General features: G+C 46.1%; 1 protein-coding gene, 1 long non-coding RNA gene and 1 pseudogene across 3 annotated transcripts in view; 1 reads left to right on the top strand and 2 right to left on the bottom strand.

Moving 5' to 3' along the window:
* Positions 1-10,785, bottom strand: part of LOC139358367 (synaptic vesicle glycoprotein 2B-like) — an 11,057-nt gene extending 272 nt beyond the window's left edge. The window contains exons 1-3 of the mRNA XM_071078911.1: positions 10,530-10,785; positions 8,169-8,369; positions 2,619-2,778 (exon numbers count right to left, since the gene is read on the bottom strand). Coding sequence (XP_070935012.1) covers positions 2,619-2,778; positions 8,169-8,369; positions 10,530-10,653 — 485 coding nt within the window. The 5' untranslated portion in view covers positions 10,654-10,785. The remainder of the gene's footprint in view (positions 1-2,618; positions 2,779-8,168; positions 8,370-10,529) is intronic.
* Positions 10,786-33,092: 22,307 nt separating this feature from the next.
* LOC139358562 (uncharacterized) lies at positions 33,093-46,182 on the top strand. 2 transcript variants are annotated; one of them, XR_011613708.1, is made up of 4 exons: positions 33,093-33,713; positions 43,824-44,066; positions 44,575-44,750; positions 46,101-46,174. It is a non-coding gene; the product is annotated as an uncharacterized lncRNA (long non-coding RNA). The 2 variants fall into 2 exon arrangements; XR_011613709.1 differs by lacking the exon at positions 44,575-44,750 and having other exon boundaries at positions 46,101-46,182.
* A 6,285-nt stretch (positions 46,183-52,467) lies between these two features.
* LOC139358366 (uncharacterized) lies at positions 52,468-55,689 on the bottom strand (annotated as a pseudogene).
* Positions 55,690-72,089: the final 16,400 nt, after the last annotated feature.

The raw sequence follows: 72,089 nt of genomic DNA, 5'->3' as shown, positions 1-72,089 counted from the left end.
GGGAAGAGGGGTACAAGGGAATTTTTTTCCCTAAATATAAAAATAACATTCTCATTGTAGTCAAATTTGGAAGTACAGAATAATATAAAGATGAATGGATATCTAACCTCTTCACCGAGAGACAATCACCTCTGTTAATATTTTGAAGTATTTTCTTCAAAGGATTTTCTTTTTTGTTTTTTTGTTTTTTTCCAAAGATATATATTTAAAATTTTTTTACTGGTACTACATGCTTACTATGGAAATCCTGAAAGGATGAAGAAGTATGCAAAGCAGAAAATGTAAGTGTTCCCCCTTTTAACATTCTCAACCCTCCTGAAGCAGAGACTGCCAGTTGCCCCCAAATAGCATTGCCCCAAAGGTAGGACTACATTTCCCAGACTCATTTGCTGCTGAGAATGGCCATGTGACTTAGTTTTGGCCAATGGGATGTAAGTGGAAGTGGCGGCAGTTTTCAAGAAGCTTCCTTAAGGGACATTATGGGTGGGCCTTTTGCTCTGTTCCCCTTCATTCTTTTCCTTCTACCCTGCTTCATGATGGAACACAGATGGTTTCATTTTGGACCATGGTGAGTCCATGCAATGAAAAGCAATGAGATAGAAAGAGCCTGCACCACCCACCCTAGACATTTTCAGGAAAGAAAAAATGCAATGCTTAACCTTCTCAAGACCACAGCAAAGTATTTGAGGTTTCTGTCAGCCACAGCAAACCCTAATCCTAATTATGATCTTTCAATCCCACTTTCCAGTGAGAACTATTACTAATCATTTATTCTTTCATGACCCCATCTGTATGCAGAGGCAATATTCCCAATACTACCTCTCCCCAAGTGAAATCAAATGTTTCTTTCTCATACCACAAGTGTATTAAGAAAGTGGGTATATTTTTGTACTTAAAACTCTTCTTTCATTTTTGTCTATAACTGTACCACACTGTACCTTTATAATCACCAACCCAGTCTTTTTCATTTGTTTGTCTTAGTATTTTTGTTTTTGTATTTTCTTGGATCTTTTAACATATGTACTTTTTAAAATAAACTTTTTTCAAGTTCCCAGGGGGGAAAAAAAACTTGTTGAATTTTGAATGAACTCTTTTATGTTAGAAAAAATCTAAATACAATTTGACATTTTTGTAAGATTGAATCTTCTTATCCAAATTAAGTATATCTTGTCTCTTAAATATATATACATCTATTTATATATAATAAAAATATACTAATTATGTGCTATTAATTATATATTATCATAATTATATATAAATACATAATCTATAAATATATACATTTTCTGAGACAGGGTCTGTCTCTGTCACCCAGACTGGTGTGCAGTGTTGTGATCCTAGCTCACTATAACCTTGAACCCCCTGGGCTCTAGCAGCTCTCCCCATCAGCCTCCTGAGTAGTTAGGACTACAGGCACATGACACTATGCCTGGCTAATTTTCTAATATATTTTGTAAAGATGGGATCTCACTATATTGCCCAGGCTGATCTCAAACTCCTGCCTTCAAGCAATCCTTTTGCCTCGGCCTCCCAAGTCACTGAGTTGGCATATATTTATCTTCTCTTATGTGTCTTTTAAAAATATCTCTTAGTAAAGCTTTATGGTTCTCTTCATTTAAGTGTTTCACTTGTCAAGTTGATCCCTAATTATTTTATGATGTCTCCTGTTATTAAATGGATTTGAATTGTGTCTTTAACTTTTTCAATATATTTTAAAACCTATACATAATTTAGTTTTATTACTGACCACCTGACCAAATTGTCTTTTTCTCTCCAGTAGTCTCATTAGTTAATTCTCTTAGGTTTCCTAGATGTAAAATCACATCATATTCAAATAATAATCATTTGTCCTCCTGTTATTTTGTGTAAAACTTAGCAGTTCTTTGACTGAAATGAGAGGGGCTCCAAATATGACACATTGTGTTCTTCCTTGGTTATCTATATCCCAACAGCTCTGTCGCCAATTTAGGAAATATCACTAAGGTTTTTGCAGAATTTCATTTACCCACCTTCCTTACCATTTCACATTCCTTTTTGAACACAAGGCCTCTTATCTTCTTTCCTTAAAATTCACAATTTCCCCTCCACAAAGAAAAACAATTACTAAGTAATGACTTTCACCCTATGCCTTTAAATCAGGCCTCTTCCCATATATGACCTGTGCAAAATAAAAGTGACCCCTGGGCCTCCCTGCCACATTCTCTGCAGATTCCCTGGACTTCATGCTGCCTCCTGAGCTTTATTTACCTCCCTGCCCCTGTGCTATTTCAGTTCTTCACTTCTTTGCCTTATCTCCCATTGGCAGGTCTGTTCTCTCTTATGGATTACATGACACATATGGTTTTGCCAACTTTTCACTCTTATTTCCTTCTCCTGGACATAGTCTGCTCCCATCCTTTGCTTCTTGCCATCCTTCCAACCTTATCAAGCCCTGGCCTGCCAACTTTCAGGTCTATGCCATCCCCCATGCAGGAGAAGCTCAACGTAAGAGACGTTTGTTTCATGGAACAGCAGAAAGACCACGATGGCCATGCACAGCATGAGATTCAGGGAGCAGGTAGACTTCTGACCAAAGAAACCCAAACCAGTCCCTGAGGAAAGCCCATGGAAGAACTGACCTCTGGTTGGTGGGATACAGCTCCAGTGTGATCACATCCAGAGCATTCCAGGCCTCAATGCTTGTCCCACAGAACAGGCACTGCCAGCCGATCGTTGCAGACTCGCTGTTGCCAAAAAACAGGAAGAAGCAGCAGACTGCAGAGATTAACATGGAGCCACCTGCAGAGGGAGTTCAAGGTCAAAAAGAAACATGAGGCCTGTGTCTTGCACACGGCTATCACTCACAGTTCTCATCCCATCTCCCAGCCTCACTGGTACACCTGAAGCCAAGGCTACCTGAAGTATTAGGTTCATCCTCCACACAGAGAGAGCACAGCTGGAACCCTCCCATGGCATCCCAGCCATGGCATTAGAGCCCTCTGCATGGGTCAGATCACCAGACTTAGAAAGGCTTCTGAAGTCACCACACTAAGGTGCTGCCCAGCTCAGAATGATGGGACAGGGCAGATAGGGGCATTTGTTGAGAATCTATTATGTACCAGACATTGTTCTAGGTGCTTGAGCTACATCAGTATCAGTCAAAAAACAAAAACAAAACGTCAGTCTTGATTTGAAACCAGGATGTCAAAGAGATTTGTGCCTCTTGTTCAATGCAGCATTACTCACAATAGTCAAAATATGTAGTCAACCTAAGTGGCCATAGATGACTGGATAAAGAAAATGTGGTTTACATACACAATGGGATACTATTCAGACATTAAAAAGAAAGGAATTCTGGCAGTCACAGTGGCTCAATCCTGTAATCCCAGCACTTCAGGAGGCCAAGGTGGGTGGATCACTTGAGGTCAGGAGTTCGAGACCAGCCTGACCAACATGGTGAAACCCTGTCTCTACGAAAAATACAAAAAGTAGCCAGACTCGGTGGTGCACACCTGTACTCCCAGCTACTTGGGAGGCTGAGGCACGAGAATTATTCGAAGCAGGGAGGCAGAGGTTACAGTGAGCCGAGATGGCGCCACTGCACTCCAACCTGGTGACAGAGCAAGACGCTGTCAAAAAAAAAAGAGAAAAAGAAGGAAAGAAGGAGGGAGGGAAGAAAGGAAGGAAGGAAAGAAGAAAGGAAGGAGGGAATGAAGAAAGGGAGAGAGAGGAAGGTAGGAAAAGAGAAGAGAAGAGAAGAGAAGAGAAGAGAAGAGAAGAGAAGAGAAGGGAAGAGAAGGGAAGAGAAGGGAAGAGAAGAGAAAGGAATTCTGCCATTTAGGACAACATGGATGAACCTGGAAGGCAGGATGCTAGATACAGTCCATGGGGTAAGCCAGACACAGAAACATCATCTCACTTTTCAAGATCTACTACATAGCATGGTGACTACAGTTACTAACAATGTATTGTATATTTCAAAATTGCTGAGAGTAAATTTCAAATATTCTCACCACAAAACATATATATGTGTGGTGATGGATATGTTAATTAGCTTGGCTTAATCATTCCACCTCATATATATGCATCAAAATATCACATTGTACCCCGTAAAAATACACAATTATAATTTATCCATTGAAAATAAAAACATAATTTTAAAAAATCCATTTTTATGGAACTTATAACCTGGTGAGAACACACCTGTACATGGGCTACTGAAGGGAAACCTGAAGAAAGGCGGTGCTATTCTGAATTTACCAGAATCCCCACCCCAGAGATCTGACCTGCCCTTTTCAGCCCTACTCTATACTCTGTACTCTATACATGTGCTCTGTGAACAATACTCTCTACTCACTAACCCCATGGACTTTCTTATCAGTTGGGAGGGGAAAGTGGCTGGAGTACCTCTTCCCAACTCCTCCCCTGGGGTAGAAGGCCTTTTCTGGCAATGGCTGCATCCCTCCGAGACCCCAGTTCCTCCCAGGTAGCTCTTGTTCCATGGTTCCAGCCCCCACAGGGCTCTGTGAGTGCAACAGCTCCCCCTTGCACTCATAGCCATAGAGGTGGTAACTGCTTCTCACTTTTGCTAGTGTCTGGGTGCCTCACCTGCCTTATTTGTTTCCACAACCCTGCCCACACCTCTAAAAGCCCTATGAGTAAGGTTTCCTTACTAGAACTATCTGGGGTGAATCCCTTTTCCCCTCCGGGAATCTAAGTATGCAGTCCACGAGGTTAGCCTCGCAGGGGTCCCAGCAGCGTGGAGAAGTGCAGCTCAGGTCTCTGGGGTGGGGATGGGAGTGAACAGAAAATGAGCAGCACAGCCCTTATAGAGCTAATAGGAGATCCCATCCAAAGAAGACTGTCAAATGCTGCCCAAATCCAGTAAGTTCAGCCCGGAGGAACTGGGTATGCAAGCTCCAAGTCCAAGGTGGATGCAGAACATGGCAAAACAGGTTGCAGCCCAGGAAAGTGACTGGCGATGAGGTGGAAATAGGGTGAACAGAAAGGTGGGAAGGAAGCAGGTCTCAAACAACCAATCGGAACACAGGGCACGAGTGCCCCACCAGGCACCAGGACCCTGAGGGAGGAAGGTATTCCAGTTGGCAAGAAGCCGGAGACCGACCTGGCCTCAATAAGAAATGCCTCCCCAGGGATGGGCCTCAGCCCGGAGTGTCACCCTCAGACCTGGGGCTGCAAGACTAGTGCCAATCCTTGCTGATGAACTAGGAAATGATAACTGCCCAACTGGATCCTGCCCACTCTGGGAAGCGGTAGGGCTGTGAGCAGGTGCCTGGTAACCTTTTTCCAAAAGCTAAGAGAGAACTAGAACAGGGGAAACTGGTATGCCTAGGACCCCAAGTGCTCTGTAGACAATACCCTGTACATCCATACATCCCTCAGAGGGGCCAGCCACGGGGCTTGGCTTACAGTAAATGCTGGCAAACACTTGATAACCACAAAACATGATCATCTGACAAATCAGCTAATACTCAGGGAGGCCTTCCCTGATCCTTCAACTCCGTTAGATGTTCCTACTATAAGTCCCCAGGGCTCAGTGTACTTCCACTTCTATAATTCTTATTCCTCTTGTAATTGGGAGGCTTGGGTGCAAATGCCGGCTTGCGTACTACCTGTGTGACCATGAGTGAGTTGCTTCACCTTTCTGTGAGCTGTTTCACTGTCACCATCTCTAAAGTGTTGATTAAATTAGTGCCTACCTCATAGCGTTATCGTGAGGGTTCAATGCGTTAATATTGAACACATGTTCAACATTAATAATATTCAGTAATAATAAGCATGTCATAGTGTTGAGGTAAATGAAATTTCTAGTTGAAGTCTGCCTCTCCCAACAGATCATTTGCGCCATAAGCACAGGGATATTGTCTGTTTCAATTACTGTTGCATTCCCATTGCCTCCCACCCAGCCTTGAGAGAATAAGTACTGTATAAATAAATGTTACTGAATGAATAAATGAGTGGGTAACAGCCTAATCAGGAAAACTTCTACTCCACTGATAACAAGAAATGACTTGTACACTACAAAGAGCCCAGCAGATTAAGCAGAACAAAAATGTGCTTGCAGATTTTCTAGCGGGGTTGGTCTGAGAGCTGGGGATAGGGCTATTTCAAAGTGGTTCCCCCACATCCCATATCCCAGTGAAATAGGTATTAATTGAGCACCTCATCTTTACCATGCACTGCCAATATCACAGTCGACCCACTGCATGTCAGGCCTTTTACTAAAGACTGAAGGGCAGAGAGTCAAAGAAGGCCCTGTCTGAGCTCTTAACAAGCTTGCCTCTAGCTCAGAAACAAAACAGAGACATTCACAAGAGAGTAGGCTATAAAGAATGATTAAATATTAGTTCTAGATCTCTCATTGGAGAGCATGCCTTTATTTAGCATTATAGGAATTGTTTTGATCTGTGATGTATTCACTATAAGAAGGGCTTCAGTGGTGAGGGAAAGGATGTCTGCTGTCTCACCATTCCGCCTGCCCCTGTGCCCAGCCACACCGCCCTCAGTCTACTTCCATGAGGGAGCATGTGGCAGGTCGTTAGGTGGTGGGACGTTCTCGTCGACATGGGCACCCACCCCATCCTTATAACCCTGCCTCCCCCAAAACTTCCTCAGCTGCTTCATGAACAGACCAGAGACTCCACTGGTAAACTCTGGGACTCATAAGGCTGGTGACAAATGGCAGAAGTGTCACATCTGCTCTCATACCCCTATCTCATTGAGGCAAACAGAGGTATTATTTTAACAATGGAAATGGAAGCTCAAGGAAGCTCAAAGAAGTTGACTTGGGTCAACACATAAAGCTAATCTTGGCAGAGATGGAGCCACCTGACTCCCAGCCAAAAATTTTTTTTAAGATGACAACCTGTAGTGTCTTCTGCTGAAAGCTTGGTGTTTGGAGCTAACCTAGGAAAGAGGCCATTTTCATCTGTTCTGGTCAGTTCAGCAGCATTGCTGAGTGTCAGCTCTACTGCAGGCACTGCGCTGGACACAGGGGTCACGGAAATGAGTAAGCCATTGTCCTTTCCTCCATAGGGCCTCAGGACTAACCAGGCACTCCCTCTAAGAGAGGAGAACATGAAGTCTGCCATACCTAAGAGATGACTCCACCCTCACCACGAGATTAAAAAGCTGAAGTCACAGGCACTTCTCATGCTCACCATGCTGCATATGCATGCTACTATTTATAATAGTGATATTCAGTATGAGCCAAATGCCAGAAAAAGAATTCCTTTCCATGAAGACCTGATCAATTTCCTCTTCTCCAACAAAATGACTTTATGATTTATTTTGTTTCGTTTTGCACATTGCTGCTAGGAATCTTCGTATTAACTTTCCTAATCAACGACCTCCCTAAGGCAGGTCCCTAATGGCATGTTTATTAATAACATGTTGTCCACTTCCCCACCCTTGGCCTTGACTCATATTCTAATTTACATTTTCCCTGGTCCTCAATGTGTACATTTTGCTTCTTGTTTACCATTCATAGCATGTATTTCTGTAACAAATTGTTGCAAGTCCCGATGGAAAGAGGCAAGGCATACATGAATATAGCTACCATTTTTGAGAACCTACAATGTGCCAAGTATTACAGGTACCTCATGTTCAATTCTCACAATACCCTACCAGCTAGAAGTGGAAATCGTTCTCTTATAGATAAGGAAACTGAGGTCCAGAGAAGCAAAGGAACACATTCAAGGTCAAACGGCCTTTCGATGATGTCTTCAACATGGCTCTGTCCAACTCCAAAGCCTAAAGTGGTATTGCTATTAAATAATAAAAGTAATACAGTTTACCTTCAAACATCAAACCATCATCCAGGACCATTATATATATTTTTCTGACAATAATCTGATGAAGAGACAGGGTGGATATTATTACTACCCTTATTGAAGTGCTAATAGATTAAATGACTGTCACAGAATTTCTCTGTCAGGAAATGAACAAAAATCCCTCGCCTAGACCAAAGATTCTTGACTATTTCCAAGGAGCTCTGGAGTTTTCTACAGGCACGCATCCTTGGCTCTATAGCTCCATGTGCGATCTTACTTGTTGGGTTTATTGTGCAATAATTACTTAATAAAAGGGAAAATTTCCCTGCTTTAATACACTTGAAAGTCACTACCCCAGTGCGTTGGAGCCCAGAAGTGACCCTGCTGACAACTGACCAATCATCTTGAGCCTTCCGATTCTATCCATGAGCAGGGCAGAAATGATGCTTCCGGGTAAGACAGACAGGCTGCCCAGGAAGCTGACGAGGTAAATCAGGAAGTCATTATCTTGCTCCAAGTCCATGTGGCAGCCCTCCTTCTGCTCCAGAAAGGTGGAGTTGATAAAGCGACAGTTGATGAACTTATGCTCGTAGAGGTCTAGGGAGAGAAGGAAACTTTCGGTTCATGTAAGTGCAAGGGAGCTGGAGAGAGAAAGGCAGAGGCAGGGATGAAGTCTGCCCCCTCCTGTAGGCAGGCTGTGGTAGCCTTTGCCAGTCAGACAGCCTCAAAGTCAAGGTAATATGTGGTCATGTCATCAAGGTATGGATGAATAGAGAAACTTTCAAAAATGTAATGACCTGTTCAAGTTCCTAAAAGCAAGGGGGAATTAAACTAACACTGAGAGACTTAAAAATGCACCCTCTCAGCCAGGTGTAGTGGCTCACATTTGTAATACAAGCACTTTAGGAGGCCGAGGTAGGAGGATCACTTGAGCTCAGGAGTTCAGGACCAGCCTGGACAACATAGTGAGATCTTATCTCTACATTAAATAAATAAATAAATAAATTTTTCTTTTAAATTAGCTAGGTGGGGTGGTATGTGCCTGTAGTCCCAGATACTCTGGCACCTGAGGCAGGAGGATCACTTGAGCCCAGGAGGTCAAGGCTACATTGAGCCATGGTCATGCCACTGCACTCCAGCCTGGGCAAAAGAGGGAGACTTTGTCTTTAAAAAAAAAAAAAAAAACTCTCCAGCTGGATAACAGTCCTGTTTGTACTAATCAGGTGACACTGAGACACTGAGGACCATGACAGCTAGGCCTCTCCTTGGAGGCTACCTGGCATAGGGAAGCAGAACACAAGAGAGTTGGTTCCAGATGGAGCCAATCACTCCAGAGCCCCTGCTGTGGTCTGTGCCAAAACCTGAACATTCTTAAAAAATAAAAGCCATTGGCATTAGAACCAGTTTGCAAGTCTTCTGACACCTTCTAAGATCAGCTGTTCTGACAGAGGAAGTCCTAAACAGGATCCCCAGAAACCTGCATTTGGGGAACTGGCCCTGCTGTTGACCCTCTTTAACCTCCCTGAGGCTCTACCTAAAATATCTACACAATTGGAAGAGTACACCTGATCATCTCCACTGCTTCTCCCAGCTCTGACATTTCCTGACTACATGTGTTTGCAAGAATCTCCATGATCAGAGTATTCAAATGAGGAGGCATCATTCAAACTTGAAATCATAAAATGATATGCCAGTTTTTAATGACACTTAGGAAACTTCTGGAACTCATCATTGTTTCAAGATCAGTCTAAAAGGAAATTCAGGAAGGTAAGTGCCAGAATGAATTATTAAGAGAGTCCAGAATATTTAGAGACCAGATATTGAAGCTCTTGAGGCTGATGTCATAGAGGAAAAAGATGTTCTTATATAAACGATCCCTTGCTGCTGATGCCAAAAATAAAGCATAGATCTGGACATAATGCAAGTAGTTCTGTGGAAAGATTGCAGGTTTTACAGCCAAACCACTGAGGAATGAATCCAAACTCCCTCCACTTGCTAACCATGGCCTTGAGCAAGTTGCTTAAGTCTTGATTTCCTTAACTTGGTTTCCTTAGCTATAAAAGAAGGATAAAAATTAGTACATTTCTCCATTGAGACAATGTAGGTAAAGCCCCCTAATGAAGCTCAGTTGGTTTCCTTATACCCCAACTTCACTTGGTATGTTATTAATTTATAATGAGGGTAGTAAAAGTAACAAGAAGCGGTGAAATGGTAGAATTTTGTGACTTTTTAAATCACAGAAATCTGGAATAGTATGATATTAAAATAGTCTTCGTATTTCACTTTATGCACAAAATGTGAACAGATGTAATTTTCCCCTTTCATTTATTATTGTGAGAACATGAGTCTTGCATTTTGCAAGTTTCAAATTATGCAAGGTCTTCAAGAATGCATGCATTCCTGCATAAAATGCAGCCCTCCTGGAATGCTAGTTGTTATTTGTGTCATCCTTCGTTCGTACCAAAGACCCTTCGCGTATAGCATCAGCCTCACTGAGATGAGGATATTTGGCTAGAACTTTTGTTTCCATTTCATTTGTGATAAAACTGAGACACAGATAAATTAAATGTCTTAGCAAAGGCTGTGCGCCTAATTTGTGCCATGCCTGGGGCTAAAATCCATTTCCCCACCAAGGCTTGGCATTTGTATCTATGATACTTTCCTACTCCTGAAGTTCATGCCTGAGCATTTTGATTCTTGGACAACACTAGTTGTCTCTTGTTACAGTCTATTCAGTCTGTTAATCTTCTTACCTACCTGTGTTATAAAAGATGGTTGATTCAATGGTACAATTTTTGAAGTAGGTATCTGTTGATGTTACATCTTCAAAATAGCACTCGTCAAAGAATGTGTCCTCAAAGAGTACATGTTTAAAGTACATTCTTGTGAACCTGTGGGAAGAGGTTGAGCTCTGAGTGATTCATCTGAGAAGAAAAGAGACTTAAGACCAAAATGGAAAACACAGCAAGGCAGAAAAAGGAGATCTGCAAGCAAAAGGTGCCAGAGCATTATTTTCAACCCGGACTACTTCCCCACTTCTTAGCTGTTTGTTTATTAGTGGGGAAGGGCTTCAGGATCTGGAAGCCAGTGTCTAGTGTAGGTGCATACGGAGTGCTATGCACCAACCTGGTGGTTTTCAAAGGAAGGTCCATAGACCTTCTGAGTCAGAATCACAGAAATGTGAAATAGTGTGAAATTTAAATATTGATAACATCTCACTTTCTGAGATACTTTTAAATCAAGCAGGTCCCTGGACTGGTCCTAGAAGTTTTGGAAGCCATAGAATTGTGACGGTCTGAGAATCTTTATTTTTTTTTAATTTTCCCAACAAAAATGTGGGGAAATAGGTACTTTTATTCATACCATTGGTAGAATATAATCCATACAGCCTCTTTGGGGAGCAATTTTGCAAAATTTGAAATGCACATTCTCTTTGACCTAGGAATACCACCTCTAGGAATTTATCCTACACATACTTGTCCATGTATTCAAAGAGATACATTCACTGATCTTCATTGCAACACTGCTTGTAACAACAATGGATTACTACCTACATACATATGTAATAGATGCCATATAATGGAATACCATGTGGCCATCATAGTAAATGAGGTAGATCTATATGTGTTAATATGGAATAATCTTTAAGACATATTGTTAAGTTAAAAAATCAAGATGCAACATAGAGTTTATAACACGGGCTCATTCAGGTAAGAAAATGTATGGATACATATGCTTCCAAATATATCTGGAGAGCTACACAAGAAACTGATAGAAATGGTTGTTTCCAGGGAGGTACAATGGAAGTGAGGAATAATACACTCAATTTTCACTTTATGCCAAGTGTATGTATTATTTGTTCACTTCTTTTTAAACTCAGTTAATAAGATAGTAAGGCACCTAGACAATTATGAGGTGCAGCCACATGTAGGAGTCACTGCACCTCTCCAACTCCTGCATATTTAATAGGAAAGAACAATGCAACATTTAAAAATATATTTCACATACATTACCATCTTCCTCTGTTGGCTATATTTAACAAGCTTGGTCAAACTTTTAGGCTGGAAACCTTTAAATATGTCTTCATTTGTAAGTAATTACAACACATTCTTTCATTTTTCTATTCATTCACTTACATACTTAGTCTTCTGCAAACACTGAGCATGGTACTAGGTCCTGTGAGTATAGAGAGGAAAGACAAGGTCCCTGCTCTCCAGTCTAATTGGAAAAAAGTGCAAACAAACAGGCAACTACAATACAGTGGAAATATGGTTTTTTCTCCCCATATTGAAGACTTATCTCCTTTTTTGTTCATTATTTTTATAGTTGCTACATAGAGTAAGTCGTCTCACTATTGTTTGGTATGTGACTTCTGATCACTTAGGCACATTCCTCCATCATCTCTTTTTTACCACACAAGGTGAATCAGTTAGAAATCACAGAAACTCCCTCTTTTGATGCCAGTGGGAGTTTCAAACCTTATAAACCCCCGCCTGTGAGTAGGATCTCTCACTCTGCCTCCAGCACCAAACCATTATAAAAACCCTGAGGCGATCTCCTTCCCTGCTCTCTCAAGCCATTTCGAACTTTCCTGAGAGACCTGCCTTGCTCCCAGTGGACACCCCGAAAGTGGAGATAATTAACATTCCTGTATTCACTTGGTCTGAGAGTGTGGCACCATCAGACACAACATTCAGACTAAATGTTGGTTGAGATCTCTTGGCCTTTGCATGGCATAAACTACAACTCATGCGGTGAGCTTGGTGTCACTGTTCCTATTCACAGGACACACTCGATCTCTAAACCAACTCCGGGACACAGCAGGACATGCGATGTGGGTTGGCGCTGTGTCTCTACCAAAGTCTCCTTTCAAATTTTAACCCTCACGTGTCAAGGGATGAACCTGGTGAGAGTTGACTGGATCATGGAGGCGATTGCTCCATGCTGTTCTGGTGATAGTAAGTTTTCATGAGGTCTGATGGCTTGGTTTAAAAGCGTGTGGCAGCTCCTCTCTCCAACTGCCACCATCTAAGATGTGCCTTGCTTCCCCTTGCACCATGATTGCAAGTTTCCTGAGGCCTCCCCAGCCACGCAGGACAGTAAGTCATTTAAACCTCTTTTATATGAAGTGCTCAGCCACAGGTACTTCATTAGAGCAGTGTGAAAATGGACTAATAGAATATGCATAGTGGCATAAACTCCCTTCATGTCATAAAATTTTGTCATTATTTTGCTGTATTCTAGTATTTCCCTAAAAATATAGAAATAGGGCTCATTCATATATATATTCAGGAGTCTCTGACCCTTCATGTATTTGATCTATTTCTAAATCTGTTGTTAATGAATTGAGCATGTGATAATTAGTACCATCTTTAATGACGTTAAATTAAAAAATTATAATCTTCACAGAAAAGTACAATTTTACAAATATTGTCATAGACATCATCATTATCAACAAAGATAACAAGTCACTTACTCTCAAAATATCCTCTTGTTTTGTAATTCCTCCTTCCTAGACCTTCCCTTCTCCTACAATATTCACAGTGAACTACTGATTTATTTATGTAACTTTAAATTAGTTTATATTCTATAGAATTTATAAAAGTTGTATCTTATGTATGTATGTACTTTTATTTGTTGTACAGGAACAGCTCTTACTTCGTATTCAGAGTGAGGACAATCTATCCTTTATCTGTAGGAGGTGAGGCTTAGTGTGTGGGAAAAACAGAATTTTCCTGCTCAAGATCGCTGTGCCTGGACAGAAACCAAAGAATACGAGAAACACGTCGCTTCAGCCTAGATAGAAGAATTCCTCATAGGTAAGGCAAAACTGTGCCCAGATCCTACACAGAATTAAGAAGCAATAAACTTCAGGTAAACTGGAAAATTACAAGTGCTTGCAGGCTGCATTCTTGCTTTTCCATGTTATGTAAGAGAATCAAGTAAAATCATTGTTTCTATATAAAAATTCGTAAACAGTGTGTTGGCACAGAGAATGCACCACCCATCTCTTCTACATCAAGTTGTCCCATGGATCAGGCAGGCACCCAGCTGCTGCTCTGTGACATTCATCACCTGGTTTGTGCCAAAGACATCCATTCTCGAATCTCCTTCCAGATAATGACTGTGCACAGTGAAGATACTAAGGTGTGGTTGGTTCTGGGCAGATGGAGGATTCCTGGTGGGCAACTGTGCTCAGGGAGGAACCAATGGCCCTGATGGACTTAGCTTGGAACACTGGGCAGTTAGGAAGCCCCATCAGCTTCCCAGGCTTCTCCATCACTAGTTGGAAGATTGGCACAGCAGGCTGACAGTGTCTACAGCCTCACCCGGCCTCCTGTGCATTTTTCTGCCTCCATTAGTTAAAACTGCCTTTGCTACATGTGAGAATATTTATTTCTATAATACCAAAGTTTTCTAACCCAGAAACTTCAATGGTAGGAGCAGAACCACAAATAAAGAGAGGATCCCAGGAGAACTGTTAGATTCAGAGAAATCACAGACCTCCCAAAAAAACAGTTCATCTTCACCTGAGCCTGGAACTGTCCCTATCTTATTTGAGTGCTGAGTTCCCCCTGCAGCCTCCTTCTTTCTCCCTGCAGGAAAGTTGTGTCTGGGCTCACACTGATGTCCCTTCCCTTGGTACCTTTCACACAATAATACAGGGCCAAGTACTTGGCTCTCAGACTGTTCATTTGCGGATACGGTGAGTTCTTGGCATTGTTTCTGAAGATAGTGAATCTGCCCTTCCCAGAGTCTACTTAGTATGTTTTCCTTCCTTTGTACTTTACATCTATTACTCACTGAAGCCCCTTCCCTGGAGCCTGACTGATTCAGCTGATCCAGTAACTACTGAAGGTGGATCCAGAGGCTGCACAGGAGAGTCTCAGGGACCTCACGGGCTGTACCAAGTTTCCCCAGACTCCACCAGCAGCAACTCACACTGCACACCTGCAATCAAAGAGACACTGTGATCAGAAGCTTCCATACATATCCACTCTTTCTGTCATTCAGGTCCACTCGTACTCAATAGCCCTCTAAGTGTCCATGTATCTATCACCTTTAAAAATAGTGACAAGGAAAACCCAGCTTAGCCCAAACCCCATTGTGTTCACTCTTGATCACCAAGTGGAAGCACCTGGGAATCGGGCTGGGGCTCTTCTTTCCCAGCTACAGAAAATGAGCTGGGCTCGTTTTCATCAGGAGAGGGAAGGCCCTCTTTGCTGGTCTCCTCCTCTCTAGCCAGCTCTGGGGTGGGACACCTGAAGAGACAGCAGGGCCCAGAGCAGATGTGAGACTCCTGGAGGAGTTGAGAGGCAACGGCAGAATTTGGGACAATATAATTTCTTATTATGTGACTGTGCTATTAAAATTGCTAAGCAATTTTTATTTTTTAGCATATTCGTATTATACAAATAGAAATATGACTGTATTAAGCAAACTTTAAGAGTTATAAAGAAATAAATAGGAAACAATAATAAAATAGAAGACTTCAACACCTTACTTTCAATAAAGTGTAGAACATCCAGAAAAAAAAATGCTTAAGAAGCCAGTGCACTTGAACAATACCATTCATCAAAGTAACCTAATAGACATTCACAGATCATTTCAACCAACAGCAGCATAATATGCATGCTTCCCAAGCACAGATTAAATATTCTCCATGATAGGTTATATGTTAGATAAAAAAATACATCACAATATGTAAAAATGTAACATCAGCAGTTCTCTTTCTCAAAATCGGTGTGCCACCAACCTTTCAAATGCTTTTTGTAAGGCTACGATTATCATATTACCAGTAACCGACAAGGGCAGAAGCAGAAAAATAAACTACAGACCAATATTCCTAATATAAATAAATAAACCACCTGCACAATAATGGTCAACTAAATTCCACAAGACTTTAAAAGAATCATACACCAATACCAACTCAAATTTACTTTTGAAGTGTACTGCTAATTCAATGTCGGCAAATCAATAAATTTGACATGCCAAATTAAGAGAATAAAAGAAAAAATCCTATTAACTTCTCACCAGACACAGAAAATGCCATTTTAAAATGCAAAGCTCCATCATAAAAATACTCTAAACAAACTAGTAATACTGGAAAATAACTTGTAAATAATAAAAATCATTATAAAAATCCATAGCTATCATCCTACTTAATGGTAAAACGTTAAAATACTTTGTCCCAATATCTGCATCAAGGCAATAATAAATGTGGAGTCATCCTAGTTCTAAGTTTCAAAATTAATTACAAAAATTGAGTATGAACAACAGATGGTATTGACATAAATGCATATAGAGAGCTCAGAAATAAACTGGCATCTTGATGGCAAACTAATTTCAACATGAAAACCAACAATATACAATGGCTAAATCATAGTCCCTCCCAAAGAGGATGTTAGAAAAACTGGATGTACACATGCAAAGAATTAATAATTTTAGGTTAGAATTAATACAAAAAGCAATTCTAAATTAGTTAAAGTGTTAAATGAATGGCCTGCAATTGTAAAATTTTCTCTCTCGCAAAAAACTTCAGAATGATTTTCTAGATTTTACATTAAAAGCACAGACAACAAAAGCAGAATTGAACAAGTGGGACAGCATCAAAATAGAAAGATCCTGCAAAGCAAGGAAAAAATTCCTACAGAACAACCTACAGAATGGGATAATATAGTTACGAGTCATGCATCTGAAAAATTGTGAATATCCAAAATATAGATGTAAATTTTAAAACTCATTAGCAAAATTATAATAGCCTAATTATAAACTGTTCTGTTTTACACCTTAAAATTTTTTTAAGAAAGTAGATCTCATGTTAAAGTTTGTTCTCCATGGGCAATTATATGTTTTATGGTACAACAGGCTAGGCTGTACCTTACAGTTATTCAATCCAACAGGAAACTAGGGGTGTTGTAAATATCCTTTATAAATGTTATTAAAAGTGTCATCAGTTGCCTCTGGGTTAGGTAAATTGTCATTGATAACCCCGGGTGGGCTTGATTCCGTCAGAGCAGAATTGGAGTAGGTGAAATTCCATGGTGATTCACACTTCAACTCTCTCTGAGACTTCCAGCCTCCACTTTCTCATGACTTATCTTAGGGACATTGTAAATCCCTAGACATCCCCCTAAACTGTCATCCTCTACATCTCAGAAAAGTGGTATGTATATCTGTAGCTTGTTAAACCTAAAAAACAGACATAAAGAGACTCTAAAATAAAATAATGATTATTTGAGGATGGCCATCACAATGGGAATATACAAGGTTGCATTCAGGTAGGTAAAGGAAGACAAGGATTTTGAAAGAAAAATGAGGAGGGTTGGATGAGTAGTTTTGAGACAACTATTCCAGGCTAGAAGGATGAACAACAAGGGTGACATCAGTGTAAGGTTGGATAAGCAGTTGCTGGGCAGATGTACTTGGAGAAGTAATAATTTGTGGTTGAGGTGGCCTTTGTGCAAGGTTGTGGTTTTGCAGTCTATTTACTATAGATCTTGTTATCAGGGATGAGTGTGAGAACCCTCCCTCATGGCCTTCTCCAGCTTCATTCATCAGGGTTTTAATACTAGTGGCTCCATTTTGATTCTGACAACTTTGACACCCACTTTGTAACACTACTGCTGAAGAAGGTGACTCAATGACAGTTTACAGAGCACAGGATCAATTCCACATCCACGTCTCATGTTGACCAAGCAGGCTTATCCCCTGCAGTTCCCATTGGTCATTTTCATTCCCAGATGTGTCTAAACACAACAAAGTGTAGGGTCCTGAGCAATGGGGGTGAAGATAGTCTCATCAGTCTCCCCAATGTGGCTGCAGGAGCCACAGCTTGAGACCCATCTGAGCTCCAGGAAAAGAGCTTGAGCCCTGGAATTTAGGCCACAGAAACCACATTTTATTTTTCAGGGAACAGGAAAAGCCAATGAAAAGGGAAGAGCAACAACTAAAAAGAAATAAAACAAAACAAAACATGGATTGCAGGCAAAAGGATCACCAGATTAGTGCTGGTTCTGATTTGCATACTTCAGTGTCAGCAGGAGAAGGATCAGACAGGAAACCTGTGAGGTTCTACATGACACTGACACTAGCCCAGCCCCTCTCATTGTTGTAATCAGAATCCCTAAAGACTGTTCTAGTCAGGGAATCTTTCCAAAGTTCCTGTCCTGAGTCTGATTGGAGAAGACTCACCAGGCACCCCTGAGTTTCCTCAGGACTCTGATTCTGGTGATCATGGTTGAGGACTTTTCATCTCTGTAAGCATCAATCTGTATTTTGTGCATATGAGAATAGATTATCATATTAAAATAATCATTTTAAAAATATGTAGAGATGACATTATTAGGCACAGAATTCCAAACTTAAAGAGGTTCACTAGAGAAGCTGAAGCTGAAGATGAAGTCCCACATCCTGACAGGAAATCAGCCTCCGTGTGCACCTGCCTCTGGGGTTGACTCTGGTCAATGGGTCCTGAGCACCCCTGCAGCTGATTCTCCCTGCAATGTTCCTGCAGGGAGGTTTCTGTATGGGCTGACACTGGCTTCCCCTCACTGCGTGCCTTTCGCACGGTAACAGAAAGCCGTGTCCTCAGCTCTCAGACTGTTCATTTGAAGATACAGTGTGTTCTTGGCATTCTCTCTGGAGATGGTGAATCTGCCCTTCACGGAGTCTGCATAGTGTGTGCTACCCCCACCATCACTAATAGCTGTGCAATTGTTCTGTGATAAACATTGAACAACTATCACATTTTTAGTTATGTTTAACTATGTGTATAAATTATGTTATTTAGGAGTCAGTGGTTTCTTCATTTACAAATGTAAAAGTGAACCCACACGTGGAGGGGCTCTGTATGTGTCTAAGGGCTTTTATCTGGCATGAGTGAGTCCTAGTATCTGGGCCTGTGCTCCTCACAGCTGGCCTTATTGCTCTCTTATCCAGCGCTAGAACAGCTAAACGTGCCTAGGGTGTTTTGCACAATCTGCTTTCTGTCATGAGAACCTGTGTGATTTTGCTGCATTCACCTAAAATTACAGAGAAAAGGTTCAGACAGATAAATGTTTAGGTATACCTGACATTTAACATATTTATTTGTTCCTGCCTGTCATTCCTTTTTCTTCTAAACTTTCAGCTGTTCACTTGAAATACATTTTATGTTTTCATTGACAGATAATAAAAATTCACATATTTAACCTGTAAAATAGTAAAAGTTGAAAAAAAATCTCTATTTTCAAGAAGGTGACAAGTCAGCTCCCCTCAGCATTCCTCTTGCTTTTTTTATTTGTTTGTTTTTTGAGAGGGAGTCTCGCTCTGTCGCCCAGGCTGGAATGCAGTGGTGCCATCTCAGCTCACTGCAAGCTCTGCTTCCTGGGTTCCTGCCATTCTCCTGCCTCAGCTTCCATAGTAGCTGGGACTACAGGCGCCCATCACCACACAGGGCTAATTTTTTTTTTGCATTTTATTTGTAGAGACGGGGGTTTCACTGTGTTACCCAAGATGGTCTCGATCTCCTGACCTCATGATCCACCTGCCTCAGCCTCACAAAGTGCTGGGATTACAGGCATGAGCCTCTGCGCCTGGCCTCCTTTTGCTCTTCTATATAGTTTTTGTTTTTTTTCCTTCCCTTCTTCTACTATTTCTTTATAAAACTACTGATGTTTTCATATTTCTTTAGATTAGTTTTTATTTTCTAGAATTTATAAGAATACAGTAATCTATTTGGCTTATTTTTCTCAGTAGAAATACTGAGAATTAAACCTTTTTGTTGTGTGTGTTTATTTCTTATAAATAAGGGGTAGCATTTCAGCAAACAAATTTAGCATAATTTGTGCTTCTATTAAGTTTCTAATCGATACCTGAAATTTTTATTACTCTATGTCTTACTAATAAGTCTGCTACCCAGTGAAGTAATGTACATAGATTATAAATTATATAAACATATTTCTTTTTACAACAACAATAACAGATTAAACAAGAGAATGTGCTGTTTGGCAAATATTCTTTAATGTTTCAGATAATTGAAGTTATGAGATAGAAAACAATCCTGTAAACCAAGGAGTATCCATGACTAATCTCGATAGATTTAGGAAGTTCAGTTTTCCAAGATTAAGGACATGCCTGTGACACCACCTCAGGGAGTCCTGATGACATGTGCCCAAGGTTGTGGGGCACAGCTTGATTTTATAGACATTAATCAATATATGTAAGATGTACATTGGTTTGGCTGAGAAAGGCAGGACAATTTGAAGTGGGGAGAGAGCGTCCAGATCATAGGTAGGTATGAGAGAAATGGTTGCATTCTTTTGAGATTCTGATTAACCTTTAACTGAATGCACAATTTACAGGAAGAGTCACGGAGGCCTTAGTCTGCCTTAGCGAAACAATAGAGCACAGAGAGCAATCAGATATGCATCTGACTTACATGAGCAGAGAAATGATGCTGATTGTCCTTGGTCCACAAAGATTTTCCTTGCGGTCAGATTTCGAAGGAAATATGTAGCTTTTAAAAACCTTAGCAGCTATCATTTTAGGGAAAGAATGGGAGGTGGGTGTGTCGCAAACAGTTTCCAACTTGACTTTTCCTTTGGCTTAGTGACTCGGAGGTCTCAAAAATTTATATTCCTTTCACAAACATGGTAATCTTGGGAGAAACAAGTTCTTATAGAAAGAAACATAGCCATGATGTTAGCTAAACTGAGGCAGAGGCTGCCATATGAAATAGAGTCTATTACAATTAAAAGCTACAAACATGTATCGGGTCATTTAAATTCCAGTGTGGTAAACGTGCTGTAGTGTGAAATTCTCAGGAACCACATACTGAAGGGCACTGATAAAGTGAATTAAATATGGCCTGAGAAGGACTCCATACTTCTGTGTTTGAGTCTTGGTGGACAAACTGTAACCTACCTGAATAGGGTGACAACACTGAAAACCTAATATAGGAGTATGCACCTGTAACACTAGTTGAGTTTTGGCCAATTCCTGCAGCCATACCTTAACCACTCATACACTCTTGAGTGTGCAAACTGCTTTTTAAAAAGAAGGCAAATGCGAAACTGTAGCAAATCAAGCAGTTCCTGTACCTCATTTCTAATTTCTGTACATCATTTTTTAAATCTATAAATCTTCTTCAGCCACGTGGCTGAACTAAAGTCTCTTTGAATCTGCTATAATTCTGGGGGCTGCCTGATTCATGAATCATCCATTGCTCAATTAAACTCATTTAAATTTAATTAAGCTGAAGATTTTCTTTGACCAGCATTCTTATCCTGCTGAATCCCTTTGCCCTAGAATGGGGACAGTCAGAAAAATCTTCCTTTCCTAAAGTGTCTGTCTAAGAGAGAGGGAGAGCCCATACTTCTGAAATGCATTCAGACCCACCTCCCTCATCAGCACTACAGAACTAAGGTATTACCTACCCTGCAGGGGCAAGACACTGAAACCATTACTCCAGAGGTGCTGGTGGAGCTCTAGAGGAAATGGGATGAAAACCAAGGTTCTCAGCAAGGTTCCATCGAGATGCACCTCCACTCTGTCATGAAATCAAATCCTTAATTTGCAGGGCATGGCAGCAGATCTAGGAGGTGATGATGATGGTGGAGAATATACTATCTGTGCTGTGGGATGGAACAACTGGGAAAAAAACAGGAGAAAATAAATGTTTTTAACTCAGTAGACTTCAAGCTACTTACATGTTAATTAGGCAGAATATTTTCAAGCTAAAGACCTGATCTAGCATGAGAAATAATATAGAGATGACACATGGAGAATGCAACAGTGGGAAGCTGAGGATCAAGTTCTGATGTTCGTTTACTGATATTTGTCCCCTGGCATGTCCAGAACCTCATGAGTACAGAACTCCTCTAATACACAAACAAACTCTCACAGGACATGCTCCTCAAAATGATCTCACCTTCAAATGGAACATTACCTCAACCTTTTTTGGGTTTTGCCCCCTACAAGTTGAATTCCTGGCATGAGTCTGTCTCTCAATATTTGCACATATTGAATTGATAAAATTATTTTTCTTCTACATCTTCTAACTATAAAGATATCTGAAAACTCTAAAATTTTCTTTTCAAATTTGGTTCTCATTGACTCATTGGGCTGGGTAAATGCCCAAAGTATGACAGGATATGGAAAGACACAATGGTAGTTTTTGCTAAATTGTTTATGTTTTATTTTACTTTTATTTTCAAAAATAAAGGTGATGCCTCACTATGTTTCACAGGCTGACGTCGAACTCCCTGGTTCAAGTAATCTTCACACCTCAGCCCCTCAAATTTCTCAGATTATAGCTGTAAGCCACTGTGCCTGGATATTAATTACCCATTTTAAATTTTTAATAGCATTTTTGTTTTGAAATAAGTGTAATTCAGGTGCTGGATACATTTTCTCCTCTGACTCCTCTGCACCAGGTCCAGGGCTGACATCTGTGTCGAGTGGGTTCTGGGCCTGCCCTGCAGCTCTGCCCTCACCCTGCATGGGAGGACGCTCTTTGGGCTCACAGAACATCTTCTCCCAATGTTGCTGTCCCAGAATGAAGGGGCTGTCCACAGTTCACAATGCTCTTTCAGTGGCATCTACTGCTTTTGAAATTATCTTTTGAAACAATGATTTGGCATTACCTATACCCAGTAAACTACAAGGAGAGCCCAAGCACAGCCTTTTTTGAAAACACCAGAGAATCTCTTCCCTGGGACTGTCAGATGCAATGACACAGTCAAGATCCACGGTGAGTCCAGAAACTTTCAGATAAATTGTAGGAGCCTCCTATTTCTTTTAGAATTCTCTATTCAAAGTTCATGCCAAATAATATCTTCACAGAGAGAAGAACTACATGGCTCAAAGCCCACAAAAATTAAAACACACATGCACACACACACACGCACACACACAGCGGTACGGCTGATTTTTACACTAATTGGCTCTGAATTTGGGATCTTTCCTAGTGTAAACCAAAGGTTTCTGAGACAGATCCCAATCAAATTAAAATTAACTTTGTCAAAGTTAGGGCATGCCTGGAATGAAAATGAAAGTAATCACAGCAACAATATGTGTTCAGTGCTGTTCCCTGAAGACAATATTTAGGACTTTTAATATATAAAGGGGAAAAGCTGGTCAGAGGGGAAAGAGGAACTGTATGAAAATTCATATGTTATAACGAAAAAGAAGCACATAGGGAAATAGAAAATTATGTAGTTCTCCTGCACTGGCAGCAATTCATATAAAATAAAATGAACAAAGAGTACCTATGTGTGAAGATTTTTAACTTTTTATCTGTGGCTGTTTTATTAGGAATGAAAGAAAAATCGGTTTCTTGCATGGTTCATCCTTTAGGTTTTTTCCCCTCCTGACACAATGAATTGAGTTCACATGTTTTTATTTTCCTTTCATATTTTTCCTCATCTTTTCCTTTCCAAAATCTTTCAGAGGAAGCATTTTACAACCAAATGAGTTTCTAGTCTCCTGTTTTGTTTTATCTTTCATGGGTAGGACAGATTATTACTAGATAAACAGGTCCCATGTTGTTAGTGTAGCTCATTGTTACCTACCTTTCAAATGCTGTGAAGTCTCACATCCCGTTAATAAGAAAATTGTGGGAGAAAAAGAGAAGTAAAACATAGAAAATAAAGGAGGAAATAACAAAAAATGGGTAACAATTGGGTGTGGTGGCATGTGCCTGTAGTCCCAGGTACTCATGAGGCTGATGCAGGGGAACCACTTGAACCCAGGTGGCGGAGGTTGCTGTGAGCTGAGATCACACCACTGCACCCCAGTCTGATGATAGTGTGAGACTCAATCCCAAAAAAAAAAAAAAAGTTATGCGGATAGTTACATGAAATAATAACATTAATTTATATTTTCTTAAAATCTCATTATTCCTAAGAAGTTAAAAAATAATAGTTAAATAGGAATTATTTCAATAAAATATAAAATTTGTTTTATGCCAGTTACCTAATGGCAACAAAAAACTTGCAGTGTGACTGCTTTTCCCTATGTTGAACTCCATGTAGATAACTTGCAAGTCAACTCTAATGAAAAAGTATTTGAATTAGACATAGGAAGAATGTATCTTGGATTACAAGTGAATATTTTGGTTCCATAGAAAAATTTAGACATTTAAAGAAAAGCCAAGAGCACAAAATATTATTTCGAAAAAAAATTTTTATTTAGAACTTTAAGATAAAGAATTTTTAGCATCAGGCAATAATAGCAGTTAGAAGCTAACAACACTAAGAAGTTAACTCCGTTAGAGGATAACTGCTGTAATAAACAAAAATAAAACGTTAATGGAACTGAAGAAAAAGTTGAGATCCTCTCAAGCCTTCTCAAAGGGAAAACATAAAAATGGCAAGAGGCAATAAAAGGTAAGCTTTGGGGTTAAAAATTAAAATATCTTATGATTTTATTGAGTAAATAAATACTTCAAGACAATCTTTCGTTCTAACCAATCTTCAGAGTATTAGTACATTTTCGTATGAAAGACAGATCCCTATAAAGACTATTATAAATACTTCCCTTTTAATTATAGTCAACTTGACAACACGAAGTTTATTTTAATAAATTAGCTTTTTACAAACCTTATTTTGACTTGCACAAACAATTTATGGCATACTTGAACATCTTGTTTCATTCTAAATATCACTCTTTCTTAAATAAACACAGTCATTTTTATTTTAGGATAAAAAGTTACCATACAAGATTCTTTCCCATATAATTTTTTTAAATTTAACCTTTCTTGCCAAAAGTATTTGACTATGTCTATAATAGTCTTTAAATCTCTCTTATTTACTGGTTATGTTTATGATGATTTACAATTAAACCTTGAATTAAAGAAATTGTTTTTGTAATAACAAAGTTTTTAGAAAAATATTTTCTTATTGTATATGTTTTTTAAAAATATCTTCTTATAGTGTATATATTTTAAAAAATTGGTAATGACCTAAATATTTAGTCAATACCTATTATTTAATTAAACTTTAGATTTTTAAATTATAGAACAAGTTTATTTAAAAGGTTAATTTTATTTCATTTCCCTAATTTACTTTTTATATAGTTTACGTAGATTATTTATGAAAACTGTAACACTCATCCTTTAAGGATGTTTTCCCTGTTAACCATGTTATAACACATGAATTTCAGGTGTTTACCTAAGTAAAAACCTTATGGTTAAATAAATGATGGTTTTTCTAATAACTATTTACCTATTTTTTATTAAAACAGCAATATTAACCATCTCATTTGTCAACTTACAAAGATCATTCTGGTTTTAACTAGGTTTATAATTTTATAATATTCATAAAATTTTTGACATTATACAATACCTATCTGTGATTTTAAATATAAAATCACTTGATAAATTGGGAAGCCAAGGTGGGTGGATCACGAGGTCAAGAGATCGAGAGTATCCTGGCAATATGGTGAAAACCCATATCCACTAAAAATACAAAAATTAGCTGGGTGTGGTGGCATGCTCCTGTAATCCCAGTTACTCAGGAGGCTGAGACAAGAGAATTGCTTGAACCCAGGAGGTGGAAGTTGTAGTGAGCTGAGATCACACCACTGCACTCCAGATTGGCAACACAGTGAGACTCCATCTAAAACAAACAAACAAACAATAAGATATGCTGACAATTGTCAAAATATCTCTAAATTTTTTACCAATAATTTTAAAGCCAACTTATTTATTGAATATTAAAGTCACATATACTTCAAATGCACTGGAGCTCACTTGATTTAGAAATAGTTATTTGTTTTAAAATCAATTTTGCACCTTGTAGTCACAACACATAACAAAATATATATACATATATATTAGCACATCTAAGCACACATGCACAATACAAAGATACTGAGATTTTAAATTGAAAACCTAGCTATAGAATATCAATTAAAACTCAGCAGGTGTTTTTAAAAAAACGTTAGATGTAAACAGTGATTGTTATCTTAAAACCAGTACAAACGCCCTGTAAACTGGAAAACAAAAACAAAAAACATATCCTCATCTTTCTTTATAAATGTCACCCAAAACTTACTATACTCTCTTACTATTCTAATTCTTAGTAAGCCTACTTCACAGTGAGAAACCTAGGATTACTTAATTTAACATGACATGACTTTAAGATTTTAAATTACTGAAGATAATTATGGGACTAAATCTACAAAATGAATATTTGTAAAGCAATGTAAAATTTAAAGCTGACTCTAAAGAATTAGATGTACTTTTTTAAACAAAGTAGTTCATTAACCAGACTTAAATTGACTGGTGGTCTTTGAAACACAGCTTGATTAGATTCCTGGCCTTAGAATGGAGCCATTTAAGAAAAAGGGCCAAGAAAGCATGCAGATTTTAGTGCATAAACTACAATTTTTATGCAAATGCACAAAGAAATGAGTAGACTTTTATAGTAATGGCCATTTCCTGTAAACTGCCCTGATACAGCCCTAAGGTAGCTTTCAAAGCCACCCCTAACACTGCACCTTTCATTCACTATTGCACACACCAAGAATGGCTCCTCTCACAGTACAATGTAATTCAGGTAGCGTAGCATCCAAACCCAAAACATGACATAATACAAGAAAGCAGAGCTTTATACTTGAGAAGAATCTACCAGTGATTCTCAAAACCACAAAACAAGCAGGAAAACTCCCAACAGGTTAGTGGCAAGATCCCAAAGGAACTGCCCTGTGGTCCTGAGCTTCCCCTCACGGTTCTGAGTGTCCCCTAGTGTCCTGAGCTCCCTGTGCTGTCCTGAGCGCCCCCTGGTGGTTCTGAGCACACCCTACTGGTTCTGAGTCCCCTGGTGCCTTGAGCTCCCCCTGATGGTTCTGAGAGCCCCCTGGTGTCCCGAGTGGCCCTGTTTTTTCTGAGTGTCTCCTAGTGTCCTGAACAGCCCCTGTGGTCCTGAGCACCCCCTGGTGGTTCTGAGCACACCCTAGTGGTTCTGAGCACAGCCTAGCGGTTCTGAGCCCCCTGGTGTCCTGGGTGTCCGCTGGTGGTTCTGAGCACTCCCTAATGTCCTGAGTTTCCCGTGATGTCCTTTGCCCCCCCTGGTGGTTCTGAGTGCATCCTGCTGTCCTGAGTTCCCCCTTGTGTCCTGAGCACCCTCTGGTGTTCCTGAGTGCCCCCGCCCCCTGGCAGTTCTGAGCACATCCTGGTGTCCTGAACCCCCCTTGGTGGTTTTGAGCGCATCCTCGTGTCTTGAGTAACACCAGGTGTTTCTGAGCGCACCCTAGTGTCCTGACATTTGTCTGGTGTCAAGAGTGCTCCCTTGTGGTTCTGAGCCCTCCTAGTGGTTCTTTTTTTTTTTTTTTTTTGAGACGGAGTCTCGCTCTGTCGCCCAGGCTGGAGTGCAGTGGCCAGATCTCAGCTCACTGCAAGCTCTGCCTCCTGGATTCACGCCATTCTCCTGCCTCAGCCTCCCGAGTAGCTGGGACTACAAGCGCCCGCCACCTCTCCCGGCTAGTTTTTTTGTATTTTTTTTAGTAGAGACGTGGTTTCAACGTGTTAGCCAGGATGGTCTCGATCTCTCCTAGCGGTTCTTAGCCCCTGCCTCCCGCCCTGTGTCCTGAGCACCTGCTGGTGTCCTGAGCATCCCCTGGTGGTTCTGAGTGCCCCTTGGTGTCCTGAGCACCCCCGGTGGTACTGACCAACCCTTGGGGTCTTGAGAGCTTCCAGGTGGTTCTGAGTGCACCCTGGTGACCTGAGTGTCCCCTGATGGTTCTGAGTGTCCCCTGGTTCTGAACAGCTTCTAGCATGCAGTCTCCTCCTGTTTCCCTGCAGGTTTGTGCCTGAGCTCACACAAATATCTCCTCACTGTGCTCCTCACAGTACTACATGGTCTTCTCCTGGGATCTTAGGTTAATCATCTTAAAAGATAATCTTCTGAAATGAGTGTCTCCGAGGACTGCTAATCTTCTTTGTACTCAAAGAGAGTCTCATCGAGAACTTCCACTTGAAATACTAATGTTCTCCCCCACACTAACCCCTGTCATGAAGCCCACTGGACCAAGCTTATGCTGATTTCAGTGAAAGTGAATCCAGAGGCTTTGCAGAAAACTCTGAGAGTTCTTCATCTGTAGTATTCCTCTGTCTGACTCCACCAGTTAACTTCACAGGGGACCTCTGCAAACACAAAGGCAACAGACCGAGAAGAGCCCCAGGTGGAGCAGCCACAGCTTAGCCTGATCCAGGGGTAACCTGAATATTGAGAGTAATGCCAAGAGAAGCCCAGATCAGCCCAGACCACATGGTAAGGAAGGGCACAGGTGTGCGGGGTTGGGGAGGTCATCACCAGGACCTGCAGGAACAGGAGAAGAGCTGCTTTTCATTAGCAGGAGAGGGGCCTCATTTACATGTCTTTCTCCCTGGGAACATGTGTGTGCTGCTCAGCAGGGCTCATCCCATCTAAATCTCTGGGTTCCAGAGAGTGCAGGGACAAAGGATTCCTGGGACTGGATGTTCAGGGTTGATCTCCCCATTACTCTTTCTTTTTCTCTCATGTGGACCCTATTAGGGTATCTTTATAGTATCAATGTTTATCAACAAGTAAGTACAGTAAACAAATAAAAATAAATCTTGCCCAGAGGAAATAGACTCCTGCCTGTAGGCTGTGCGAGTAGAGCTGTAAACCACTGCCCTCTACAATAAAGCAAAGTCTTCAGTTAGAATTTTAAAATGCAAATCTACAAATTGTCAGAGCTGGAGTCCATAATTACCTCTATTCTGAGCTCATTTTGCCACACAAGTGTCCAGTTTCAGATATATGTGCTTGTCTGAAGAGAAAATTAATGTAGGGACATGTGTGCTTATCTGAGGGGGAAGAGTTCACATGAGGACAGGTGTGCTTGTCTAAGGGAAGAGTCAACATGAGGATGTGTTTGTTTGTATGAGACAGGTGTGTGTATTGTCTGATGCTAAATGCCCATTAAAAGACAGTATGTGCCTAGGCTGTGCTGAACATTGAGGGAAATATTTTTCAGTCAAGGGAAGATGTGAATCCTCTGGATTACTTGCTTGTCAGGAGGAAAACTTGGTTGCACATGAACCTCATAAAAGAAAGGTCTATTGTGTATGTAAACGTCTTATATACAAATGGGGAAATTTACTTCATTCTTTGTTGCCTGCATCTCACGCAATTCCATGCCCACAGTGTGTAAGATCATTAGATATTTTATACACTGTGCATTTTATCCTGGGGTTCGTGATGTGCTAAATAATTCTGTAAGTTGTATATATTTAGATTCACATGTTACATCATAAAATTGCGAGAGTTAACAAATTGTGTCATGTGTTCACTACTGCAGATCAATAAAAAGTTTCACTGTTTGTAAACTGTGCCAGTTTCTCTGAATGCATACCCTGTCTCTAAATTTCTAAAAAAATTCTCACGTATTTATGCGATCTACAGTTTTGTGTTTTACAGAATGTCAAATAAAAGGCACACAGCGTATTTGAAATAACCTCACTGAAGAGGGTGGCACATAAAGTTTCTCACCTGGATAACGTTGGAAGAGAGGGTGTTCTGTCAATCTAAAGTATAAAGAAACTGCACTTAAACACTGTTCTCTAGTCAATAAACATACTTCCAACAGGGGTACAAATTAGTAATTCTAATACCACTAGGCACATGTTCTGAAATTGTACCACAAATTAAATGAATGACATGTGGTGGGAAGGGGGTTCCTCACTTTGCAATTGGGGGTTACAGCCAGGTGACAAAGGAATGCTAGAAACATCCATGTGGCATCATAGTAGATTGTAGATACCAGTGTTTTCTACAGTTTGATGTAATAAAGCTACAGAAGGTAAGCTACGTAAATACGTTAGATGTGCCTCTAAACATGGGTTAATATACACATGCACATTTTCTAGGCCTGTTAGCTAAGAGATCCCAGAAACACTGACACCACATTAACAACACACACCCAATATCACAACTTTGTATTTTAATATAATTCTTTAATATCAGGAACCAGAAATCCTTGGAGAAATAACTGAGTCTATGTACAGAAAAGATAATAAAGAAAATGAGCTTGGAATTTCTTGTAAGACCAGGAAATAGGAATGTGTTCAAAAACAAAGGGATGGGGTGTGCTGTAAGGACCCAAAATCCAAACTAAATGAGCTCACAGTACCTAAAAATGCTGTGGTGATTTGAGCAATAAAATGAATAGTGTAGCATCAAATTTTCTCCATAGTAAAAAATAAAAATTAATGAACCAACACTGATATTAACAGATAAGTAATAGTGGCTCATGCCTGTAATCCCAGCACTTTGGGAGGCTGAGGCAGGCTGATCACCTGAGGTCAGGAGTTCCAGACCAGACTGACCAACATGGAGAAACCTCGCCTCTACTAAATATACAAAATTAGTTGGCATGGTGACACATGCCTGAAATCCCAGCTAATCAGGAGGCTAAGGCAGGAGAATCATTTGAATCTGGGAGGCGGAGGTTGTGGTGAGCCAAGATTTTGCCATTACACTCTAGCCTGGGCAACAAGAGTGAAACTCCATCTCAAAATAAATAAATAAATAATATAAAAATTTTTGAAAAAAGATATTTTTCATGCAGAAAAATTCCAAACGTCTTAAATTAATAATCCTCCCATAAAGTAGGTGAAATTTAAACACTTATGCTGTAATTGTGGCCTGAGATTAGAGACAAGAGTTTTGTGTTATATTTGGTTTCATAATTCATTTTTAGATATAATGCCAAAAGTATAATCTATGAAAAAATAAAATTATTTTATCCAAGTTTACACACACGCATGCACACACACACATAAATGTGTGTGCGTGTATATGTGTGTGTGTGTGTATATACATATATATGAGTATTTTTCTGTCACTGATAAAGCAGTGAAAAGACAATTACAGACCTGGAGAATACACTTGCAACTCAAATATTTGTTACATGGCTTTATGTTAACGTAGTAAATGACTTTTCTAATGGGTATGTAAGGAAACTTACAACTGATCAAAATAAAACAATGAAATTAAAAATGAGCCAAATGAATCAAGACAGACACTTCATCACAATTATATAGAAATAATTAAATATGAAATTTTGTTTAGAGACATGTGCATTTAAACCATGAGATACCACTACTAATCTATTAGAATGGTTAAAATACACAACACCTATAGTCCCAAATGGCAATGAGGATGTGGAAGAATGAGATATATCACGTGTGACTGGTATGAACCCAAAATCATAACTGCACACTATGGAAAACTTTAAAACATCTTGATGTTTTATATAATGGAGGTAAATGTTAAGTTAAAATATGATCTAGCAGCCGTGTTCCAAAATATTTACAACACTGATTAAAAAACTCATGCTCACACTGATATCTTCAGATAAATTCCTGTATAAGTTTTATTAATTTGATTGTTTTCCACTCCTTGAATTTTGCTTACAGAATAAATATTATATGGAAAATTTCTCCAATAATTAGAGTGCATATGCATTTCTATTGTTCCTTTTCTTCAATGGCTTAACCTCACTTTCTAAGAAAGTCTTCAGTCAAATAATTCCTGTCATCTCAGCCCCAGCACAGCTGCCTCCTCCCTCAGGCTTTCTGACATTCTCAGGATGTGGGCTTTCACACTGTGTGACATGCACAGTAATACAAAGCTGTGTCCTTAGATCTCAGGCTGCTCAGCTCCGTGTAGGCTGCACTCATGGACATGTACCTGTTCATGACGAGTCTGCCCTGAAACTTTTGGGCATTGCCTGTGTTAGCATTGCTAGGGTTGATACATCCCATTTATTTAAGCCTTTGTCCAGCAGCCTGTCACACCCAGTGTATACCATAGCTGGTGATGGTGAACCAAGAAAAAATACAAGATAACTTCACTGAGGCCCTAGGCTTCCTCACATCAACCTCAGACAGCACCAGCTGCATCTAGGAGTGGGACCTGTGGAGAGGACAAAGGAATGGGTCAAATTCTTTTTGACTGAAAAGAGTCCCCTCCTCATCCCTGGGACTAGGTGGTCATTTACCTGTAATTGCTGACACCAAAAAAAGAAACCTCCAGGTCCAGTCTACGCTGAGGAACTGTGTTCTCAGTAGCTTTTCTAGAGAAGGAATGTGGTTGTTGGGTGATGCTCTCAGGGCACAGGAATATCCGAATTTACCTCAGTGGATCTCAGGTTATTTGCATATTCATGATACAGAGCATTTCATAGCTCAAGACCTGATCCAAGATAAGAAAGGGAGGATAAATGACACATCAGCCATGCAAGAGTGAGATGCTGATGGTCCACATCATAATCCTGCTTGATGAAAAGCATGTTCTGCTCCATTTCCAAGCTCCTTGTGAACAGAGGTACTTTTACTGAAACATAAGCCCCCACACAACAAGTTTTTCACTGTGAACCCACATTTGGTTAGCATGGAGGTCACCTTGATGATTTCTGGGACCGTCACTGTCAATGACACTGAACAGGTGCTTTGGACTCTTGCTGGCCTTAGGCACCAGCACAGTTCACTGGTGACTCCAAGAAACTGACTGCTGGGTGTCCCACATGAGTTTCCAGCAGGTCCCTCTGAGATCTGCTGGGAGCTCCTAAGACACTGTCTCCAGTACCGGCTTGGTGGCCTGGGATCCCAGGCTCTTCAATAGAAACACTTTTGGTTTACAGATTTGCCCCATGATGTGTGATTAGAGATGATTTTCTTATCTCAAGGACAATAGGAATAAGAAGATGAAACAATTGTTTGGATTTCTTCATGAACTAATCCTCCCAAAATAATTACCAAGTAATTTGTGTTTTGAATAAGTTTGGGTTTTCTTTCCTACTGCATTTATTAGAATTTTTTGAAGTATTTACGTACTTTCAGCTCATATCCATAGATCCTTATCTTTACATATTGATTTCTTACTCACTTGGTCTGTGCACCTACCACACTCTGAGATCCACCACTGCCCTGTCACTCACACAATGTAGGCAAAAGTACTTAACACTGAAATCTGAGTTCCTTATTCATAGAAATATGGTGTCTCCAACAATTCTGTACACATTGAATTAGTAAAATCATTCCCGTCTTTCATATTCTCATCATTAAGACATTTATAATCCTAGAAACCCACTTTAAAAAATAGTTATCATTCAATAGCAAAGACATGGAATGACAACTATTTTTTAAAGTGGGTTTCTAGTTATAAATATCTTTGTGAGGCTGGGGGAAGGAGAACTTAGGAAAAGTAGCTAATGCATGCCGAGCTTAATACCTTAGTTATTGGTTGATAGGTGCAGCAAACCGCCATGGCACACAAATACCTATGTAACAAACCTACACATCCTGCACATGTACCCTGGAAATTAAAATTAGAATTAAAATAAAAAAGTTCTCATTGCTTTAAGTTATCTGCATGGTTGCAATGTAATATGATATTTAAAGGCAAATCAGCAACTTGTCGAACAGTTTTTGTTTTATTTTGTTTTTGTTTGTTTGTTTGTTTTTCTGATAAAGGAAGACACAAACTCTGAGAGGAAACCTCCTGCCAAGCCTCCTGTGCACTTGATCCGGGGCTGGAACCTGTGCTGTGGGGCTCCTAAGTGCCCCCTCCAGCTCGGCCCTTGACTTGCAAGAAGTTTCCTGTTGGGGCTTACAAAGCATTTCCCCCCAGCATCTCTAGACCAGCATGAAGTGGCTGTGTTCTAGTTTAGAATGCTCCTTCAGTGACACCATATGCTTCTGACACCATCTCTTGAAACAATCGATTAGCCTTACTAAACCATTTGAACTCTGCAGGGAGACCCAAAACAAGGATTCTATGACACAGGAGGGAGCCTCTTCTCTAAAGCTCCAGATGCACTGAATCAGTGAATCCACAATGAATCCAAAAACTTTGCAGGAGTTTTTGGAGTGCTTTGTTTCTTCCTTGGGCTGCTGCAGTTGAATGTTGCATCTGAGAATACCTGCAGGTACAGCTAATTTCAGACTACAGTCAATCTCTGTCTACTATTCTAATAACACCAATTTTCCTTTCTTATTAGTGTCTAGACAAACACAAAGTACCTCCCACACTGACACTAGGCTCAGGTATCTGGCTTCTGTTCCCACAGATCTAAAGCAAACAGGATACACGTGGAGACTTACGAAGTGCATGCAAGTTGTTATTTTCATTTTCTCAGCTAGAAACTCAGCAAAGACCCCGTGCTAAAAGAAGGGGAGATTGATGAAAGAATTTGCAAGACCTTGGTCTTAAAAATAGTGATGCTAGAGGCTTCAGATTGCTCTACTGTCCTTGTCTAACTCTCTGCAATTGTCTTTCAGTTTCCCTGTGTTCTCCTCAGAGTCTGTGCATTGCCACACTTTTATCCTTTATCCAGAGCCATCATCCTGGTGAGAATGGATTGTGTGGGGGCAGATAAGCACTGACTATTCTTACAATGGAAACCTAGAGACTTGATCATCTTTATCTGGCCTGTGACCTTTACCAGGTGTCTTGAGGGGAAAAGCAGAGTATTGGCTTTTAGTCTGCTTTGTGGTTTCAGTGACCCTGGACTGTTCCTTTACATCTCACCACTATTGGCTATAACTTTAGTCATTTCTATAATAATGGAAAAATGAGGAAGGGATCTGGGGTGGGAGATATTTTTTCTTCCTTCACATAGGATAAGATTCTGGAAATGTTCTTCTCCTTAGGATCCTTTGGAGAAGGCTCCTGATATATTCCTGAGTAAATGATCCTCTTCAATTCTAACCCATTGAAAACGTATTTGAATTGTATCTTTTAAAATCTAGAAGTTTCTTGAAGGAAAGTCCAGCAGACTGAGGAGAGTAGGGCCCTCTGGAACTGTCATCTTTACCCTAGCTCATGTCTGTCTTTCAGACATCTATAGTGCTTACTATGTAAGTGGCCTCAACAGCTTGTGGCAAATTCTGTTCTGGTTAAGCAGGTGTCAACTGCCACTCTGGACCTGCCTGTCTCTTCAGGTTTTGGATAGGGTAATATTCCTTGCAATTTCAGTTATTTAATAGATTTCAAAAAGTATTGACATTCAGATTATACAGATATGTTTTGACTTTAAAATTAGGGTGATTAATTTAGTAATCTACATGTTGGAGCATAAACCAAAAGCACAATCAAAGGTCAGCTGTGATGTGTTACTGGAGGCAGAATTCTGACCTTATTACATATATGTGGCATGTCTGACATATGAACAGGCAAGAAAACAGAGAAAGGACATGGCACAATGCTTATAAAAAGTCTCAGCAATTTTAATTTTCTTCTGAGGAAGCTGAAATTGTGAAAGTGAAACAGTGTGGCTGGTCGTGTCTCCGATGATGTTGTGTTCTGGAAATTATCTCCAACCCTAGGCTGGATGCAGTAAGTGCACCCAGCCACCCAAACCTGAAGCAGGGACTCTTATTCCTTAAACACAAGACATTCCAATGAGAAATCTGTTCTCAGGTGAGTTGTAGAGCAGGAAGGAAGAGATGGAGGTTTCCTTGGCTTTCCAGAAGTGCTCAAACTTGAAGACCTAAGCCACCTCTGAGGGACAGATATCCACCTATGAGTACATCACTTCAGCTCTGTCTTCAGGAATCTTTGGCTGTGTGGGGGGATAAGAATGTAATTTATTTCTTTCTGCTCACCCAATATGCTTCAGAGAAAATGAAATTGAAGATTCAATAAATGTGTTTTTGCCATATTAAGGGAGAGAACATATATAATTCATGGCAATGCTAGTAATCACTCCATAGCTTGTAGAAGGAGCAAGTGCACAATTGAGAGAAGGAAGTGCCCTGCCCCAGGAAGCAGGTGCCCCAATCATCCCCTGGGAACTGCCCTTTAGATGCCATGCATCAGTGGAACCTGGGCTGGGGACTGGGATCTTGTAGATAGTGTGGAGAGCAGAGCATGACTCAATTCCTCCTCACCTGGGGACCTACGATGTAGGCCCCTCCCTCAGAGCTTTATACTAATAAGCTGTTAACATAAAATAGCAGCGGTACTACCTGTAACCTTTCAGTTAGGATCCAGGGCTCTTCAGGATTGTTATCACTTTGTTTTCCCTACCCCTAGAAAGCAGAAAAGTACCTGTGTGACCCTTCATCTCAGACCTCAGATGACCTCCTTGCAGAGGGCACACCTGCTTTGTTGCCATCACAAACATGGTAGTAGAACTGGAAAATATGTGTACCTTGTTATGGAATTTATCTGAATTATGTTACATTGGATGAAATTAGACTTAGTAAGTGACACTTAAAAATTTAGCTGAGGGCACATGTAAGCAAACTGTTGATGGTGTGTCTTCATTTCTCCTTGCCTATTATAGATAATGTGAGAGGAGAGAGGTACATTAAAAGGAAACTATTGACCAATGTGGAATCAGGTATTTTAAAAATAAAGGTTATTTAATGGAAACTCCATTAAATTAAGTAAATTAAGGAACTTTAAGACTTTTTTTTGTATTCTAGACACATGGCTAATATTGACTTAGATTTAAATGCAAAAAGAGGTAACACAGAAAATAAAAATTCTGCAGCAGATCCTTTTGCCAAATAGGCAGTTTTAAATATTTGTAATTTGACCTAAATGTTCAAAGAATAAGCCCCAGATCCAAATAAGAAATTATACCATTTCAATGTTTAATGACTGGTTGAAAGAAGCTTGAACTATTATTTTGATGAATTATAATTCAAAAATAAAACTGTGTCCAGTGGTCCAACTTTTCAAGGGGCTACTTGAGTAAGTAGTTTGTACCTCCCCTACCTGTGAGTCCTGGCACAATCTAGCATCATCTAAAATCTGGGAGGCTGCTAAGAACAGAGACAGAAGTTTGAATCCTATGAAGTTTTGACAGATCCAAAATTACTGTCTGGGCTGATTGGTGAGGGTGATCTCTATGAGCCTAGTTTTTGCAGAGTGTATGATGGCTTTTATTCTTTTATTATAATGAACTGATAACAACAAAGACAGTCAAGGAAAATGAAGAAGCAGGGGACATGGCCCAAACAGAAGAACAACATAAAGCTCCAGAAACTGACATCAATGAAAAGGAACCATCTGGATTACCTGGCAGAAAATTTAAAGTAAATGTTAGAAACCTATTCAATGAGCTAGTGGCAGTATCAAGAACAATGTGAGAATTTCAATAGAGATAAAGTATTTAGAAGATGACTAAACAAAAATATTGATGCTGAAGCATATAATAAGTCAGCCAAAAATTTTAACAGAAGATTTTAGACCAGACTAGATCAAGTAATAGAAAGAACAGTAAACTCAAAGAAAGGTCATTTGAAATAATAGAGACAAAGAAGAAAAATTTAAATGAAAGAAATAAGGCCGGGCGCGGTGGCTCAAGCCTGTAATCCCAGCACTTTGGGAGGCCGAGACGGGCGGATCACGAGGTCAGGAGATCGAGACCATCCTGGCTGACACGGTGAAACCCCGTCTCTACTAAAAAAAATACAAAAACTTAGCCGGGTGAGGTGGCGGGCGCCTGTAGTCCCAGCTACTCGGGAGGCTGAGGCAGGAGAATGGCGTAAACCCAGGAGGCGGAGCTTGCAGTGAGCTGAGATCCGGCCAGTGCACTCCAGCCTGGGCGACAGAGCGAGACTCCGTCTCAAAAAAAAAAAAAAAAAAAAAAAAGAAATAAAAAAGTTAAAGACTTATGAGTCAGGAAGCGCACTGAAAACTAAATTATGCATTTGATGAGTCATACAAATATAAAACAAAAGGGGTAGTGAAGGAAGGCCGAGTGCGTGGCTCACGTCTGTAATCCCAGCGCTTTGGGAGGCCAAGGCAGGCGGATCACGAGGTCAGGAGATCGAGAACATGTTGGCTAACACGGTGAAACCCAGTCTCTACTAAAAATACAAAAAATTACCCTGGCGTGGTGGCAGGCACCTGTAGTCCCAGCTACTCGGGAGGCTGAGGGAGGAGAATGGCGTGAACCCAGGAGGCGGAGCTTGCACTGAGCCGAGATCTCGCCACTGCACTCCAGCCTGGGCGACAGAGGGAGACTCCGTCTCAAAAAAAAAAAAAAAAAAGAGGGGGGCGTAATGAAGGAAAAAAGAGAGGAGGTGGGGGAGAGAGAGAGAGAGACAGAGAGAGAGAGATAGACTATTCAAAGATGTAATAGCAAAGAAACTTTCTAAATCTAGAGAAGCAAATATTCACCCACATCCAAGAAGTTCTATAAATTTTAAATAAGATAAACCAATGAGAAAAATCTGAGATAGATTGAAATCACATTTTTAAAAGGAAAGGTTTTCAAAAACAGAAAGAAGAGCAGATTTAGCAGATTTCAGATTTCTCAGCAGAAGTTCAGAGTGGAGAGGAATTATATTCGATGATGTATGGTTTAGTGACAAGATTATTTCTGAGAAATGTGTTCCTAGTCAGTGTAATCATTGTTCAAGCATCATAGGGTGAACTTGCACAAAACTACAAGGAATACCCTCCTACACATAGGCTATGTGGAATAGCATAGTGTTCCCAGACAACTAACCTGTACGGCATGTTACTGCACTGAACACTATAAGGAACTGAAACACCATGGTGAGTATCTGTCTATCTAAACACATCTGAACATGGAAAAAGTTTGTGAAAATATGGTATTACAATGTTATGTGGCCAAAAACATATATGTGGTCTATCATTGACTGAAACATTGTGACACATGACTGTATTCAAATTGCTGGGGTAAAAACTGAAATACAAACAAAAATCTGCCAATCAAGAAATTTTACCATGTAAATATTTTTGTAAAATAAATTGTAGATAAGACTTTTCCCAGAGAAGCAAAATCTAAAGGAGTTCTTCACTGCTGGGCCTGCCTTAAACACCAAAGGGTCTCAACTAGGTCTGCAGAGTAATGACCTAGCTGCATCAGCTCCATTTTTGCCTCTGTCATATGACAGTTTTGTGTGGATTTAACTTCTACTCTCTCAGGAGATTTTTCTCTTTCAACTTCTAACTATTCTCCTTTTGATTCTCAGTTTATTGAAAAGATTCATATTTAGCTTAGAACATTAAAAACTTTGGAACAAAATTTCCTTTTAAACCCACCAAATCTAATTAACTCTCTTCAGGGATGCCCTTTTTTGTTTTCCTATGCAATATGGCCCTTGTTTATACTTCAGTCCAGTCCTTATTTTAAAATGCATGAGGCATCCAACCATCACACACCCAGGCACATCTTGGAGGAACGTACCCTACCATCCATTTCTTCAGCCTTCATGTGCACAGTGGCCACTCTATCAGCTGTTGTATGTGCTTTAGGGCTTTCCATTTACAAGTGTGTTTCACTAGTCCCCCTTATTAAGTTCTTGGAGCTTAAAACGTGATGTGTTGGGGGCATTGACAGCCAAATTCCATTGTAAGCCTCTTCTGCCCTTGGCACTTGCAGAAGACTGGGAATACAGTAACAAAACTCCGACCCCGTGTAGCTCCTCATTTAGCAATAGATTCAGTGCAAATTTAGAAAGTCGAAGACGTAGAATAATGTCGGTGTGGTTTTCTGTGGACATACTAAGGAGAGAGCAGAAGATGGCCAGTGGTCAGTCTCCATCCAGCTGGTACTCTTTGTCCATTTGATATGTTCAAAAAAAGATAAAAGACAACTTTTGTGACAAAGCCCCAGGGCTTGTTTAAAAGACCTTGTCCAGAAAATGGCCAACAGGGACATGACAAGTTTTTATATCAGAGCTACTATTTTTGCCTAATTTATGTGGAAATCTGAGAGATACGCCCAGCCTCAGGGGGCTGATTCTCTCCATCCAGGGGACAGCGCTAATGGAGTTATGTGGTATTAGTCTTTTGGGGTCTTCATAAGAAGACAACACAGAGTGGGTGGCTTACACAACAAATATTGATTTTCTTACAATTCTGCAGTATGAATGTGGAAGATCAAGTAGCTGGCAGGGTTGGTTCTTGGTGCAGCCTCTTTCTGGGTGCCTAAGTGAGGATTTACATGTGGGTGGTGCCTTTGTATGGAGAGGTGAAAAGGGATGAGGGAGGCCCCAGTCTTTTAGGCTCACCCTGGGAGGAGGATGTTGACTGTGCCGTCTGATAATTCAGTTCTGCTCCTGGGACCTCCCCTCAGCAAGCCCAGAGTCCTCTTCTTCCAGGTAGGAAATGTGCTGGAGGAGCTGGCCTGGAAGGAGTGTGATCAGGGATCAAGGACAGATTTTGGAATAGGGTCAGTACTGTTCTATCCTTAAAGATTCATATAAAACCAACCAAACATACAGGTCACCTAAATTCTCACTTACCCCTTCAGACACATTGAAACAGCAGCTGAATGAAACAATCACAGTGAGTTCAGACAAACCTGGATCCATCTGATGTTTATTGTAGTTCAGAACATCCGTTATGGTTAGAGGGAAGTTCCGTATCCCAGGAAGAGGGTTACTTTTTAAAAGCACCTGAGAGCTGCCTTCTGTGACCTTTTGAAATTTGGAATTTTGTCTGAGATCTCAGGAGAAGGTAGTGGGACATATCTCCATGCTTATCAACGTGTGACCTTGAAGATGTGCCCTGACTTCTAAAGACTTCTCTGTGAAAATATGTAGATTAGGGTTTGCAGTGACAACTTCAGACAAAAACTCTATCTCATCACCAAGATTAGCTCAATGAGGAGCTTGTGGAAACCTTGAATATCAAGGAAATTTTGAACTCAGATGAAAAAAAGATGATTCCAAGTTGGCATTTTTGGATGAAAGATTAAACAAGAAATCTATCAAGCAAAGCATGAATTTTAAATGGGTGAAAACTGTATATTTTGATTCTCAATGCCTGCATCTGTGGAAAACTGAGACATTGAATTACTGAAGTATACCAATGTCTGGAACTTCATAAACAAGATGTAGAATATAAACATAAAAATAGTATGGGCTGGGCACTATGGCTCACATCTGTGATTCCAGTGCATTGGTAGGCAGTGGCAGGAGGATTGCTTGAGACCAGGAGTTTAAGACCAGTGAGATCCTGTTTCTACAAAAACAAAAACAATTTGAATTACTCTGGTGTGGTGGCATTCACCTGTAGTACCAGCTACTAGGGAGGATGAGGTGGGCAGATCACTTGAATCCAGGAGTTCAAGATTGCTGGTGAGCTATAATTGCACCACTGCACTCCAGCCTTGGCAACAGAGCAAGACCTGGTCTCTAAAAGACAATAATAAAATTAAATTTTAATTTTAAAGTAAAATTTATTAGCATGGAATATACAGGCTTTGAAATCAGACAAACCTGAATTTTAGAATCGACTTTGTGTTTTAAAGTATGTCACTCAGTGAAAATTATTTATAGTTCCTAACTCTTGATTTCCTGAATTGTAAAATAAGGACTAAAATATCTCATTCATTAATGCTTAGCACAATAACTGTAATACATTGATAATTTTTATAATTGTGTTGGAATATGATATAAATGGTGAATGGAGACAGAAGAATGCATAAATAGAGAGGAAAGGAAATCTGAACAAATTATTTTTAAATGGATTTGTTACAGATACAAACTCCATTTTCCAGGAGAAAAGATAATTTTTATAATTGCTACTCTCCATCATTTTTATAACCATTTATTCAGAATAATAGGTGTACAATCTCAACATTGACTCAAATGCAAACTCATTTACCTTGTTCAAGAATTATTAACTCAGCCAACTTTGGCCCATGACATATCTAATTATGCATGTTTAGTTAAAATATTTGAAAACTATAAATCAGTTTTTATTTTATATTAATTCTGTGAGATATGATTTGTATCAAGGTACTAGTGGGAAACTGCAACTGGAGGTCCATAGGTTAAAGAATCAGCTCTATAGAACATTGTAATGGGCTGAATGGTGGATTTTAGGAGCTTCTGATAATCCTGAAGGACACAATTCCCAAACACCATAATCTCAAATGTCAAAAATCTGAAAGATCACAAGTCCAAAAATATAATTCTGGGAAAAATAATTTTAAAATTATTTAAAAGATATTTGCATTTTAAAGGGGATTTGAGAAACATATAAAAACATGACAAAACACTTCATAGATCACTTTACACAATAAAGTAGTCAAAATAACATACATATTTTTGCAAGCATAAGCACTCAGGTATACCAATGACAGTCACATGGGTATGACTGTTATGAGCAGGTGAACTGTACTCACAAAGAAATAAGTCAAAAATTGAAAGGTATAAACACGTATCACTATAGTTGGTAATGTGTATACCCAGCTTTAGAGTTACAGTCATCTGAAATACCGTGACTAAAAACCCAAGTCTTCTGATCAGATGGAGCAAAAGTTGTGATGAATCACCACCACATATGCAGTTGTCTGAAGAGCCAAGATTTTGAGAAATTGTATCTTACACAAATGCAGATGTATGGACATATCTTTATTTATTGAGACAGTTCCAACATTTTTACATACATACACAAAGCTTGCAAACAAAGTCACATTGTGATAAAGCACTTTCATGAAGTCAAATTTGCAAAAAAAAAAATGCATAAAACAAATTAGAACTCTCTAAAAGTCCTTACATAATTTATATTTCCAGTATTGAAAATAATGCAAGATAAAATATGTAGCATAGCAAATTGTAAGATATATTTTGAAAATTTAAAATAGTGAGAAAAAGAAAAGGAAAAACTAAAAAGGAAATCTGACATATGAAATAGTGTATTACAGGGAAAAATTATGGGCAATTGCAGGGAGATAGTTCACTAAGGGATGGCTGGATTTCATGATCATTAAATATACATTGAAGTCTTGTATCACAATGAACAACTGCTTTTTTTCTTTTAGGACTTGGCCTTCCTCAGAGAATATTCATTTTCTACATGGTGCTGCTCTTTTCAAAATTCTTCTATGATTCCATATACACCAAAACAGGCATTCTCTATTAAATCTTCCTACCTTCAGTGTCATGCTTCTATGTTGTTTTGGGTATGTAGAAATCCATTCTACATGCGTTTATACATAGACCAATTTGGCAGAAATAATACTAGTGATCAAATAGTAACACCACTGTATAAGTGTCTTCTTATCCTACCATGCATATAATTATTTTTGAACCAGCCAGTAGCTTTGCTGGCTTCCTCAACAAATGTGGCTTTAATTTATTAAAAGTTCCTGAAATGTCATCTGCTGAAAGGAATGTCAATGCGGGCAAATGATGCATTTTTTAAACTGAAGTTTTTGTCATTGCTGTACATCATGGTCAATCAACTCGTCTGAATTTTCTGCCAAATGCTTTGGGCTCAATGGAAAAAACACACCTTACTGGTAATACTTTCACATTCTCTTTTAGCAGCCTTGGTCATTCCTAGTTCCAAATCTGTCATTATGGTTTGGGGATTCAATTGAAATCTATTTTCTTCTGTGTAAGGACAGTAACAAGGTAATAGCTCCGCCTAACATGATGCAACTGTCTTGCGACTGTGATTATCAGGATTTTAGACACCAGGAATTTTAAACTTTAGAGATTTTGATCTTTGGGATTTCAACATTTGGGAATATAGCCTGTAGGACTGTGTCTTTCAATATTATGATCAATCTCAGGCTCTGTGAACCACCTTTCTGCTTTGCCCTCTGCTCCCCGTTAAATTCTGCCAGAGGAAAAGAAAGATGTTCACTGAGGTCTGTTTCCTTTCGGTTTTCCGTTACTATAAGCATCATCTTAACAATGACTTCAGAAGCAGTTGTTGTTCCAGTAGCAGAATTTGAATTCAGTTAAATCTAGCTTGCAGTTAACTGCTTCAGTTCAATCAGAAGCAGTTGTTGTTCCAATAGCAGAATTTGAATTCAGTTAAATCTAGCTTGCATTCACTAAGGGGCATCAGCGCCAATTGTCTGTTTCCATCCCCTCAAGTTCATGGGTCCCACCCCCAGAGATACCCTCCTCCAAACTTCTAAATTGTGATAATTCCATTATTTGCCTTTGTTTCTCAACCCAGGAGCTGGTAGTTAATTCCTGCTGTTGTACCCTTCTATAATACTTTAATTCTCTCTGTTTATCTTTCAATTATTCGATGCCCTTTGGCAATGGTCTATATTAAATTCTTTCTGTTAAAATGATTGCAGTGGTTTCTGTTTCCTGCCTGGACCCTGACTGATACAGGTCCCAGGCTAGTTGGTTTCTGGTACTATTTCTCATCAATAAGACTGGGAGCTCCCAGAGCAGCTGCAAAGAAGCTCATTTCCATCACCAGGAAGCCAACAGCAATTACTGTGTCAGTACTACCAACAAATCTGGTCTCATGCATTCTTCCAACCAATGTGAATCCAAGTGAATAAAGCCTCCAGAAAAATTAACCTCTGAAAAAGGTAAATCTAAAAAGACATAAAATAGATTAGTGTTATCCTGGGGCTGGATGTGAGAACAGGTACTGACTGCAAATAGGTACAAGGAAGATTTTGGGAGTGGTAGAAATGTTCTAACACTGATTTCAATGATAGTTTTATAAATACGCTAAAAATAATTGAATCATTTTTTAAAGTGGGTGACTTTTGTGAAATAAATGATGCCTCCATAGAGGTATTTTTTAAAAAATCCACCTTTGAAATGTAACAAAGGACCCTGTGATCTGGGCCTATCATGGAGAGTGCAAGAGTGTCAGTTAAGTCAGGATTCTCATGCAAATCTGGACTTCTAATGTTTTCTCCAAATGTGATGCTACATACATACACCAACAGGACTGAAAGAACATGTTCATCACCACTAATTGTTAAAACACAAACACAGATTTTGTAACCTGAGGCCTCTTCACCTCTGAGATATTTATCTTCACTATCCAGTACATACATATTAATAAAATAGGACTTCTCTCTTTAGCATCTCAGCTAATCTCCAAGGCCAAAGACAGAGGAGGAAGAGGAGAGTTCACACTTAACTAAGCAACTACTATGGAAGAGGCATCATACTCTTGGCTTTATACCATCATTCAATCTCACTTTTATAATAGCCCTTTGTGATGGGCATTTCAACCCAAAATTCTACAGAGAAAAAAGGTGAAGCATTTAAAAGTAAAGTAACTTGCCCAATATCTTGTACTTAGTAAGTAGGATAGTTCGATTTAAAATTCAATTTTCTTACGGGAAATGGCATTTCCATTAAAACCTTGAAGTCTCTTCAGCGTGGCATTTCTAAGGGCCAAAAGAGAATTCAACAGGGCATCTTTGAATGAAAAAGGATAGCAGTCAAATCAATTTACGTAGCACATCAGTGTTTAATATCATATACATTATGAAGGTGGAATCTTTAAGAACTCTCAAAGGGTAGGCATTCTCCACATTGTATTTTACATAAGCAGATATTTTCCCCCTGATTACTTTAGGTTATTTTTTATTGAAATACTTGGCAACATTTTGCTTTCTGTTTTTTTAAAGCATTCTGTGCTGACAAGTGGTGAGCTCAGAAAATTCTGTCCATTTTTCCCAAACCTATGGAAGTAATATTGTGCATGATTACTTTGGTAGTCCCTATGATTATGACCACACATTTAAAGTTGATGTTCCACTACGATTACCCAAACCAAGACAATTAACTTAAAACACACATCTGAAGATCGAAATGTATCTTCTCAATTGAGAAAAACAACAAAAAGAAATAGTATGTAAATTTGTTAAATCAATCTTTAAGTTATTAAGGGAAATCATCGGAATTGTATTGTCTTTTGCATGGAAATAAACTTTGTCATTGTTTAGAATAGAAGGACAAAAGTAGCTAAAATAATTTATGTTGCAAGTCTAACCATGCTAACATTTCAAACAGAAATTTGAATACCTAGGTCCCCAATTCCAATATCTTACTCATAATGGGAATTGTTTAAACATTTGAACGAAGTAAGTGTCATTTGCCTTGTTGAGATAGATATTTCTAATATGATCGAAAACTGATGTTAAAATTAAATCCCTATCCTGAGGCAATAGTGTAGAGACCAAGTCTACTTGGTGCTTTGGTTCATATAAAGGTCATTGTGATAAAAATCTCAATGACATGCAATAAAAAAATTCACATTGTCTATGTTGGGTGAGGAAAGTAAAGGCACAACTGTAGTTGTGAAGCTTAACTGAGGTTGGCGAGGACTATTTCCACTGAAACAAACAGCTTTTTATATTAAAATACTGTTAATGGTTACCGTAGATAATTTGATTAAGAAATTGGGGAGGTAAATAAATTTTTTCTTTTCATATTATATTATTCTGTGCTTAAACTTTAATGAAAGTGCTGGAACTTTTATCATGGGTATGCATTTCTTTGTTAGTGGAAGAAGTAATTACTTAAAATTTATTTTAAAATAAGAAGCAAAAATGACTTCTAAAAAGTCACATAATTTTTAAAAATAATTTTTATTACAGAGAGGTAATCCAATGCCAGGACACACGTGCTCCCTGGGATAAAACTGAAATATCTACAAAAACAAAATAAGAAGAAGCCATTTTAATGCCTAGAGGAAGAAAATACAGAATATGTGGACTGTGTGTGACCTTTGAGTAAGCCAGTGATGCTCCAAGTACCCATTCACAATGAGATCAGGAACCTGTGATGGAATAGAAACTAATACACTACTTTCTTCTATGAGCAAGCCTTGCTACCAAAATAAATAAACAAATACATAAATCAGATGAATTGAAAAGCATGCTTAATGGCTAAATTAATTTACACCCTGATGCAAACTGGTTGCAAACAGTTGGCCCAGAGACCACACTATGGGTAGCACTGAAATCGGCATACACCAAAAATAAATGGAAGGAGGAAGGTTTACAGAGTGAGTCAGTCAGGGTTCAATGTAGGAAACAGAACTCACTGTAGACATTTAATGCAGAAAAAGATTTAAAACAGAGAATTTAGTGCAGACAGAAATGGTGGAAGGAAGAATAATGTGCAACAAGTCCAGAAGCCGCCACTTAGCCAATTTGAAGAACTTCCATCATAACTACAATCCAGAGATCAGAGAGTTAGAATTGCTGTCATGACCACCACTACCTTTTAACATTTATGGATCTAGTGACTAGACAGAGGAACACTGAGTCTGGTCAATTCAATGGCTTCTAAATCTTCATGAGCTTGCTTGCCAGCTGAAAATGACCTCCACCTCTGCCCTCCCTATATGCCCATATTTGTTTGGTACATCTCCTTAAAGGGTATTCATTGGGATCCACACCTTTGGGTTGAAATAAGTTCTGCTTTGTGTATGTTCATTCTGGAGTCCAGAATGAAAAAGTGGTGGCTGTTCATGGAATGTCCGAGTCGTGGTGATGAAGCCAAACACAAGCACATATAAGGCTCCTGCTCACATCATATCTTCTAGCATCTCAATGTCCAATGCAAGTCACAAGGCAAAGCCCATTTTCAAAGATCTACATTCTATCCCCAATAGAAAAGCACGGTAATACTACACAGCAAATGGTATCAATATACTGTCACAGGAAATGAAGAATTGGTACCAATATCCCAATCTTCAACAACTTTCAAAGTCTTTTTCAATGCTACAGTTTCATATTCTATAATTCTCTGATACATATTCATAACAATGTATGAACTCCCTCAATACCTAGTTATCCACTTTCTGTCCTCCATCAACTCCCCCAAAAGACCATAGACAACCAATCTCTACCAAACTTATCCATTTTTAGCCCCTTCAATCTCAAAGGAAGTGCTTTATGATAAATACCCTCAACAAACTAAGCATCAAAGAGAATGTACCTCAAAATAATAAGAACCATCTATGACAAAGCCACAGTTAACACAATACCGAATGGGCAAAAACTGGAAGCACTTCCCTTAAGAACAGGAACAAGATGAGGATTCTCTCTATATATACTTCTATTCCAGAGAGTACTGAAAGTTCTAGCCAAAGCAATCAGGCAAGAGAAAGAAATAAAAGGCTTCCAAATATGAAAAGTCACCGTCAAATTTCTCTCCTTGCTGGTAATATGGTTTTATAACTGGAAAACCCCATAGTTTCTTCCCAAAGACCCCCAGAACTCAAATGAATTCAGTAAAGTTTCAGGATACAAAGTCAATGTACAAAAATTAGTAGTATTTCTATATACCAATACCATTCAAGCTGCTCTAGAGCTCTGCATGAAAGAACCCTCTAATCTTCAGAACCATCCTGTGAGGCAGGTGCTACTGTTACTCTGTTTTCACAAGTAAAGAAACGAAGCACAGCAGATCCAAAGCCATGGTGTAGGATGTTGTGTAGAACGGCTCCCGGGACACTGGGAAAGTTCTTCTGCATCCCAGTATCTTCTTAACTGGTTCATTAATGTCTGATATCCCTGCATGAGAAAGCACAGCATAGACAGAAAGCTTAATATGTATATACACACACTGAGAGATAAGGCATTGATCTAACATCTCATTATAGGTATTAGAAATGCCATCTCAAGAGCAGGTTCTCATGGGGTGACAGGCAGGGTATTCTAGGGGAAGGAATAGCCCAAGAAAGGAAGCATTACAAAGGAAGAGAAGAAAGACAGTTGTAAATGAGGAGACACTGGTTTTCTTCCATTGCATATTTTCCCAAGGCTGGCCCCTTTTCTATCACATTCTTACCCAGTAACTCATACGTTCCCTAGAGCTCTTGCAAGCAAGAACTATTGAGAAAGTAGCCCATCTGAAAGTATATTTTCTGCTGTTTTCCTGCCTCTAGAACTGGCTGGTTTACTTTTGGTACTCCAGACACCTAGCTTCTTCTTGCCTTCTTCCAATGTGGTCTATTTAATCTCCTGTCATGTGGGAAGTTACGTTCAAAATCTCCATGATCCTCAGTCTATAGTAAGTTAGGCATGTAGTGACAAGCACATGCCACTGCAATATGTTGCTGCTGGTTGTTGATCAAGATAGGCTGGAGGAAAAACATTATTTTCAGGTGTGAAAAACCGTCACCTTTATCAGTAATTCTTCTTGCATTTTTCCCAAGACATTGTAGCCTATTTAAACTTGGGAGGTTAAGTTTTGTAGCATTCATTATGACTGAAAATTTAGTTCATACCATCATGACGCTCTCTTTATTAGGTGTTACCATTAAACAATATTAAAATAAACACAATGTGGCTGGTCTTTTGAAAGTTACATGGCATGTTTACTTCTTTGTCTGGTTTCTTAATTACACTTCTTCATCTTTCTGAATACCAGTGTCGCTGTCACCCACAATATTTGATGTTTTGAGTACGTGGTTTACATTTTGTTTTGCCCAATAATAGAATATGATGGGGACATATGGTGGCTCACACCTCTAATCCCATGAGGCTGAGGTGGGTGGATAACTTGAGGTCAGGAGTTCAAGATCAGCCTGGCCAACATGGTGAAACCCTGTCTCTACTGAAAATACAAAAATTAGCCGGGCATGGCGATGGACTTCTATAATCCTATCTACTCCGACAGCCGAGATTACACCAGCCTGGGCGATGGCCTGGGCAACAGACATACACATACAAAAAAAAAGAAACTCAGGTTGTACCCTTGTACCCACTAGTTGCAGAGTGATTTTATTTTTATGTATTTATTTTGAGACGGAGTCTCTCTCTGTCACCCAGGCTGGAGTAGAGCGGCAGGATCTCAGCTCACTGCAACCTCCACCTCCCAGGTTCAAGCGATTCTCCTGCTTCAGCCTCCTGAGTACCTGGGATTACAGGCACTCACCACCATGCCCAGCTAATTTTTTGTGTTTTTAGTAGAGATGGGGTTTCATCATGTTGGCCAGGCTCGTCTCAAATTCTTGACCTCAGGTGATCCACCCGCTTTGGCCTCCCAAAGTGCTGGGATTACTGGTGTGAGCCACCACACCTGGCAGTGATTTTATATTTAAATGTGTATTTTATAGGATGCCTCATTTTCTGGTCACAGGGTCACAATGAAGCAAGTAGTTTGTTGCCATTTTTCAATGGGAAAGCAGACATACACGAGGGCAAATGACTTCCCTTTGGTCATTCAGTCTGTAAGTGGGAATTGAGAGCGGGATCTTAGGTCCTCTGACCATCAGCCCTGTGTTCTGTCTTTCACTTAGCTTTCCATTTTCTTTAAGCCAAGTAATGGAAGTGATTTGAAAGCTGCATTCTCAGCCTATTGGAAAGTGATTCACCAGAGGTGTTTTTTCACCACTCTCAGTCTTTAATGTCACCTGACACCAAAGATCTCATGATGGGAAATACTGAATGTGGATTTGGCCAGTCTGCTGACACCATCCTGTCACGCATCCCAAAATTACCCAAGCTCAACCCTCTGATCGGAAGCATTTGGGTGGTGGAAGGTAGGGCCTTAGTGGATATCCCTACTACCCCCCATGCACTGAGGTATGGCTGGCCAGTGATCCTCATTGACATCTGGGGATTGTGTGTAGGATTATGAGCATCCGCTGTGAGTGCTGAGACCTGAGAAAATGCACCAAGTCAGGCAGAAGTGTGTTGCATCAGTGCCTTGACAACACAGTCTATTCTCACATGTTCAAGGCCTGAGCCACCACTGATCACCATCACGCTGATCCTAAGTGGCTGCGATTTCAGCAAGAGGGGAATGGCAGTCACCTATATGCTTCTTGACTGTATTCTGCTGGGCTTCCTAATAAAAGATGTTAATTCAGAGAGAAAGAGACAGGAGAGTGAGGTGGCACACAAACTGCTATCCCCAGACTTTGCCCAGATTTCAGAGTTAAGATCTTCTTTGAAGGCTCTGAAATCTGGGACAGTCCTTACCATGACTGAAACCTGGAGAGGAGATGTGGACAGAGGGTCATTTTTGTGTTGAGTCCGTAGGTGGCCCTCTTTTCTTCTGTGTAACAATGTGTGTTGTGCCTGGGCCCTTGTTAAGTCCTCTTTGTATTATCTCTGGCTGTCACTAGCATAGCATGTGCTCTCCTCCCACTTTCAGCCTGGAAGATCCAACTTCTGAGCCCTGAGTGACAAATCAGCTTTGTAATGGGAAGCTGACACCAGGCTGTCTTCAAGGGTTATGACTGGGCAGTTGCAGAGAGCCCTGGTCTCAGAGGGGTTGTGCACTTGGTTTACAATGCTCTGCTGTTGCATCTTGAAATTCTTAATTTTTGAACAAGGAGCCATGTATTTTCATGTTTCACTAGGCCCATAATCTATGAAGCTCTTGCTGCCAACATCATTGGCATTGTTGAGTATCAAAGTTCAGAAGAAACTTAAAGGCTACTGTCTGATTCGATCCTTGGAGCTTACAAAAAGGAATGTGGGGAGCAGTCACTGTGCGACTAGCCTGAGGTTACTCAGGAAGTTAGAGGCAGAGCTGCAGTCAGGGTAACCTCTCTTTACTGCTACCTGTGTGCTCTTTCTACTGCACCCTGACCATAAAATATCTCGCAACCCAGGAACAAGGGCTATCTCACAGGTGGGCACAGCAGCGTGATCACTCTCTCAGTCATCTGTACTCCTCCTTTGCTTTGACCAAAGAGACAGGAAGGAGCCTTTTGCCCTACATAAAATACTGCTCAAAGGCTAGGCAACAACAACAGATAAAAGAGAGTGTTGGCCTAAGACCAATGTTTCAACCATGATGTCAAAACAATATTTTGTTTCAACAAAGAAAAGCTGTGTCACAAGTAGATTCTTATTATTAATAATCAGACTGGGGTTCTTGCCAATGATTTGGTTTCATACCTACACTCGGACAACTGTGCACACTGAATATCACTGACCTTGTGAGAACATCATTCTCACTGAGATTATGTGCTTTCTTGTGTGAGAACTGTACATAATATTGTGTGTACCATTGGAAGGGTGTCCTGCCTGTGATGCTGTCTAAAAGGGGAAGAAGTGTGGTTAAGAACTGAGGATATATTAAATATTTACTCTATCAGATTTTTCAAGGTTTATGTTAAGCCAGACCAGAAGAAAGTCATCTATTTGGACTGTATCACTCGAACCTGTTAAGTTGAACTGTCTATACAGAATTAAAATTTCACAGTATGTCCCGATTACTTACCGAGAGCCCATCTGAGACACCAACAAGACTAGTAAAACATCTTTGTGCTTTGGGTCGCATTGCTATCAAAGACCTTGTACATTATGTCATTCAAGAATCTTTATGTTAAGATTCTTATGGAAAATCCTTTCCAAAGTTTAACCCTATGATAAGCTTTTTTTTTTTTTTTGAGATGGAGTCTCGCTCTGTTGCCCAGTCTAGAGTGCAGTGGCATGATCTCAGCTCACTACAACCTCCACCTCCCGGGTTCAAGCAATTCTCCCTGCCTCAGCCTCTGAGTAGCTGGGATCACAGGTGCCTGCCACTACATCTAGCTACATTTTTTTTTTCTTTTTTGTAATACATTTTTTAAAACACATTTTTTAGCCAGGCATGGTGGCTCACACTTGTAATCCCAGCACTTTGGGAGGCCAAGGCAGGCGGATCACCTGAGGGTGGGAGTTCAAGACCAGCTTTACCATCATGGAGAAACCCCAACTCTACTATAAATAAAAAATTAGCCAGGCATGGTGGCACATACCAGCAATCCCAGCTATTAGGGATTACATGCAGGTCCACTGCAGGGCCAGGGTTCAGACCAGGGCCAGAGCTGGGGCAGTGCCAGGGCCAGGACCAGGAAAGGGCAATGTCAAGACAAGGGCCATGGCAGGACCAGCAATGGGGCTAGGGCCAGGACAGGCCCAGGGCCAGGGCCAGAATAGCAGGGTCAGGGTAGGGCCAGGGCAAATTAGGGCCAAGACAGCATCAGGACCAGGGCTGGGCCAGGGTATGGCCTTAACTAGCAAAGGGCCAGGGCAAGGGCCAGGGTCCATGCCAGTGCCAGCGCCGGTCCAGCGCAGGGGCAGGGCCATGGCCAGGTCTAGGACAAGGCTGGGGCAGGGCCAAGGTCTGGGTCAGGGTCAGCACAGGACTAGGGCAGAGCCAGGGGAGGGACAGGGCCATGGTAGGGGTAGGGCGGGCACAGGCCAAGGCAGAACCAGGTTAAATCAGGGAGACCGAGGCAGGGGAACTGCTTGAACCTCAAAGGCAGATGTTGCAGTGAGCCAAGATCATGCCATTGCACTCTAGCCTGAACAACAAGAACTGTGTCTCAAAAAAAAAAAAAAAAAAAAAAAAACCCAAAAACGAAAAAAACTAAATCCAGAAAGATTAAAAAATCTAAATTTTAAAATCTAGAAAACATCAGACAAAAATTAAAAAGTATACTTCAAAAATCTTGGTACATGCCAGACAAAAGGCATGTGAATGTTTCCATTTATACGAAATGTCTAGTTGAGAGTAAGTAAATCCACAGAGACAAAAAATTACAATAGTGGTTGCCAAGGGCTGCGAGGGGAGAGGGACGGGGAGTGACTACTAACAGGTTTCTTTTTGGGAAGATGAAAATGTTCTGCACAGAATCAGTGGTGATTGATGATTGTACAGCTTTGTTAATCCAGGGCCTGGGCCAGGGAAAGGCCAGTGCAAGGGCAGGGCCAGGACAGGGCAGGGACAGGGTGACAGGGTAGCACAGGGCCAAGACAGAGCCAGGAGGGGGCCAGGGCAGGGCTGGGACAGGCCAGGTAGTGGTAGGGCAGGTCCAGGGCAGGGAGGGCAGGGCCAGGCCAAATGCCAAGGCCATGCCCAGAGCAGGGCCAAGGCAGAGGCAGGGCCATGGCATGGCAGGGCCAGGGTAGCACAAGGTCAAGGAAAGGCCAGGGAAAGTGGGAGCCTTGGCAGGGCCAGGGCCAAGGTAGTGCCAGGGCAGGGCCAGAAGCAGGGCAGGACCAGAGCCAGATGAGGACCAGGGCCAAGTCAGGGTCAGGGATATGGCAGGACCAGTGGCAGGGTAAGGACAATGGCAGGACCCGGGGCAGGGCCATGGGCATGGCTAAGTCAGGGCGCCGGAAAGGGCAGCGTTGGGCAGGGCAGGGCCAAGGTAGTGCAGTGACCAGTCAGGGCTGGGCCAGGGCAGGACCAGAACTGGGACAGGGCCAGGACTAGGACAGAACGGGGACAGGGTCACGGCCAAAGAAAAACCAGGGGCAGGGTCACAGCCAGCGACAAGTCAGGACCAAGGCCAGGGACCAAAGCACAGCAGAACCAGGGCCGGGGCAGGGACATGGCAGGGCCAGGCCCACGGCAGGGCCAGGGCCAGCAGAGGGTCAGGGAAGGGCAAGGATAGCACATGGCCAAGGCAGGCCAGGTTCAGTGTAGAGCAAGGAATGGGTCAGCGTATGGCAGGGCAGGGACAGGTAAGTCCAGGACCAGAGCCAGGTCTGGGACATGGACAGGGCAGGCCAGAAACACGGCAGGACCAGAAAGGGGCCAGGGCAAGGCCAGAGAAGGACCAGGGAAAAAACATGGCCAGGGAAGGTCCAGGGCAAGGGCAGGGCCAGGGCAGAACCAGAGCCAGGGCATGCCAAAGGCAAGGTCATGGCAGGGCAAGGCCAGGGTAGGGCAGGGTCAGGGTAGGGTGAGGGTAGGGCCAGGGCAGGACTAAGACAGCACAGGGCCAGGGCAGGACAAGGCCAGGGAACGGTAAGGCCAGGGTAGAAAAGGCCAGGGTGGAAAAGGCCAGGGTGGAAAAGGCCAGGGTGGAAAAGGCCAGGGTAGGGACAGGCCTGGATAAGAGGAGGCCAGGGTAGGGCCAGGGCCAACGCAGGGCAGGGGTACGGTAACACAGGGCATGGCCAAATACAGAGCAGGGCTATAGTAGTAGCAGTACTGGCAACAGGGCCAGGGCAAGGGCTGGACCAGAGCATGGTGGGGACAATACAGGACCAGGACAGAGAATGGCAAGGCAGGTCCAGGGCCATGTCATGGACATGGCAGGCCCAGGGTCAGGCCAGGGCAGGGCAAGGACAAGGCTGGGGAGAAGGCAGGGTCGGGGTCAAGGCAGTATCAGGGCTGAGCAGGACCAGTGCAGGGCCAGTGCAGGGTGAGGGCAAGGCCAGGACATGGAAGGGCAGAGCAGGACCAAGGAAGGGCCAGAAGAGGGCCAGGGCAGGGTCAGGGCCAGAACAAGGGTACAGGCAGGCCAGGAACACGGTAGGACCAGGGCTGGACCCAGGTTGGGACATGCAGGTCAGAGCATGTACAAGGCAGGGCCAGAGCCAGGCCATAGAGAGGAGAGGACCAGCACCAAAGCAGAGTCAGGGTAGTTCCAGGGCTGAGCAGGGTCAGGGCAGGTCGAGGGTTGAGGCAGAGCTAGGGCCAAGGCAGGGCCACGGCAACACCAGGACCGGGGGCAAGGCGATGGCCGGACTAGGCCATGGCAACACCTGGTCAACTCCAGGACAGGGCCAGAAGCAGGACAGGGCCAGGGCCAATGCTCAGGCCAGGGACAGGGCATGGCAGGAAGTGCCAGAGCAGGGCTGGGCCAACGTTGGGGCAGGGCAAATCAGCACCAGGACACCTCCAAGTCTAGCTCTGGCCCTGCCTTGGCCCTGGCCCATTCCTGGCCTGACCTTGCCCCCGGCCCTGCCCAAACCATGCCCTGTGTATTTGACCAGTGTTTTGTAACCAGAATGATACAAGAAACTTTAATAAGCTATTTTTGTGCATTTTTAGTAGAGATGGGGTTTCACAGTGTTGTCCAGGCTGGTCCCAATCTCCCAAGCTCAAGCCAACCGCCTGCCTTGGCCTCCCAAAGTGCTGGGAGTAATCTGGCCAAGTACTTAACCTCGTTAGGTCTGTTTCCTATGTTAGGAAAATAGGGATGCCATAAGTACCTAGCACAGAGAGTAATTGTGAGAATCGATGCCTCACAAATATACGTATTTATAAAATTATACTCATAGAACACTACCTGAAGCAAAGAAAGTATAAGTTAAAATTTAGTAATGATTTATTACAAATACTACTGCTATTACAAACAACATAATACAGATATTATTATTATACTATAGTTACCTTAAAAATATAAAACAAAATTTGTAAATAATAGCCTAATGTAATCTCACCTGCTCTGCCCTGGCACAGGCCTAGCGCTGGCTCTGCCCCTAGTCTTACCATATCCCTGGCCCTGACCCTTCCCTGGCCCTGCCGCTGCCCTGGCCCTTCCCATCTTTAGGCCTTACCAAGGCCCTACCCTGGTCCTGACCTTGCCCCGGCCTGATCCTGACGCTGTCCCTACCCTAGAGAAGTGGAAGGGCAGAGCCAGAGAAGGGCCGGGGCAAATAAGGGACAGGACACATCCAAATCCAAGAAAACACCAGGGCCATGACAGAGCCAGGACGAGTCCTTGGCAGGGCTAGGAAAGGGTAAAGACAGGGTCACTGTATGGCCAAGGACCAGGTCAAAACCAGGGCAGTGGAAGGGTCAGGACTGTATAAGGGCAGGACCACGGCCAGGGATACGGCAGGGCCAGGGCCAGGGCTGTGCCAGGACAGAAAAAGAGCAGAGCAGGGCAGGACCAGAGCTAGGCATTAGAGAGAGTAGGGCAAATGCCAAGGCAAGGCCAGGGCAGTGACAGGGCTGAGTCAGTGCTAGAGCCAAAACAAGAGCAAAGGCCAGGGCAGATCTAGGGCACAAGCAAGGCAGGCTAGGGCGGGGCAATAGCAAGACCAGGCCACGGCAGGGCCAGCCCAGGATAGAACAAGGTACAGGCAGGGCCGGGCAAGGGCCACAGCTGGGGCAGGACAAGGACCAGGATCAGAGTCCAGGCCAGGGCAACGGTATGGCCAGGGCAGAGGTAGGGCCAGATGCAGGCTCTAGGCAGGACCAAGGCAGGTCCACTGCAGGGTCGGGGTTCAGACCAGGGCCAGAGCAGGGACAGGGCAGGGCCAGGGCCAGGAACAGGAAAGGGCAATGTCAGGAACACAGCCATGATAGGACAAGCAACTTGGTTAGAGCCAGGACAGAGACAGGGTCAGGGGTGGGGCCAGAATAGCATGCCAGGATAGGGCCAGGGCATTTTAGGGCCAGGACAGGGTCAGGAGGAGGGCTGGGTCAGGGTATGGCCTTAAGTAGCCAAGAGCCAGGTCCAGGGTCCATGCCAGTGCCAGCGCCGGCCCAGAGCAGGGGCAGGGCCATGGCCAGGTCTGGGACAAGGCTGGGGCAGGGTCAAGTTCTCGCTCAGGGTAAGCACAAGACCAGGGCAGAGCCAGGGAAGGGGCAGGGCCATTGTAGGGCCAGGAGAGGGACGGGCGAAGGCAGAGCAAGACTAAATCAGGGACAGGATCCCTGCAAATACACGTCAGGGCCAGGGTCAGGCCAGGGCTAGGGCCAGGACAGGGCCAAGACAGGGCCAGGACAGGGCCAAGACAGGGCCAGGGCCAGGACTGTCAGGATCATTGGCAGGGCCAGGGCCATGGCACGACCAGGGTCAGGAGCAGTGGTCAATGCCGGGCCAAGGCCAGAGCAAGGACCAGGTTTGCACTAGGGCCAGTGTGAGGGCCAAGGCGGGGTCAGGGCGGGGCCAAAGGCAGGGCAGAGCCAGGGCAGGGTGGAGCAGGCCCAGGGTAGCACTGGGTAAAGGCAGGGCATGACCAACCAGGGCAGGTCTATGGCTGTGGCAGGGCCAGGGCCATGGCCAGGGCCAGGGCCAGGGCCAGGGCCAAGGCAGGGCCAAGACAGTGACAGCTCCAGGGCAGGGCCGGGGTTAGGACCACGGACATATCCAAGGCCAGTGCCAGGGCAAGGGCAGGGGCAGGGCCAGGGTCATCTAAGAACCAAGGACAAAGCCAGGCCCAGAGCAGGGCCAGGACAGGTACCTGGCAGGGCTAGGGTCTGGGACAGGGCCATGGCAGGGCCAGGGCCACAACCAGGTCTGTGCTATGGCCAGGTCCAGCACAGTGCCCAGGCAAGGCTAGGGTGAAGGCCAAGGTAGGGCCAGCGCAGGGTCAAAGCTAGAGTACGGCCAAGGCAGGACCAGGGCAGGCAAGGCAGGGCCAGGAAAGCATAGGACCAAGGCAGGGCAGGGCTGGGACAGTGCCAAGACCTGAGCAGGGCCAGGGAACAGCCAGAGCAGGGACAGGGCCAAGGCCATGGCCTGGGCAGGACCAGGTTCGGGACAGGAGCAAAACAAGGGCAACAACAGTGCAGGTTCTTGGCACAGCCAGGGTCCAGGACAGTGTCAGGGCAGGGCCAAGGCAGGGTCTGGGCCATGGGAAGACGAGCAACAGGGCTGGGGCTTTTCCAGTGACAGGACCAGAGTCAGGGCAAGGGCCACGGCAGTGCAAGGCCAGGGTAGGGCCAGGCATTTCACGGTCAGGGCCAGGGGAGAACCAGGGCAAGGTCTGAAGCAGGGCAGGGCCAGGGCCAGGACAGGTCCAGGGCAGGTCCATGACAGGGCCAGGGGCTGCGTAAGGGCAAGGGCAGGGCCAGAGCAAGGTAAGGGTCAGGGCCAAGGCCAGGATAGGGACAGGGCAAGAAATATGGCAGGACCAAGGGCAATGCCAAGGCCAGGGCTGAGTCAGGGCAGGGCAGGGCATGGAATGGCCAGCGCAGGACACGACAAAAGGCGGTCCATAGAAAGAGCAGGGCTGATGCCAGGAAAGGACCAGGCTAGTGCCAAGTCTGAGGTAGTGTCATGGCATGCACAGGGCGGGGCCAGGGCCGGAATCGAGCCAGGGCACAGCCAAGGCAGGGTAGGGCAGGGCAATGACACAGTCGGGTCAGTACTAGGACAGGGCAGAACAGGGCAAGCTGATGGTAGGGGCAGGGCAAGGACAGGCCAAGGCAGAGCCAGGTCACTCCAGGGCCAGGACACCTCCAAGTCCATTTCAGGCACAGGGCTATGAAGGACAAAGGCCAGGGCCAGGGTCAGGGCCAGGTCTGGGCTAGGGCCAGGTCCAGAGCAGGGCCTAGCGAAGACTAGGGTGAGGGACAAGGTAGGGCCAGGGCAGGCTGATGACACATCCAGTGCATGGCAGGGTAAGGTGGTGGCAAGACCAGGGGCAGACCACTGCCAACTCAGGGCCAAGGAAAGGCCATGGCCAGGGCACAGCCAGGAAAGGGTCTGGGTCAGGGCCAGGACCAAGGCAGAGCAGGGCCAGGGCCATGGGAGAGTCAGGGCAAGTCCTTGACAGGACCAGGTTCCAGGCCAGGGCCAGGGCAGAGGCAGGGGCAGGGTCTGGATAAGGGCAAGGCCAGGGATACTGCAGGACCAGGGCTAGGGCCAGGGCCCGGGCTAAGCCAGAACAAGGCCAGGGCCAGGCCATAGTGAGGACAGGGCAAAGGCCAAGGCAGGGTCAGAGCAGATCCAGGGAGAGGCCAGTGCCAGGCAGGGCCAGGGCACAACCAGGGCAGTGCAAGGCAGGTCAATGGCACCACTGTGCCATGACAGGGCAAAGTCAGTGCCAGGAGAGGGCACAACACACAGGGCCACGGTGGGGCCAGGGCAGGGATGGGCCAAGGCAGGGCCAGAACAAATCTGGGCCAGGACACGTCCAAGGCCAGGTCAAGGCCAGAACAGGAGCAGGACCATGACCACTAGCAGGGCCAGTGCCACGACAGGACCAGGGTCAGGACAAGAGGCAGGGCCAGAGCCAAGGCCGGGCCAGCACAGGTTCAGGGAAAGGCCAGTGCAAAGGCAAAACCAGGATGGGATCGGAGCAGGGCAGGACCGAGACAGTCCAGGTAACAGTAGGGCAGGGCCAGGGCAACGCAGGGCAGTACAGGGCCAGGTCCACGGCAGTGGCAGGGCAAAGCCAGGCCCATTGCCAATGCAACAGCCCACCCTACAAGGCTTCTACCACCTGGCCACTGCCGCAGCCCGGCCATCGCTGTAAGCCTCACCCCCAACCCTGGCTGCAGCCGCCTGACCTCCTAGCGTGGTCACTCTCCTACCGTTCCAGCACGCTGCAGTCTCCGTCACTGCCACCCACCCTCAGCGAGGCAAGCCGTGGTGTCTCAGGCTCCAGGTGTCTCCACCTCCTCCTGGCACAGAGCAGCTCGGCGGGCAAAGCCACAAAAGCCTAGAGAAAGATGCGAGGGGTGGTAGCATTAAGAGCCTCAACTTAACACCCTTCCCTGGCCCTGCCGCTGCCCTGGCCCTTCCCATTTTCAGGCCTTACCAAAGCCCTACCCTGGTCCTGACCCTGCCCTGGCCTGGTCCTGACCCTGTCCCCCTACCCCAGAGAAGTGGAAGGGCAGAGCCAGGGAAGGGCTGGGGCAAATAAGGGACAGGACACATCCAAATCCAAGAAAACGCCAGGGCCATGACAGATCCAGGGCGAGTCCTTGGCAGGGCCACGTTCCAGGCCAGGGCCAGGAAAGGGTCAAGGCAGGGTCACTGTATGGCCACGGTCCAGGTCAAAGCCAGAGCAGTGGCAGGGGCAGGCCTGCATAAGGGCAGGACCAGGGCCAGGGCCAGGGCTGTGCCAGGACAGAACAAGCGCAGAGCAAGGCAGGACCAGAGCCAGGCATTAGAGAGAGTAGGGCAAATGCCAAGGCAAGGCCAGGGCAGTGCCAGGGCTGAGGCAAGGTCAGGGAAGGTCCAGGGCTGACTCAGTGCTAGAACCAAGACAAGATCAAAGGCCGGGGCAGATCTAGGGCACAAGCAAGGCAGGCTAGGGAAGGGCAATAGCAAGACCAGACAACGGCAGGGCCAGCCCAGGATAGAACAGGGTACAGGCAGGGCAGGGCCAGGGCCACAGCTGGGGCAGGACAAGGACCAGGATCAGAGTCCAGGCCAGGGCAAGGGTATGGCCAGGGCAGAGGTAGGGCCAGAGGGAGGGTATAGGCAGGGTCAAGGCAGGTCCATTGCAGGGCCGGGGTTCAGTCCAGGGCCGGGGCACGGCCGGGGCAGGGCCAGGGCCAGGGCAAGGACCAGGAAAGGGCAATGTCAGGAACACGGCCATAGCCAACTTAGCTAGAGCCAGGACAGAGACAGGGTCTGGGGTGGGGCCAGAATAGCATGCCAGGATAGGGCCAGGGCAAATTAGGGCCAGGACAGGGTCAGGAGGAGGGCTGGGCCAGGGTATGGCCTTAAGTAGCCAGGAGCCAGGTCCAGGGTCCATGACAGTGCCAGCGCCGGCCCAGGGCAGGGGCAGGGCCATGGCCAGGTCTGGGACAAGGCTGGGGCAGGGTCAAGTTCTCGCTCAGGGTAAGCACAAGACCAGGGCAGAGCCAGGGAAGGGGCAGGGCCATGGTACGGCCAGGAGAGGGACGGGCGAAGGCAGAGCAAGATTAAATCAGGGACAGGATCCCTTCAAATCCACTTCAGGGCCAGGGTCAGGCCAGGGCAAGGGCCAGGACAGGGGCAAGACATGGCCAGGGCCAGGACTGTCAGGATCATTGGCAGGGCCAGTGCCATGGCACGACCAGGGTCAGGAGCAGTGGTCAATGCCGGGCCAAGGCCAGAGCAAGGACCAGGTTTGCACTAGGGCCAGTGTGAGGGCCAAGGCGGGGTCAGGGCGGGGCCGAAGGCAGGGCAGAGCCAGGGCAGGGTGGAGCAGGCCCAGGGTAGCACTGGGTAAAGGCAGGGCATGACCAACAAGGGCAGGTCTATGGCTGTGGCAGGGCCAGGGCCAGGGCCAGGGCCAGGGCCAGGGCCAGGGCAGGGCCAAGACAGTGACAGCTCCAGGGCAGGGCCGGGGTTAGGACCATGGACATGTCCAAGGCCAGTGCCAGGGCAAGGGCAGGGGCAGGGCCAGGGTCATCTAAGAACCAAGGACAAAGCCAGGTCCAGAGCAGGGCCAGGACAGGTACCTGGCAGGGCTAGGGTCTGGGACAGGGCCATGGCAGGGCCAGGGCCACAACCAGGTCTGTGCTTGGCCAGGTCCAGCACACTGCCCAGGCAAGGCTAGGGTGAAGGCCAAAGTAGGGCCAGCGCAGGGTCAAAGCTAGAGTACGGCCAAGGCAGGAACAGGGCAGGCAAGGCAGGGCCAGGATAGCATAGGGCCAAGGCAGGGCAGGGCCAGGACAGTGCCAAGACCTGAGCAGGGCCAGGGAACAGCCAGGGCAGGGACAGGGCCACGGCCATGGCCTGGGCAGGACCAGGTTCGGGACAGGAGCAAAACAAGGGCAACAACAGTGCAGGTTCTTGGCACAGCCACGGTCCAGGACAGTGTCAGGGCAGGGCCAAGGCAGGGTCTGGGCCATGGGAAGAAGAGCAACAGGGCGGGGGCTTCTCCAGTGACAGGACCAGAGTCAGGGCAAGGGCCAGGGCAGTGCAAGGCCAGGGAAGGGTCAGGCATTTCACGGTCAAGGCCAGGGGTGAACCAGGGCAAAGTCTGAAGCAGGGCAGGGCCAGGGCCAAGACAGGTCCAGGGCAGGTCCATGACAGGGCCAGGGGCTGCGTAAGGGCAAGGGCAGGGCCAGAGCAAGGTAAGGGTCAGGGCCAAGGCCAGGATAGGGACAGGGCAAGAAATATGGCGGGACCAAGGGCAATGCCAAGGCCAGGGCTGAGTCAGGGCAGGGCAGGGCATGGAATGGCCAGCGCAGAACACGACAAAAGCGGTCCATAGAAAGAGCAGGGCTCATGCCAGGAAAGGACCAGGCTAGTGCTTAGTCTGAGGTAGTGTCATGGCATGCACAGGGCGGGGCCAGGACCGGAATCGAGCCAGGGCACAGCCAAGGCAGGGTAAGGCAGGGCAATGCCACAGCCGGGTCAGTACTAGGACAGGGCAGAACAGGGCAATGTGATGGTAGGGGCAGGACAAGGACAGGCCAAGGCAGAGCCAGATCACTCCAGGGACAGGACACCTCCAAGTCCACTTCAGGGCCAGGGCTATGAAGGACAAAGGCCAGGGCCAGGGTCAGGGCCAGGTCTGGGTTAGGGCCAGGTCCAGAGCAGGGCCTAGCGAAGACTAGGGTGAGGGACAAGGTAGGGCCAGGGCAGGCTGATGACACATCCAGTGCATGGCAGGGTAGGATGGTGGCAAGACCAGGGGCAGACCACTGCCAACTCAGGGCCAGGGAAAGGCCATGGCCAGGGCACAGCCAGGAAAGGGTCTGGGTCAGGGCCAGGACCAAGGCAGAGCAGGGCCAGGGCCATGGCAGAGTCAGGCCAAGTCCTTGACAGGACCAGGTTCCAGGCTAGGGCCAGGGCAGAGGCAGGGGCAGGGTCTGGATAAGGGCAAGGCCAGGGATACTGCAGGACCAGGGTTAGGGCCAGGGCCCAGGCTAAGCCAGAACAAGGCCAGGGCCAGGCCATAGTGAGGACAGGGCAAAGGCCAAGGCAGGGTCAGAGCAGGTCCAGGGAGAGGCCAGTGCCAGGCAGGGCCAGGGCACAACCAGGGCAGTGTAAGGCAGGTCAATGGCACCACTGTGCCATGACAGGGCAAAGTCAGTGCCAGGAGAGGGCGCAACAGGCAGGGCCACGGTGGGGCCAGGGCAGGGATGGGCCAAGGCAGGGCCAGAACAAATCTGGGCCAAGACACGTCTAAGGCCAGGTCAAGGCCAGAACAGGAGCAGGACCATGACCACTAGCAGGGCCAGTGCCACGACAGGACCAGGGTCAGGACAAGAGGCAGGGCCAGAGCCAAGGCCGGGCCAGCACAGGTTCAGGGAAAGGCCAGTGCAAAGGCAAAACCAGGATGGGATCGGAGCAGGGCAGGGCCGAGACAGTCCAGGTAACAGTAGGGCAGGGCCAGGGCAACGCAGGGCAGTACAGGGCCAGGTCCACGGCAGTGGCAGGGCAAAGCCAGGCCCATTGCCAATGCAACAGCCCACCCTACAAGGCTTCTACCACCTGGCCACTTCCGCAGCCCGGCCATCGCTGTAAGCCTCACCCCCAACCCTGGCTGCAGCCGCCTGACCTCCTAGCGTGGTCACTCTCCTACCGTTCCAGCACGCTGCAGTCTCCGTCACTGCCACCCACCCTCAGCGAGGCAAGCCGTGGTGTCACAGGCTCCAGGTGTCTCCTCCTCCTCCTGGCACAGAGCAGCTGGGCGGGCAAAGCCACAAAAGCCTAGAGGAAGATGCGAGGGGTGGTAGCATTAAGAGCCTCAACTTAACACCCTTCCCTGGCCCTGCCACTGCCCTGGCCCTTCCCATCTTCAGGTCTTACCAAGGCCCTACCCTGGTCCTGACCCTGCCCTGACCTGGTCCTGACCCTGTCCCCCTACCCCAGAGAAGTGGAAGGGCAGAGCCAGGGAAGGGCCGGGGCAAATAAGGGACAGGGCACATCCAAATCCAAGAAAACGCCAGGGCCATGACAGAGCCAGGGCGAGTCCTTGGCAAGGCCATGTTTTAGGCCAGGGCCAGGAAAGGGTCAAGGCAGGGTCACTGTATGGCCAAGGTCCAGGTCAAAGCCAGAGCAGTGGCAGGGGCAGGCCTGCATAAGGGCAGGACCAGGGCCAGGGCCAGGGCTGTGCCAGGACAGAACAAGAGCAGTGCCAGGCAGGACCAGAGCCAGGCATTAGAGTAGGGCAAATGCCAAGGCAAGGCCAGGGCAGTGCCAGGGCTGAGGCAAGGTCAGGGAAGGTCCAGGGCTGACTCAGTGCTAGAACCAAGACAAGAGCAAAGGCCGGGGCAGATCTAGGGCACAAGCAAGGCAGACTAGGGCAGGGCAATAGCAAGACCAGGCAATAGCAGGGCCAGCCCAGGATAGAACAGGGTACAGGCAGGGCAGGGCCAGGGCCACAGCTGGGGCAGGACAAGGACCAGGATCAGAGTCCAGGCCAGGGCAAGGGTATGGCCAGGGCAGAGGTACAGCCAGAGGCAGGGTATAGGCAGGGCCAAGGCAGGTCCATTGCAGGGCCGGGGTTTAGACCAGGGCCGGGGCAGGGCCGGGGCAGGGCCAGGGCCAGGGCCAGGGCCAGGAAAGGGCAATGTCAGGAACACGGCCATGGCCAAGTTAGCTAGAGCCAGGACAGAGACAGGGTCAGGGGTGTGTGGGGCCAGAATAGCATGCCAGGGTAGGGCCAGGGCAAATTAGGCCCAGGACAGGGTCAGGAGGAGGACTGGGCCAGGGTATGGCCTTAAGTAGCCAAGAGCCAGGTCCAGGGTCCATGCCAGTGCCAGCGCCGGCCCAGGGCAGGGGCAGGGCCATGGCCAGGTCTGGGACAAGGCTGGGGCAGGGTCAAGTTCTCGCTCAGGGTAAGCACAAGAACAGGGCAGAGCCAGGGAAGGGGCAGGGCCATGGTAGGGCCAGGAGAGGGACATGCGAAGGCAGAGCAAGATTAAACCAGGGACAGGATCCCTTCAAATCCACTTCAGGGCCAGGGTCAGGCCAGGGCCAGGGCCAGGGCCAGGACAGGGCCAAGACAGGGCCAGGGCCAGGACTGTTAGGATCATTGGCAGGGCCAGGGCCATGGCACGACCAGGGTCAGGAGCAGTGGTCAATGCCGGCCAAGGCCAGAGCAAGGACCAGGTTTGCACTAGGGCCAGTGTGAGGGCGAAGTGGTCAGGGCGGGGACAAAGGCAGGGCAGAGCCAGGGCAGGGTGGAGCAGGCCCAGGGTAGCACTGGGTAAAGGCAGGGCATGACCAACCAGGGGAGGTCTATGGCTGTGGCAGGGCCAGGGCCAGGGCCAGGGCCAGGGCCAGGGCCAAGGCAGGGCCAAGACAGTGACAGCTCCAGGGCAGGGCCGGGGTTAGGACCACGGACATGTCCAAGGCCAGTGCCAGGGCAAGGGCAGTGGCAGCGGCAGGGCCAGGGTCATCTAAGAACCAAGGACAAAGCCAGGCCCAGAGCAGGGCCAGGACAGGTACCTGGCAGGGCTAGGGTCTGGGACAGGGTCATGGCAGGGCCAGGGCCACAACCAGGTCTGTGCTATGGCCAGGTCCAGCACAGCGCCCAGGCAAGGCTAGGGTGAAGGCCAAAGTAGGGCCAGCGCAGGGTCAAAGCTAGAGTACGGCCAAGGCAGGACCAGGGCAGGCAAGGCAGGGCTAGGATAGCATAGGGCCAAGGCAGGGCAGGGCCAGGACAGTGCCAAGACCTGAGCAGGGTCAGGGAACAGCCAGGGCAGGGACAGGGCCATGGCCATGGCCTGGGCAGGACCAGGTTCGGGACAGGAGCAAAACAAGGGCAACAACAGTGCAGGTTCTTGGCACAGCCACGGTCCAGGACAGTGTCAGGGCAGGGCCAAGGCAGGGTCTGGGCCATGGGAAGAAGAGCAACAGGGCTGGGGCTTTTCCAGTGACAGGACTAGAGTCAGGGCAAGGGCCAGGGCAGTGCAAGGCCAGGGTAGGGTCAGGCATTTCACGGTCACGGCCAGGGGAGAACCAGGGCAAGGTCTGAAGCACGGCAGGGCCAGGGCCAAGACAGGTCCAGGGCAGGTCCATGACAGGGCCAGGGGCTGCGTAAGGGCAAGGGCAGGGCCAGAGCAAGGTAAGGGTCAGGGCCAAGGCCAGGATAGGGACAGGGCAAGAAATATGGCAGGACCAAGGGCAATGCCAAGGCCAGGGCTGAGTCAGGGCAGGGCAGGGCATGGAATGGCCAGCGCAGGACACGACAAAAGGCGGTCCATAGAAACTGCAGGGCTGATGCCAGGAAGGGACCAGGGTAGTGCCAAGACTGAGGTAGGGTCATGGCATGCACAGGGCGGGGCCAGGGCCGGAATCGAGCCAGGGCACAGCCAAGGCAGGGTAGGGCAGGGCAATGCCACAGCCGGATCAGTACTAGGACAAGGCAGAACAGGGTAGAACAGGGCAAGGTGATGGTAGGGGCAGGACAAGGACAGGCCAAGGGAGAGCCAGGTCACTCCAGGGCCTGGACACCTCCAAGTCCACTTCAGGGCCAGCGCTATGAAGGACAAAGGCCAGGGCCAGGGTCAGGGCCAGGTCTGGGCTAGGGCCAGGTCCAGAGCAGGGCCTAGCGAAGACGAGGGTGACGGACTAGGTAGGGCCAGGGCAGGCTGATGACACATCCAGTGCATGGCAGGGTAGGGTGGTGGCAAGACCAGGGGCAGACCACTGCCAACTTAGGGCCAGGGAAAGGCCATGGCCAGGGCACAGCCAGGAAAGGGTCTGGGCCAGGGCCATGGCAGAGTCGGGCCAAGTCCTTGACAGGACCAGGTTCCAGGCCAGGGCCAGGGCAGAGGCAGGGGCAGGGTCTGGATAAGGGCAAGGCCAGGGATACGGTAGGACCAGGGCTAGGGCCAGGGCCCGGGCTAAGCCAGAACAAGGCCAGGGCCAGGACATAGTGAGGACAGGGCAAAGGCCAAGGCAGGGTCAGAGCAGGTCCAGGGAGAGGCCAGTGCCAGGCAGGGCCAGGGCACAACCAGGGCAGTGTAAGGCAGGTCAATGGCACCACTGTGCCATGACAGGGCAAAGTCAGTGCCAGGAGAGGGCGTAACAGGCAGGGCCACGGTGGGGCCAGGGCAGGGATGGGCCAAGGCAGGGCCAGAACAAATCTGGGCCAGGACACGTCCAAGGCCAGGTCAAGGCCAGAACAGGAGCAGGACCATGACCACTAGCAGGGCCAGTGCCACGACAGGACCAGGGTCAGGACAAGAGGCAGGGCCAGAGCCAAGGCCGGGCCAGCACAGGTTCAGGGAAAGGCCAGTGCAAAGGCAAAACCAGGATGGGATCGGAGCAGGGCAGGGCCGAGACAGTCCAGGTAACAGTAGGGCAGGGCCAGGGCAACGCAGGGCAGTACAGGGCCAGGTCCACGGCAGTGGCAGGGCAAAGCCAGGCCCATTGCCAATGCAACAGCCCACCCTACAAGGCTTCTACCACCTGGCCACTTCCGCAGCCCGGCCATCGCTGTAAGCCTCACCCCCAACCCTGGCTGCAGCCGCCTGACCTCCTAGGGTGGTCACTCTCCTACCGTTCCAGCACGCTGCAGTCTCCGTCACTGCCACCCACCCTCAGCGAGGCAAGCCGTGGTGTCACAGGCTCCAGGTGTCTCCTCCTCCTCCTGGCACAGAGCAGCTGGGCGGGCAAAGCCAGAAAAGCCTAGAGGAAGATGCGAGGGGAGGTAGCATTAAGAGCCTCAACTTAACACCCTTCCCTGGCCCTGCTGCTGCCCTGGCCCTTCCCATTTTCAGGCCTTACCAAGGCCCTACCCTGGTCCTGACCCTGCCCTGGACTGGTCCTGACCCTGTCCCCCTACCCCAGAGAAGTGGAAGGGCAGAGCCAGGGAAGGGCCGGGGCAAATAAGGGACAGGACACATCCAAATCCAAGAAAACGCCAGGGCCATGACAGAGCCAGGGCGAGTCCTTGGCAAGGCCACGTTCCAGGCCAGGGCCAGGAAAGGGTCAAGGCAGGGTCACTGTATGGCCAAGGTCCAGGTCAAAGCCAGAGCAGTGGCAGGGGCAGGCCTGCATAAGGGCAGGACCAGGGCCAGGGCCAGGGCTGTGCCAGGACAGAACAAGCACAGAGCAAGGCAGGACCAGAGCCAGGCATTAGAGAGAGTAGGGCAAATGCCAAGGCAAGGCCAGGGCAGTGCCAGGGCTGAGGCAAGGTCAGGGAAGGTCCAGGGCTGACTCAGTGCTAGAACCAAGACAAGAGCAAAGGCCGGGGCAGATCTAGGGAACAAGCAAGGGAGGCTAGGGCAGGGCAATAGCAAGACCAGGCAACGGCAGGGCCAGCCCAGGATAGCACAGGGTACAGGCAGGGCAGGGCCAGGGCCACAGCTGGGACAGGACAAGGACCAGGATCAGAGTCCAGGCCAGAGCAAAGGGTATGGCCAGGACAGAGGTAGGGCCAGAGGCAGGGTATAGGCAGGGCCAAGGCAGGTCCATTGCACGGCCGTGGTTCAGACCAGGGCCGGGGCAGTGCCGGGGCAGGGCCAAGGCCAGGGCCAGGACCAGGAAAGGGCAATGTCAGGAACACGGCCATGGCCAACTTGGCTAGAGCCAGGACAGAGACAGGGTCAGGGGTGGGGCCAGAATAGCATGCCAGGGTAGGGCCAGGGCAAATTAGGGCCAGGACAGGGTCAGGAGGAGGGCTGGGCCAGGGTATGGCCTTAAGTAGCCAAGAGCCAGGTCCAGGGTCCATGCCAGTGCCAGCGCCGGCCCAGGGCAGGGGCAGGGCCATGGCCAGGTCTGGGACAAGGCTGGGGCAGGGTCAAGTTCTCGCTCAGGGTAAGCACAAGACCAGGGCAGAGCCAGGGAAGGGGCAGGGCCATGGTAGGGCCAGGAGAGGGACGGGCGAAGGCAGAGCAAGATTAAACCAGGGACAGGATCCCTTCAAATCCACTTCAGGGCCAGGGTCAGGCCAGGGCCAGGGCCAGGACAGGGGCAAGACATGGCCAGGGCCAGGACTGTCAGGATCAGTGGCAGGGCCAGGGCCATGGCACGACCAGGGTCAGGAGCAGTGGTCAATGCCGGGCCAAGGCCAGAGCAAGGACCAGGTTTGCACTAGGGCCAGTGTGAGGGCGAAGGTGGGGTCAGGGCGGGGCCAAAAACAGGGCAGAGCCAGGGCAGGGTGGAGCAGTCCCAGGGTAGCACTGGGTAAAGGCAGGGCATGACCAACCAGGGCAGGTCTATGGCTGTGGCAGGGCCAGGGCCAGGGCCAGGTCCAGGGCCAGGGCCAAGGCAGGGCCAAGACAGTGACAGCTCCAGGGCAGGGCCGGGGTTAGGACCACGGACATGTCCAAGGCCAGTGCCAGGGGAAGGGCAGGGGCACGGACAGGGCCAGGGTCATCTACGAACCAAGGACAAAGCCAGGCCCAGAGCAGGGCCAGGACAGGTACTTGGCAGGGCTAGGGTCTGGGACAGGGCCATGGCAGGGCCAGGGCCACAACCAGGTCTGTGCTATGGCCAGGTCCAGCACAGCGCCCAGGCAAGGCTAGGGTGAAGGCCAAGGTAGGGCCAGCGCAGGGTCAAAGCTAGAGTACGGCCAAGGCAGGACCAGGGCAGGCAAGGCAGGGCCAGGAAAGCATAGGGCCAAGGCAGGGCAGGGCCAGGACAGTGCCAAGACCTGAGCAGGGCCAGGGAACAGCCAGGGCAGGGACAGGGCCATGGCCATGGCCTGGGCAGGACCAGGTTCGGGACAGGAGCAAAACAAGGGCAACAACAGTGCAGGTTCTTGGCACAGCCAGGGTCCAGGACAGTGTCAGGGCAGGGCCAAGGCAGGGTCTGGGCCATGGGAAGAAGAGCAACAGGGCGGGGGCTTCTCCAGTGACAGGACCAGAGTCAGGGCAAGGGCCAGGGCAGTGCAAGGCCAGGGAAGGGTCAGGCATTTCACGGTCAAGGCCAGGGGTGAACCAGGGCAAAGTCTGAAGCAGGGCAGGGCCAGGGCCAAGACAGGTCCAGGGCAGGTCCATGACAGGGCCAGGGGCTGCGTAAGGGCAAGGGCAGGGCCAGAGCAAGGTAAGGGTCAGGGCCAAGGCCAGGATAGGGACAGGGCAAGAAATATGGCAGGACCAAGGGCAATGCCAAGGCCAGGGCTGAGTCAGGGCAGGGCAGGGCATGGAATGGCCAGCGCAGAACACGACAAAAGCGGTCCATAGAAAGAGCAGGGCTCATGCCAGGAAAGGACCAGGCTAGTGCTTAGTCTGAGGTAGTGTCATGGCATGCACAGGGCGGGGCCAGGACCGGAATCGAGCCAGGGCACAGCCAAGGCAGGGTAAGGCAGGGCAATGCCACAGCCGGGTCAGTACTAGGACAGGGCAGAACAGGGCAATGTGATGGTAGGGGCAGGACAAGGACAGGCCAAGGCAGAGCCAGGTCACTCCAGGGACAGGACACCTCCAAGTCCACTTCAGGGCCAGGGCTATGAAGGACAAAGGCCAGGGCCAGGGTCAGGGCCAGGTCTGGGTTAGGGCCAGGTCCAGAGCAGGGCCTAGCGAAGACTAGGGTGAGGGACAAGGTAGGGCCAGGGCAGGCTGATGACACATCCAGTGCATGGCAGGGTAGGATGGTGGCAAGACCAGGGGCAGACCACTGCCAACTCAGGGCCAGGGAAAGGCCATGGCCAGGGCACAGCCAGGAAAGGGTCTGGGTCAGGGCCAGGACCAAGGCAGAGCAGGGCCAGGGCCATGGCAGAGTCAGGCCAAGTCCTTGACAGGACCAGGTTCCAGGCTAGGGCCAGGGCAGAGGCAGGGGCAGGGTCTGGATAAGGGCAAGGCCAGGGATACTGCAGGACCAGGGTTAGGGCCAGGGCCCAGGCTAAGCCAGAACAAGGCCAGGGCCAGGCCATAGTGAGGACAGGGCAAAGGCCAAGGCAGAGTCAGAGCAGGTCCAGGGAGAGGCCAGTGCCAGGCAGGGCCAGGGTACAACCAGGGCAGTGTAAGGCAGGTCAATGGCACCACTGAGCCATGACAGGGCAAAGTCAGTGCCAGGAGAGGGCACAACAGGCAGGGCCACGGTGGGGCCAGGGCAGGGATGGGCCAGGGCAGGGCCAGAACAAATCTGGGCCAGGACACGTCCAAGGCCAGGTCAAGGCCAGAACAGGAGCAGGACCATGACCACTAGCAGGGCCAGTGCCATGACAGGACCAGGGTCAGGACAAGAGGCAGGGCCAGAGCCAAGGCCGGGCCAGCACAGGTTCAGGGAAAGGCCAGTGCAAAGGCAAAACCAGGATGGGATCGGAGCAGGGCAGGGCCGAGACAGTCCAGGTAACAGTAGGGCAGGGCCAGGGCAACGCAGGGCAGTACAGGGCCAGGTCCACGGCAGTGGCAGGGCAAAGCCAGGCCCATTGCCAATGCAACAGCCCACCCTACAAGGCTTCTACCACCTGGCCACTGCCGCAGCCCGGCCATCGCTGTAAGCCTCACCCCCAACCCTGGCTGCAGCCGCCTGACCTAGCGTGGTCACTCTCCTACCGTTCCAGCACGCTGCAGTCTCCGTCACTGCCACCCACCCTCAGCGAGGCAAGCCGTGGTGTCTCAGGCTCCAGGTGTCTCCTCCTCCTCCTGGTACAGAGCAGCTGGGCGGGCAAAGCCAGAAAACCCTAGAGGAAGATGCGAGGGGTGGTAGCATTAAGAGCCTCAACTTAACACCCTTCCCTGGCCCTGCCGCTGCCCTGGCCCTTCCCATCTTCAGGTCTTACCAAGGCCCTACCCTGGTCCTGACCCTGCCCTGGCCTGGTCCTGACCCTGTCCCCCTACCCCAGAGAAGTGGAAGGGCAGAGCCAGGGAAGGGCCGGGGCAAATAAGGGACAGGACACATCCAAATCCAAGAAAACGCCAGGGCCATGACAGAGCCAGGGCGAGTCCTTGGCAGGGCCACGTTCCAGGCCAGGGCCAGGAAAGGGTCAAGGCAGGGTCACTGTATGGCCACGGTCCAGGTCAAAGCCAGAGCAGTGGCAGGGGCAGGCCTGCATAAGGGCAGGACCAGGGCCAGGGCCAGGGCTGTGCCAGGACAGAACAAGCGCAGAGCAAGGCAGGACCAGAGCCAGGCATTAGAGAGAGTAGGGCAAATGCCAAGGCAAGGCCAGGGCAGTGCCAGGGCTGAGGCAAGGTCAGGGAAGGTCCAGGGCTGACTCAGTGCTAGAACCAAGACAAGATCAAAGGCCGGGGCAGATCTAGGGCACAAGCAAGGCAGGCTAGGGAAGGGCAATAGCAAGACCAGACAACGGCAGGGCCTGCCCAGGATAGAACAGGGTACAGGCAGGGCAGGGCCAGGGCCACAGCTG

Source organism: Macaca nemestrina, chromosome 15, assembly GCF_043159975.1.
Source record: "Macaca nemestrina isolate mMacNem1 chromosome 15, mMacNem.hap1, whole genome shotgun sequence".
Classification (NCBI taxonomy): domain Eukaryota; kingdom Metazoa; phylum Chordata; class Mammalia; order Primates; family Cercopithecidae; genus Macaca; species Macaca nemestrina.
Note: the sequence above shows the minus strand (reverse complement) of the source record. Positions and strands in the feature narration are given on the sequence as shown.